General features: G+C 37.4%; 1 pseudogene; it reads right to left on the bottom strand.

Moving 5' to 3' along the window:
* Positions 1 to 34,241: 34,241 nt before the first annotated feature.
* On the bottom strand, positions 34,242 to 68,885 carry LOC101397270 (14-3-3 protein zeta/delta-like; annotated as a pseudogene).
* Positions 68,886 to 72,089: the final 3,204 nt, after the last annotated feature.

Genomic DNA, 72,089 nt, shown 5'->3' with positions numbered 1-72,089 from the left:
TTCTGACAGAATTTAAGCCCTGTAGGAATATTCTTTTCTCTTTATACTCATTTTTCCTATGGCAACTTTATCTGAGATTTGGTAATTTTCGGGACCTCCTTTTTGTGTGAATTTCATTTTTCTACACTTTTAGGAGACTTGGTTCAGATATCTTTCCTAACTTCACAAAGCCTTCTCTTCTCTTGTTCTTGTGTAATGTTAAAGATATGGCACCTGGCTTTCTGAGATTCTCTGACTCCGTTCCCCTCCCTAACTCCTAATTATATTTCTTTTTATACTTCTGCCTCTGTCGATTTGTATCCCACGGTCAGCATTTCCCCTCAGGTGGAGCTCTGTCTTGAAAAAGTCCTGGAGCATCAGTTTCAGAAGATCCTAGAGCTACACTGCTCAACACCCTACAGATCCGACCACAAACCCCTGACACTCACTCCCCTTAGAGAGGGTAACACCCATCAGTTGCAGCTGCTATCCTAAAGTTTCCCCACTACACTCTCAAGCTGACTATGCTGGAGTTTTCCTCCTGTGGGTGGGGGTCCCAGACTGCCCAGAACAACCGCATACCACACAGAGGCACAGCTGGGACGGCCAGCCTCACCCCAGACCCAGGGCACTTTGGTTTCCATCTCGGCGCTCCGCTTCCCATGGCCTGGGTAGAGCCCCCCGAGCCCACAGGGCTCATGTTGTAGGGAACAAAGCTCCTATTTAATTTAGCGTTGGCACCCAGGCTCCATCCACCTCAACCTGAGGGGCGGGCATCGGCCACCATCAGCTTAGAAATGGTGCCACCAGCCAAGTAGATGTTGAGCTGCCCAACCCCACTGCAGGCCTCAGCTCTCTGCTCCCTGATTGACACACACATGAAAACCCAGTCCAGGAAAAGAGGAAACAAGACACAAAAAAACAGAGACAAAACAAAATAACCCTGCCACTCCCCCACCCCCCACTCCCCATCCCAAAAGCTTCCTCCCTCTGCTTTTCCTTGCACAAATATTGATCACAGGCATGTCTGGGAGTTCTTGGTACTTTGTTCCAGCCCACTTGCATTTGGGAACTTGAGGGGTTGTGTAGTTTTTGTTGAAAATATTATCCATGGGTTTTTGGTTTTGCTCTCTGGTTGCTCTGTCTGTTTTTATGTGAGGATTCGAGACGATCCCAAATGTATGCTGCCAGTGCTGTTACGTTTTCCCAAAATCCTCTTTGGTACTTTTTTTTTTTTTTTAGCCAAGACTCCTAATAATTCATATTATGTGTTTTTAAATCATAATTAATATTTTAATTAGTAACACCTCAACCAGACATAGCTATTGCTACTCATCTGGGAAGTAAAAAATTTTAGAAGATATGAGTCATTTAAAGACGCTTGTATGTAAGGTCCGGCCCCATGGCTTAATGGTTAAGTGCACGCGCTCTACTGCTGGCGGCCTGGGTTCGGATCCCGAGCGTGCACCAACACACCACTTCTCCGGCCATGCTGAAGCCGCATCCCACATAGAGCAACTAGAGGGATGTGCAGCTGTGTCATACAACTATCTACTGGGGCTTTGGGGGAAAAAATAAATAAATAAAATTATAAAAAAAAAAAAAATAAAGACTCTTGTACGAATATCAGTGTTTTTTCCCGGAGATAACTGCAGTAAGGAAACAGCAAATACATTTTGTTTAAGATATTAACATGGGTATGAATACTCTAGAAAGTTTAAAGGAAAGAGTTATGATGGAGAGCAGGAAAATTAGCATAGCTTTAGCGGAAACCAATAAAGATGTTCCGCTGTCTCTGCCATGAGAAAGCGAACTGCTTCTGAATATCTTTAGTGATAAGTTTGGAAAACGAATTTGCAATAGCTGCATATTAGGTACAGGGAATATTTTTATTTCCTTCAATAAAGAACACAAATCTGGAACTACAGCTGGGATTGGTATCTCCAACTGTAATAATCCACAGTCATTCCCCAACCCCTACCTAGTTTTGCAGCCAACAGGAGATTTAAACCTCCTGCATCTTTCAAGTCTTTGTTAGTGCATCTAAACTCTTAATTCCCCCAGGGATGCAGTATTGACTCACTATCTTGGGGTTTGCCGGACAGGAGCAAGGGTAGAAGGCAATTCCTGAGGCTTGTTTGACGTTACTAAATCTAAAGGCCTTGACTCCATGGATCATGAAACTGACTTTGGAGTTCTTCCAGTTACTTAGTGTGTCAATTCTCATTCTACATTCTGAAGATGCCTCAGTGGTAGCATTAAACCCAATGTGGGATGGGTTTTGTCTAAGGCTTCACTTATCACATGACCTATAGGTCTCCAATCTGACTGATGAACCATGTATAGTTTGTTGTCAATAAGGGTTAGTGTTGGTTCAGATCCCTAATCTAATTACCCCTGAAAAGTCTGCTTTTTCCTTTTCCCCAAAAAGGCTAATAGCCACTCCTTTGGAGTAGGCTTGGGGGATATCAATGGTATGCATACCTCTGGGCCACATTACGTGGTCCTTTCTCATGGAGCTGGCATCACTTTAAATCAGAGGCTCCTACAATGCAAACTGGCTTAGTGAGAAATAAATAAGAAGCTATGAATTCTTTCTAAGGTATCTCAAGTTATGTTAACGTCCAGCAGACCTAGATTTTTCCTACCTATTGTAGTGAAGCAGCCCCTTAGTAGGCTGTGTGTGTGTGTGTGCATGTGTGTATGTGTGTAGAGAGAGAGAGGATAGATGATAGATGATAGACAGATAGATAGATAAAGAGAGAGAGAGAGATCTACATCTATCTATCTATATATATATATATTACTTTTGACAGCCCAAATATTTTCTAGGTTTCCCTGTTAGTATGGTGTTTTTCAGAGCTGAATTAACATGAAACCCTTCTTAGGTAAAAGGAAATATAATAGATTTCAGTATCTACTTATTCAATATAATAGCTAAATTCATTTCCAAGATGAATACAGCGTAATATTGATCCTTTTTCTAGAGAATAAGAGCTTTGGTAACTCATTTATTTTTTAAGAAAGAAACATTTAAAGAGCTTCTGTGATGTTCAGGCTTTATTATGGGAGAGCACAGCCATGGTCCTTGACTTCATGGAGCCTACATTCTTGTATGGTAAGACAAAATAAGTGTCAAACACAGCAGAAAAAGATCATTTTATATTGTGAATAATTCTACGGAAATACGGTAGGGATTACAAATAGTAACTGGATGGGTTTGGGTATTACTGAAGTTAGGGTGGTGAGTGAATGCTTCCTTGAGAAAGCAATCATTAAGCTGAGACCTAAGCCATGAGCACGTCTATAAAGATGGTGGAGTACACTCATGAGCATGTCTATAAAGATGGTGGAGTACACTCATGAGCATGTCTATAAAGATGGTGGAGTACACTCATGAGCATGTCTATAAAGATGGTGGAGTACACTCATGAGCATGTCTATAAAGATGGTGGAGTACACTCATGAGCATGTCTATAAAGATGGTGGAGTACACTCATGAGCATGTCTATAAAGATGGTGGAGTACACTCATGAGCATGTCTATAAAGATGGTGGAGTACACTCATGAGCATGTCTATAAAGATGGTGGAGTACACTCATGAGCATGTCTATAAAGATGGTGGAGTACACTCATGAGCATGTCTATAAAGATGGTGGAGTACACTCATGAGCATGTCTATAAAGATGGTGGAGTACACTCATGAGCATGTCTATAAAGATGGTGGAGTACACTCATGAGCATGTCTATAAAGATGGTGGAGTACACTCATGAGCATGTCTATAAAGATGGTGGAGTACACTCATGAGCATGTCTATAAAGATGGTGGAGTACACTCATGAGCATGTCTATAAAGATGGTGGAGTACACTCATGAGCATGTCTATAAAGATGGTGGAGTACACTCATGAGCATGTCTATAAAGATGGTGGAGTACACTCATGAGCATGTCTATAAAGATGGTGGAGTACACTCATGAGGATGTCTATAAAGATGGTGGAGTACACTCATGAGCATGTCTATAAAGATGGTGGAGTACACTCATGAGCATGTCTATAAAGATGGTGGAGTACACTCATGAGCATGTCTATAAAGATGGTGGAGTACACTCATTAGCATGTCTATAAAGATGGTGGAGTACACTCATGAGCATGTCTATAAAGATGGTGGAGTACACTCATTAGCAGCAAGGCTTCTGGAGCCACCGTCTTGGGTTAGAAATCCTGCTCTACAATTTACTAGATGTGCAACACTGGGAAAGTTACTTAACCTCTATGCACCTCAGTTTCCTCACCTATAAAATGGTACTAATCATAATACCCGCCTGATAAGCTTGTTTTTAGAATTAAATCAGTTAATACATATCAAAAATACTCCAGAGGAAATAGAATGTTCAAAGATTCTGAGGCAGGAAAGGGCTTGGTGTGTATATGAAAATTAGAGAGCAGTGGGTGCAGGGAAGTGCGCCGTGAGATGAGTTTGAAGACTTGAATGAGGACCCAAAAGCACCTAGGGCCCTGACGACTGGGCAGGCACAGAAGCTCACTACCCAAATCCATCTTGAAGAGATGTCTCAGCGCCCAGCTGCAAGAAGTGTGGTTAACTGACAGCTTCCAACTTTCAGCACCATCAGATCCACCTCGGCATTTATGCTAACCATGTGCTTTCCTTGGGGTGGCATCAACAGGTGACAGAGCAAGACTCTAGTACAGGTATTGTACTGGCCATATCCACATCCACTCAATGCAGGACCCATTTAGTGAGGAACTGTGGCTCCACAGCAAGCTCTTGGGGTGCAGAGACATTTTTAGATCTGTGTTGCCCTTTCATTGCTCTCTCTTCCACATTCTACTCTCTCCCTTTTTCTTTCAAAGGTGTTTCTCCCCAAAAACCTTAGCATTCCTAACTCCATCTCTACAAAGACCCGACTGATACAAAGACCATGGCAAATTGTTTATATTTTAATCTAAACACCATGGGAAGCCATTGATGGTGAAATGATCTGTGGTGTGGAGAATGGATTTTAAGAGGGAAAGGACACAGCAGGAAGACCATTTAGAGGGCTATTGAGGGGCCCCACAAAATAACAGCATAAGCTTAGATTGTGGCAAAGGAGGTGGAGAGAAGTATTCATATTAAACATACATTTTGAAGCTAAAATTGACAGGACTTGCTATTGATTTGGATGTGAAGATCAAAGAAATCATGACAAGGCTGACTTGTAGATTTTTATCTTGAGAAACTGAGTGAATTGAGACAAAAAAAAAGAAGACAGGAACCAACTTTGAAAGGCAGAGGAAATCAAGAGTTCTATGTACAGACATAAATTTGGAAAGTCTGTTAGACATTGAAGTGGTGATGTCAGGGGCACACTTGGATAAACATGTATATTGATATATCAATATAAAAGATAGCCCTTTTGTAAGTTTGCTGTTTTTTTTTTTTATTTAGTGTGAAACAAGCATTTGAATATTTTTTACTAGCATTTGATGTTATATATGAAAATGATTGCTTCAATTATGTTAAACTCTCCATTGACGTGTTTTTGACAAGGCAAGGGTAATTTTGACAAATGCTTTTACAATAAGTTATGAGGTGGATAAATCAATTTAAATTTGATTGATCTTTCACCAGGAAACAAAAGGCTTAGAGTTTTTTCATCTAAGTAGTAACTAGTGCTAATTTCTACTTTTAGATGGCTAAAAGGAGCTTCCATTTAATTTTAGACAATTCAACTTGATAATATGTAAATATCTACTGTATGGTGTATAGTCACAGCCACATGTGAAATGAACAAAGAATCAGAGGAGAAATAACCTTTTTAAAATAATTCTGAAAGAATTAATTACTTTCTATCACAAAAGCAACAATAGCAAATATTTTAAGAACTCTAAAATAGATACTAAATTGTGTAGTTTAATTATGAGAGATTTTTTCATTGTTAATTATACCTAATGACTATTATTGACTTTAAGAATAAGACAAACCTAATATTTAAATCATTCTAAAATATTAATTGTCTACCATGTTCCAGATACTACTAAGTGGACATAAAACACAATTCTTGTCTGCTGTCATAGGTTTCAGTCTAGTGGGGAGATACACATTGACAAGTAACCCCATAAATAATTACTTTTCATTATAATTAAAATCTTTCTATAAAGGAAAAATACAGAGTGCTAATTTAGTCCTGGTCTGTGTGTGTGTATAGATTTCTCTTCCCCATTCCTTCACTTTAGTTGGGATTTTAAGGATGAGTAAGGGGTAGAGGTGATACTGGACAGGTCCAGAGTGACCTATTCACAGCTTTGTGAGATATATGTATCTGTGCCTATTACTTTCTTTGAAATATAAAAAAGAAACAGATTTTATTTTGAGGCTCCTCCCCCCCAAACCCCGAAAAGAAATAATGCAAAGAATATTGGATAACAGAATAGGAGGCATAGCTGAAGATCTTGTCCTCAGAAAGTACTGGAACTGTATTGGCTATTGTCTCATAGTTCTGGGGGCTAGAAGCTCAAGATCCAGATGTCAGCAGGGTTGGTTCCTTCTGAGGGCCGGGCTATGAAGGAGAATCTGTTCCCTGTCTCTCTTCTAACTTCTGCTAGAAGAGAGACAGGGAACAGTGGTCTGCCGGCAATTTTTGGCTTCTGCTGCGTTGCCCTGATCTCTGCCTTCATCTTCACACGGTATTCTCCTTGTGTGCACGTCTGTGTCCAAATGTCTCCTTTTTATAGGGCACCAGTCACACTGGATTAGGAGTCCACTCTACTCCACTATGACCTCTTCTTAATTAATTACATCTGCAATGACCCTATTTCCAAATAAGGTCACATTCTGAGGCATAGTCTCTGTTTTCTTCTGTTAGTTTAGTACCATACCCTGGGCTCTGCCACATGAGATTCTCCTTTCTTGCCAGAATCTCAGCCCATTTCAACCGTGGGCCCTTTCACCAGTATCCCAGGCCTAAGAGAGTCACTAAAAGTATTTTCTATAGATTCTAGGGCTTCTTCGTCAATCCATTGTTCAAGAGCTCTCTGGGCTGATAGGTTTAATCCAGAGTTCTAGTATTGAGAGTCTTTTTATTCCTTCCGTATCAACAGGGATCACAAAATCAAATTAAAACGAATGCAGCGGGCTGGAGCAGGCCTGCCCTGGAGAGTGATGGGCCTAGAGCAAACGGAAAAACACCTGCCCCCTCTTAGCAGACAGCGGCAAACTGTTGCCACACAGGAGTATGAGCTCGATGTTGCCAGATCTTTTAAAAAGAGGGTGGAGGGCCGGCCCCGTGGCTTAGTGGTTGGGTGAGCGCGCTCCACTGCTGGCGACCCGGGTTCGGATCCCGGGCGCGCACCGACGCGCCGCTTCTCCGGCCATGCTGAGGCCGCGTCCCACATACAGCAACTAGAAGGATGTGCAGCTATGACACACAACTATCTACTGGGGCTTTGGGGGGAAAAAATAAATAAATAAAATCTTTAAAAAGAGGGTGGAAATAAAAGTTTTTATGTGGGTTTCTTGGCATATAAATCAACAGTTTTAAAAACACTGTGCAGGCCAAAACGATGAGGGCCAGACAAAGCATGTGGACAGGCCAGATCCAGGCTGCAGGCTGCCAGATTGCAACCTCTGCTCTGCATGATGCATAGGGATTCCCTGGCCAATTCGTCTCTTTCAGCACGGGCCAACTCTGAATCCGGGTTTTTATTATTTGACCTAGAAATCATTAGAATCACAGCTCTCACTCTGGCTAATCTACTAAATGCAGAATCTCAAAAAAGTATAGCCGTATCAATAAAGAAAGCATAATTACAGTTTTGTTACACCTGCCTTACTTATTATACCCTCAAAACCAACCCCCTGAACTTTTTCATATTTTAGATTAATCAAATTGGCAAATTCTTCAAATTCCCTCCTCTGACTCTGCACTTCAATGCCCTGGCAATTTGGACTTTGGATTCCAGTTACTAACAAGCCCCAGCATGGCATAAAGGGGTTTGTTAGTCTACTGCAGTTGGTGGAGGAGGATTTTCTCTAGCAAACAGCATGCCCACGGTGAGTTTCCAAGGACTGCCAATGTGGCACATTCCACATCCAGATCCTCTAAACTTCTCTAGGTATTTTTTCTCATAGTCAAATCTTCATCAGTTATTGAATAGTTCCCTGACTTTCATGCAAGGGACCTGATGAGGTTATGGATTCAATTGATATGATAATTCATCAATCTTCAGAATCAATAATCAATTAGTGACTTCAGCACTTCTGCTATAAAAGGAAAAAATGTCTTTCAACAGAGTCAGAAAGCCCCTGGATTTCATCCCGTGAGACAGGGTGACAATTTAGTAATTTGAACTTTTATCCTTTTACTGTAAGTTATCCAATGCTGTCAGAGGCACTCACGTACGTGGGCCCTGGAATTCATACTCCTTTTAAAATTATTCTGTAGCAGCAACTGCTTGGATCTCAGAGCTTCACCCTCATGGTTCTATTTTGTCTCATGGGCCATTGGTTCCCTTCCCAGAATGTGAACTGGAATCTTGTCTCAGAATACCAAGTCCCATTTCCAAAAGAACAGTATAGTCAGCTAATTCATTCTCTGGAAGCAATTTTTGCATTAGTTAGGGTTCCTTAGTTGCAAGCAACAGTGGCCAAGTTAGTTTAATGCTGATGGAGACAAAAGAATTCTAGGGAATTCTAGATTTTAATTCTGAAAGTATAACTCAAGTGATCAAATATGTAAAGATATTTATTTCTCCATAATAGAATTTAACTTACTCATAAGCTTCTATTTCTACTGATTCTTTTTTCTTTGAGAGGTGGTGAATAAATTTTGGAGGTATGAAGTGAATCCCCTTGTAGAATCACCTTTTTGGTGAAGTCTTCGGTCAAATTCCTTCCTTTCTCCATGCTTGGGGCAGTCTAATGTCGGGGGAGGGTGTCTAGTCATTGCGTAGCCCTCAGATCCTCAATGGCTTCCAATTACTATATAGCTGGTCCTGCCTGGCTTTTGTTGCTTGAAGTGGCATGCCCTTGCTAATGTACATAGTCCCTCCCAGGCCTAATATGTGATCTTTGTACAATATGGCCATCTTACTTCAAATTCCAGTTTCTTCTAGTCCAAAATCTGGGAAGAGCACAAAAGGGGTTCCTTACTAATCTAAATGTCTGTCTTATCACCTTAGAATCTCCCTATCCGAGATACTTCTGGTGTCCAGTGTGTATCTTTAAGGCCTCAGCTCACTTCAGTCATAACTGGAGTGGACAGTTCCATAAGGGCTTCAAGTCACTTCATGCCTCTAGATGCCAGTACTAAGACACACCACCTGTTTTACACTTTCTCCCCAGGACCTTCTCCAGTGCTGTGAGAGCCTGGATGGCATACCTAGCTCAGAAGTACAAGGAAGTTAACACTCTCAGGAGTAAGTCTTGACCAGCTTGGGATGGGAGCCAATGAATAAAATTCTTTTGCCTCCCATCCTTGGAAGGACAGTTCTGAAAGGCAGTCTCTATATTTCTCAGGAGGTTGCAGCAAATAAAAGGCTCTATTGCTCACAACAGGAACTTCAATAATATTCTTATATTGGCTTTTTCGGCTTTCCTATCTCACTCTCCCCATTTCCTCCTCCTGTTCCTGAAGATCACCTCCCCAAATAAATAAGTCTCATGTAAGTCCTCATCCCAGCCTCTGCTCTTAGAAAACCCAAGTTGAAATGCTCCCCACCCCAGACTACTTCCCCACTGCAGCACAGGGACGATTTTTCACCTCCTTGCAGAGTGAAATGAAACCATTCCCGTGTCATACTGTGTCTACTCTGTAGCTTAGACTAAAATGCCAGAACACATTTCCAAGTATGCTTTCTGCTACGTAAAAACATCCTTGGAAGTTCGGAGAAAAAGAAGAACTTTTTTCACTCTCAAGTGCCTAACACTTGCGACTGAAAATCAGGTTTCCTGACCTTTGGCACTCCTGTGAGATTTTAAAATTGTCTGGAACATTAAAGCTGAATCTTGTCTTCTTTACTTTCAGCCGTGTTCTGCTCTCTCCCTGAAGAAATAGTTGATTCCATTTCAGTGGACAGAGCACCACAAGGTAAAAAAGAGAATCACAGCAATTTAAAAAAAAAGGCAAAAATATTATCCTGTCACATTTTTCTGGTGAATTCATTACAAGGAGGAAGTTCAGGTTTGGTGGAACTCAGGCTGGAGTGAGATAAGGAATGACTGGAAAGTTAGAGTGAAGCAGGAAGTCTGGGCTACCATTTTGATAAGCTTGAGAAGGGAAAGGATAGTGGCTGGGCAGGGTTATAGGGCCATAAATGGTGTGTTTATTTGTTTATATTTCAGTTATTCACTTAACTGTTCTAGGTGCTGGGCATATAGCAGTAAATAAAATAGTCAAAAGTCACTGCCTTTATGGAATGTGGCATAGACAGCTAGGCAATCGCCAAATGTTCAGGCTCTCTGTTGCCATCGGAGCGTGGCTGCCCAATCAGGAGCTACTTCCCCCACACACTCTCACCCAGGTGGCTGTCTTACAGGGTATGCTCACTGGAATTGGAATGGAATTAAAGTTGGTCATTTCTGTGCTCTGGTCATTAAGAAACAGGAATGGCCTCCAGAGTGACCTTAGATGATGAAATTAGAAATGGTAGTGCTTTTGTCAGCCTGGGTCACTGAATGACCATGTGAGGAAGAATGCCCTCTTGAACCACTGATCGTAAAATAACTGAACATCTATATGAGCTGAAAATAAACTGTATTATGTTTATTTGGGGGTTTATTTGTTACAACAGCTAGTGTTACTCTAACTAATACATAGGGCTTATATTTTATTGGGAGAGAGAAACAAAAACAAGATAAATAAGTAAAACCTATCTTCTGTTATGGAAAGAACAAAGAAGTAAGGTGAAGAGGTATCTGGGGAAAGTCCATTGCAGGCAGAAGCAATATCATGTGGAAAAGTCTCAGCTGCAAGCCTGCTGGCATGTTTCGGGAACAACTGAAGAGCTAAGGGGTTCTTATGGCTGGAGTGGAACTTAGAAATGATGAAGTCCGAGACATCATTTGAAATGAGAACGAATAATGCAGGGTCCCTGGATCACTATGAGGACTTGGACTTTTACCCAGAATGGAATGCGAAAGTTTTGGAGGATTTTGAGCATGATCTGCCTTGGGTTTTACCACATTTACTCTGGCTTCTTCATAGGTTGGGAATAGGTTGAAGGTAGACATAGGGAGACCGATTAAGAGATTTGGGGTGCAAGATAATTGTGATTTTGATGAGGGTAGAATGACGCTGGAGGTATAAGAATTTGTATCCTGGATATATCTTAAAAGTAGAGCCTATGATCTGAAGTGTGAGGGGGGAAAGAGTTATTAAAGATGATTCCAAGCTTTAGCAAAGATTTCCTGAGAACCTGGAAGCATGAATGTGCTGTTTACTGTCCTAGAGAACACTGTGAGAGGCACGGGTTTGAGTGGTGGGCATATAAGGAGCTCAGTTTTGAACATGCTAAGTTTACGATGCTTATTACGTATTCAAGCGGAGGAGACAAGTAGGCAGGTGGCTTTATGAGGCTGGAGGTCAGGGAAGAGTTCTGTGCTGAAGGTATTCATTTGGAAGCTGGCAGCTTATACTTGAAGTTCTGAATCTTGATGAGAATTCCAAGGAAGTGAGTTTAAATAGAGAAGAGAAGCCCAAGTAGTAAGCCCTGAGCAATCCCATATTAGCAGTCAAGGAGATAAAAGGAATCAGCAAAAGGCAATAAGAGGGAAAAGCCAGAGAATTAGTGGGACAATCAGACAATATCTTGGAAGCCAGGTGAAGGAAGTGGCTCAAGAAAAAGAATGATCAACTATGGCAAATCTTTGCTGAAATTTCAAGAAACATCACAACTGAGAAGTGACCACTGGATTTAATGCCTGTTGGTGACCTTGATACAAGAAGCTTGATAAGTGAAAAGGAGAGAAAGACATTAGAAACAGAAGTATACAATACTCTTTCAAGGACTTTTGCTATGAAAGGAGGACAGAAATAGAGCAAGAGTTGGAGGCAGAAATGGGCTAAGAGAGGGTGGTTTTAAGATGAAAAAAATAATTGTATGTTTATATGAAGAGGGGAATGATTATTTTCCTCAGTAGAAAGGAAAATAATTATTAATTTTTCCATGGATTTGTAATTAATGAAGTTAGCATATGGTACAATGTATAAATGTATTGATAACACATATTACATATTATAATATATTCAAAATTGAAGAGATACTCGCATGTGGTGTATTTAATTGCTAATAAGAGGGGCTCAGTTGAGAGGAATGTGTTGAGGATAAAGGAGCCAGAGCGGGTACTTGACAGCTTAGTTTCTGAAAGGGCAAGGGAGTATCTAATCCACATCAAGGGAGGAGACATAATCCCCCATGTTAATAGAAGAGAAGGAGGAAAGGAGAGATGACAGTAAATTGGTAGGTGGGGAGAGGGACAGGAAAATTAATTAGGCGAAGTCTAATGGCTTCTATTTTCTCTCTGAAGTAAGATGCAAAATCATCAACTGGGAGTGATGTGGGAAGGGAAGAGTAGGAGACTTAAAGAAAGTGCAGAATGTGTGAAATCTTATCTGGGTTAGTAGGAAAGTAAACTGACTCCCAGTTGGTTAAGGGCCTGGTTGAGGCTGAAGTTATAGAAAGACCATTGTGTCGTTTACTTCAGCTCTGGCTATGTTGTGAGAAGAAGGAGAATTGGATCCATTCAGAGATGGTAAAATGTACCTTTTAAGATAGTTGTAATTAGTCTTTGGGTGGTGAACATGATGTAATACATGCAGAAATAGAAGTATAATGATGTACACTTGAAATTTATATGATGTTAGAAACCAATGTTACCACAATAAAATTTGAATTTAGATTTAAAAAAAGGTTGTTGTATGTAAGATAAAGTATATCATGTGAGATATATGTGTTATATATAAATATAAGTTAAAGTACATGATGTGCCTAATATAGTACCAGCATATCATAGGTAGCCTATAAATATTATTTCACTTTCTCCCACACCTTGTCTTTCCTTCTATAAAGTGAATTCTTAACTTCCACGTTCACTAGAAGACTGTCAAGACTTTATTGAAAATGATTAGAAAGACTGTTAGGACTGTGTCTTTCTATCAGTCTTTCTCCTTCTTCCAACTTGCTTCCCCTCTTACACTCTCCCTTGACTGGCCAAACACACATTGACCTAACACAGTACTGCATGTGTTGAATTTATTGACTGGAACTTTTAGTTAGTTACTCTAAATTTCAAACATAGTTAAATATAATACAATATTAGGCAACTGGTGACTGTAACTTTAATTGCTTTTACCTTACTGGCAGCTGAATACTTTGGTTTTTGAGGATATAATCATCATCAATAGAATTCATTAGTAAACATGAAGGTGTGAGGGATTGTTTATGTCTCCCTTATCAAGCTCCTAACACGAAGGGCAAGAGATAGGTAACAATACAGCTGATATTCACTTTTGCTCCAACTTTAGACCTCAACCACCAATACTTTTTGAACCTTGAACTTATTGTTTATAACTTCTTAACTACTGTAGTTTTAAATCCCAACAGATTTTACAATAAATGAGAGAGCAACAGAAGTCCTTAATTTTACAAGCTTCTACATCAGTGACAATAGCCAAGTTTCTCTGAGAACTGGATGAAATGAAGCCAAGGACTGAATTTGGTACAAAAGCCAGAAGTTCGCCACCTGTATGAAACTAAGAACAGTCTAGTGAAAATAAATGAGGAAGACAGAGAGACAGGAGACAGACAGAGACAAGGTAATTTTTTTTTTTTTTTTTTTTTTTTTTGCTGAGGAAGGTTGGCCTTGGGCTAACATCCATGCCCATCTTCCTCTGCTTTATATGGGACACCACCCCAGCATGACGTGACAAGCAGTGTGTCAGTCTGGGCCTGGGATCCGAACCTGTGAACCCCTGGCCACTGAAGTGCAGCATGTGAACTTAACTGCTACGTCACCAGGCCCACCCTGAGAAGATATTTCTTTTAAGAACTTTACTCAGGAAGCCAACACTTCTCCCAGGGGAAAAACGTGGAAACTAAAAAGATTTTAAAAATACAGATAATATGTTACTCTATCAAAATACCAGTGAACACAAGCTCAGAATCCAGAGAAAAGCAAATTTAAAAATGTACTGTATGTCAAAGAATCAGCTTTTTTTGTTTATACCTAATTTTACGCAAAATGAAAATGATGAGAATATTGTTTATGAAGACCTTTGGACATGGAGAAGTTCACAGTGAAACAGCTGTTAGAAGGAAGATTAGCAGTAGGTTAAAAAATATTTGAGAAATAATCCTTCTATAGGTAGAGATAAAGAGAAAAAGCAAATGCTCTGGCCCTAAGCCATTTCTCTATTTTAGGGAGAGACAATAACAAGGGCCTGGAGACAAAACTCTAACTAAAATTCATTCATTCATGTATTCATTCATTCATTCAGTAATTACTGAGCACCAGTAACTACGTGCCAGGTGCTCTTCTAGACATGAATGACTGAAGATGAACAAGAAAGATAAAGTCCCCACTCTTATAAGATTTACATTTTAATTGGAGTAAGAGAAATAATAAACAAATAAATTAAGATTTTAGATAATGATAAGAGCTTTCACAAAAACCAGATAAGATGATATGACATAGAATATCTAGGAGGGTGACAAATTACCACAAAACTTAGCTGCTTAAAACAACACACATGTATTATCTCACAATTTTTGTGAGTCAGGCATCTGGACGAAATGAGCTGGGTCCTGAAGCTTAGGGTCTCTCACTAGGCTGCAATCAAAGTGTCCACCAAAGTAGCCTTATCTCAAGGTTCAACTGGTGTGGGATATGCTTCCAGGCTTACCTGGTGGCTCTCGGCAGGGTTTAGTTCTCCTTGGACCGGTAGACTGAGGATATCAGTTCTCTGCCACACTGGTTTCTCCATGGGGCAGCTCACAACATGGCAGCTGGCTTCATCAGAGTCAGACAAAGAGGGAGGAGTGGGCAAGAGACAGGGAGAGACAGAAGTCACTCTTTTATAGCCTTATCTCAGAGAGGACATTTGTCATTTTTGTCATATTCTATTCATTAGAAGCAAGTCACTGGGGGCAGCTCACACACAAGGGGAGGGAATTACACCAGAGTGCGAACACCAGACGTCAGGAATCAATCATTGGGAACCACTTTAGAACTAGCCTCCCCTACAGGGAGTCAGAAAGGCAGAAAAAGACACGAAGTTGTGATACCAGAAGGAGAAATACAGACCCGAGTAACACTGCGATGAATCCAGATTTAGCTCATCTCCCTCTCCCAAGAAAGAAACCTTTACGTGGTAACAAAGACAGTCCAAAGAGAGAATATACTGCTCAACTTTCACAAATTTTACACAGGTCTGTCATGGCATTGATATTTCTACTTTTACTCAATATTTATTAAATGTTAATTACTTATATGTTGAAAACGTTTGCTATTTCAGAGGTAACAAAATTCTCTTCTTCACTCTTTGCAGTACCAATTTCCATTCTTTTATTCAACCTACACACACTCTTCCAAAAAACAAAAGCAAAAACAAAACTTTTTGATTAAATTGAGCTCGAGTTTAGCAAAAGTAGGTTAATTCCAATGCTAGAGTTGGTCTACTCATATTTTAGTCAGAAGATAAGTGAGCTAAAATCATTTAGAATTCTCCTACATCCTGAGTATGCTAAATTCTAGATGATCAGCTATGGGCATATCATTTAACCTCCCTGAGTCTCAGTTTCCTGATATACGAAACAGGAAGATAAAAACAGTAATGATATTAATTCCTACTTCAAAGGCTAGATGAAGATTAATGATGTATGTGTTAGCATTTTGTAAACTATAATATACTGTGCATTTTTAGAAAGCTTCATTTAAAAAGTATTTAATACAAAGAAATTGGAAAATATAAGCTTTGGAAATTATACAAGATTTTTAATATCACCACTCATTTCTCTCCTACGCAGAAAAATGAGAACATGATGACCCAGTTTTCTTCAATTCGCAATATTCTTAAATGTTAAGTAAATGCTTTATATCTTTAACTCATTGTTAATACCGTAGAGTGCCCACCAACACATGGCAATTTGAAAATTCTTAGAAGATGCATTTCTCTATTAAATCATAGTAAAATAAAGAGTCACAAAGCAGTTAACAGAGGAATGAAGGCGAAGGAGAATATGATATGTATTGGAAGAAAGAACTATATTAAAATGAGCTCATTTTTATCAGAAGAAAATGCTTCTTATGTTAAAACAGACGTGTGTCCTTTTACAATTACAGAAGCTGAAATATAACTGTAATCTGCAACCATAAGGTAAGATTTCCATCTTTATGTGACATGAAAAATGTGCCAAGCCGAGACTTTCCCATAAACAAAATTGCTTTCTTCAACTCACACTTTAATGCAAGGTATCAATCATGTGGTGGATTTTATTACTCAGAATTTAGCTTTGTTTTTTGACAGATTGCTTGCAGTCAGCTTGAAGTACAATTGTATATCATCCCTATTATATACACATCTGAATTTGTGGACCCTTTTTTATTTTCAAAAAGAGTATTATAAATGGGAAGAAATACCTGGTGAGGCAAAATTAGTTTGACATCAACCATTTTAACTCAATGGTGTGGTTTTGATAACATGTCATCCTTTATCCACAGTAGGTCTGAGGCTGCGGGCTTTATAGAAGACATCAGGGATGGCAATGTCTCACGGCTGTGTGAACAACCCCTCTGTTTTGACATCTCTTTTTTCCTCTTTCACATGCCTCTATCTGTCAAGCCACTCTCGTTTTGAATAAAGGGGCAGTATTGATATCAATACAATGCACTGACCAGACAATACTTTATAGGAGGCATATTCATCTATGGCAGCAAGACCACCAAAAGTATGATTTTTCTTTATAAAAATCAATCTACTATAGCCTCTATGGAGAACTGAACGTAGCGAAAACTACACTTATGTTATTTGTGATCAGAAGCTCTCCCGCTCTCTAAAAGAAAATCCCAGTCTAAAGGGAGCTGCGAGGATCCCTGCTGTTCACAGCCTCCCATGAATTTAGGATTCCTGGGCACACAAATAAAGAACAGCAATGCATATTAAATGAAGATGTAGAGCCTTGACATGAAGAGTTCACAGCCGAAGTTGCCATAAAATGTGCAGTCTATTTCCAGGTGGGAAAAGTGTGAAGACTTTCTAGGGCTGTCCTTTGCAAGGCCAAATTGGGAGTGATATTTGCTGGGGTCGTGGCAGATATGCCATCCTACCAGATCCCAGCTGCCTATGAACAAGCAGAATACTTGAAAAACCTTTTAACCTATCTGTGATGAGAAATGCATGCTGCTTTAAACTCCCTTAGAACTTTAAATTAGCCACTGCAGCACATCTGGCCACACGGCCCAGTAGTCCCAAAACCACCAAATGCCAAGAAGAAAATAAGGTCTGTGGTTCCTCAAGAAAACCTTCACCAAGCCCGCTTATGAGGCTTTCCTTCTCCTCAGCATTTCCAGGGCTGCCTCAGCTGTCATACTGCAGGGTGTGATTTTTGTTATTGAAAATAAAGGATCAGAGCCTGATCCCAGTGCAATCAGATTTAACTTGGGATCAGTGACGAAGAACCACATTCAAATGTGTAGAAGTGGAGATACTTTTAGATAATTCGTCTCCGTAATCCCTACTTACCCATGCTTATCCAGACGAGTCTCATCTCCACTGTTTTACTGTAATATTCTTTTAACAACTCTAAAACGAAGTAAGAGAGCTGCTCAACACACTTCATTATTGTTTCAAGAAGCCTGGTTTAAACACTCGCGTTGTAAGGCGTCCCGGGCTCCATGTCTGCGTGATCAAGAGTTCAGCTTTTCTTCAGACCAAACCCTATCAGGCTTAACTTTCAGTTATGTAGAAATCGGGCTCTAAAGGATAGTCCACATTCCCTAAAGCTACCTTTTTCCCCCCTATAAAGAAAAGTCAAGAAATTGTTCTCTCATCTAATTTGGTAAGAAATACATTCCTTCTGGTAATTTCACACTTCTTTAAAATCTTGATCTTTGTGAGCAATTAGTATACAGAATATTAGTATATATCCCAGGATTAGTATAGTGGCCACAGGATGAGGTTCCCACAATGAGCTTATAGCCCCACATTCCTCCTTGGAAAATCATTTGCATTATTAACTCTTCTTAGTAACACATCACTATATTCAATTTAACCAGAGTATTGTGCTCCTTCACCAGTGTCTGGAACTGTCACATGGTCTCATCAGGGTTACCTGGGGTGAGATATGATCTAGAGATTATTGTTTTAGAATCAGTGTCAGTCACAAACAAAGTGCTCAGTAAATGGAAGGCATCGACTGTGCCTTTGCTAACTATAGTGAGGGGTTTAACATTTATCTTAATACCAAATAAATCCACCTTCTCTGTTTAGTTTTGGAGAAAATTTGAAATAATACTCTTAGTAGCATATTGATGAGTCAATGTGTCAAACACTGTACTAAGACTTTTACACATATTATTCCAGCAGATGCCGAAAGATTCTAAACAGTGCTCGGCATTCAGAAGGAACTCAGTGATACTTACCATCTTCTGCCTACGTCACACATTTCACAGTGTAAACAGACCTGCTTGGAATTACTTAGCTCCACTGTGAAGCAGTTACATTCTGCACTGCATAAAGGCACACTGGGTGAAGTCCTAGACTATGTGAGCCAAGTATACTTACCAATGGTACGTGTAATTAGATTTAACCTAGAATGCTCCAGGTTTGGTTTAAGTCTCTAAATAGGACACACTTGTATAAAACTATTGTTGTAGAGGTACGTTAGAATTATAATAACAGTAGGTATTAGCACTATTACTCCCATTTTTTAGATGAGGAAACTGAGGCCAGGAAGGTTTAAGTTACTTACCCAAGGTCAAACAAGTAATAAGTGGTAGAACAGAGCTTCAAACTAACACTGCCTGACACCCCACTCTGGAATTTAACCACCATACTCTACTGCTTCCTACTTTTTGAAGCAGTGGTATTTGAAAGACAATGGCAAGTTTCCAGCCCCTGGAATAAGTCCCACAGATTTCATTATTTTTAAAAATTAACTTCAGGGAGCATTAACATCTTTATAATCTTTGAGGCTCTCCTATCTGAAGGCAAATCCTAATGAAAAATATTGTTGGAATAGTATCAAGTTAGCCAAATGCCACCTCTCCCTGTCCTGCACCGGGCCGAGAATAAATAGCCGTAATAAATTCCAACACATTTCCACCAAGTCTAAATGTTGCCTCAGCATCCGTGTCAACACCATGTACCCAGCAGCCACTCAAGCAGTGAGAACTAGCACGTAGATGAAACTTTTCCCCATCCTGGCCTCAGACCCCCTCATTTCTCTTAATAGATCAGGAAGCATTATTGACATTTATCCAACTAACTTTTGTTGTAGGTCCGCTGCTTCCCAGGCACTGTGCTCAATACTGGGACTACAACAATAGCAAGCACAACAATTGCCCTCAAGAAACTCACAGGCTATCAGGAAAATAGACTGGGAAAGTAGAAATCAACCATTGCAGAAAAAGCACAGATGCACCTACGAAGCGATGAGGGAGATTAACCAGATATTGGAGTGTAGGTGGCTGTAGGTAACAATTCCAAGGGAAGGTGACATTTGAGCTAATCTTCAAAAAATAGATGAGTTGGTCAAGGAAAGACCATGAGAGACAGGTCATCCTAGCAGAGAAAGCAGCATACAGCAGGTTGCTTAAGAATGTGTGACAATATGTAAGGCTGGAAAGGTGCACAAAGCCAGATTATGAAGGGTTTTGTTTGACTCGCTAGAGTCTCTTTTATCCTAAAAGAGTTGGGGAGATATTTAAGCATTTTAAACAGGAACAGGACAGAAATCACTATTATGTTTTATAAAGTTCCCTGGCTGTGCTGTGGTAGATCCTTGTGCTGTGGTAGATCCATTGGAAGGGAGCAAGATTTCAGTAGAGGACTTTTCCGAGGCTAGACCTGCAATAGTTTTAAGTGAAAAATTATGGAAACCTGAACTAAGGTAAGCACAGTGAAAATGGAGAGGAGAGGGGTGATTAGAGAAATATTGAGGAAGTAGAATTTATAGGACGTTGACATTCATTGGAGGTGGTGGAGTGTGGGAATGGGAAGAATCTATGAGGAAGGCTAGATCTCTAGCTCGGGAAAATTGATGTGTGATGACTCCATTTAATTAAAGGGGGACACAAGAGAAGGCAGAGTTTTGAGTGGAAAATGATGAACTTATTTGGGGATAGGTTATGTTTGACATGTAATAGTGCTTCCACATAGAGTCACACACTTTGCAGTTCCAAATAAAGATATGAAGCAGAGAAGATAGTAGATCTGGTATCTGAATGACAGTTAAAATCAGGGGCACAGAGGAAGTCATCCAAGGAAAGTTTGTTGAGAGCCGATGAAAGTTCCTACTTTAGATTGTAGGGGGCAATGTAACATAGTAGTTGTGACAGTGAGCACTGAGCAGACTGCCCAGGTTCAATAATGGTTCCAACACCTATTATATGTGTAATCTTGAGAAAACTGCTTGACCTTTCTATGCCTCAGTGTCTCCATGTGTAAAATGGGGGTAATATTAGTACCTATTTCATGAGATTATTTTGAAATGTTAATACATGTCAGGACTTAGAACACTGTCTGTCACACAGTAAGCATGTAATACATGTTAGCTATCGCAATGACGAAAATGATTGTCAATGATGATACAAAAAAATATATAGCCTTTCCCCACTCTTAAGACCTTTCAATATCGAAGAGAAATACAAACTCATCTATAAAATAAATAATAATAATTAATGGTAGGATCACTAGTATCAAAAGAATAGTATGGTCTCAAGGGCTCAGTGAGTGCTGGGATGATGGATATGTTGGTAACTTAGCAGCAATAAGGCTGTACCTTAACGCGGGACATGGCAATCTTTTGGGCCAAGAAGATGTACCAGTGTGAATGCCCTAGAAAATGTTAGTAAAGACAAATACTACCTGATAAACAATTTTGTTTAAGGCCAGCCCTGCCCATAATCTTCTTTGCTCATGCGGTACAAAAGACTCAGCCCAAGATGGAAAAAGTCTCAAAATGCATGATGCTTTAGATAGAGACAGGCTAGCCTGTGGAAGGTGGAGTCGATATTTTTTATTATGGTTCACATAGATCAAACCAAGGATACTAGGTAGAAGTCATGAGGAGACAAACACACAAGAGAAAGCATCTAAAATCAAACCTATCCCCGGGTAAGAGTGGCAGTCCTGAAAGGTAATAAATAAACGCCCTTTCACAGGAGGTATTCTAGCAAAGGTTGGCTGTGCTTGTCAGGAATTTCATAGAAATGAGTCAAACACCAACTTCTTGATGATCCTTTAAGGCCTTTTCGAATCTTAAGATTCTGTGATAAGTACAATAGTTGAAACACTCTATATCTGTAATATGCATGGCAGAGATTGGGGATAATAAGGAATACTATTACCCCCTAGTATCATCACTAACTAGTATCAACACTAACTAATATCATCACTAACTAGTATCTATATTAATTTTTCTTCTTTTGTTGCACCTCAAACTTTAAAGAGAGGCTAAAAGACTTTTTCCTAGCTTCTCATACAAAACCCTGTGAAGGAGGCCTAGCCTTTCTCTCTCAAAACGTGAAATCCCCACTGATATCTTTCGCAGGTCCTGCAGGTTGGAATGACTTGCTCTAATCTGATTTTACTATATTCTGGAGAAGTTCTCTACTTAGGCCAGTTGGCCAGTTTTATGCTTATTCTGGCTCATTTTATGCCTGTTACAGGGAGAAATAAGATTTGTTTTTGTTTGTTTTTTAAGCAAATTTCTGGCTTTGTTTCCCTCTGTGTCACACGAAACTGATAGTACTCTAAGCAATTAAAGAAAAGTCTAAGGCACAGTTAATATTTTTGCATGATTACTGCTATTCAAAGAAACTGCTCCTCTCCTCCCAAAAAAAGCATGTAATTAATCAGCTATAGAAATTATCTTTATATAGTATCATGCTAAAGATTTAATTAAAAAGAAGATCTTATGGAAGGATTTTGCAGTGAGATGATAAAGTGTCCCTTCCACTTGTTTTAAGTGCACTGTTCTCAGCCGTGCATATCAATTAGGTCACTAAGAAGTGTATGACTTCCCCCACTATAAAGCAGCTTTCTTTAAGCAATGTCAGTTACTACTGCCTGTCCAACAAGACACTGTTGTATTATTGTTCCCTATTGAAATTAGATGGTTCCACACAAAGCTCAACCTTCATCACCCTTTGATTATCTCAGGGGTTGGCAGTGGTCCAGATCATTCAGAATAAGTTCAGAAAGATTCTCAGGCATCAAAATGCTATGGTATTGTACATGGTAGATCCAATTTTGATGAATAAGAAAGAATAAGTTAGCTTATACATCATAGTGATAACATGGCAACATGGTATCAGCAGTGCATTCAACAGTTTTACTAATTGATCAGCGGTTGACACTATTATTTGCAGCAAGACTAGATATAGCTTATAAATGTAGAACACATAATGTTGGGATTTCCTGAATAGCCAATTTTTGTTTCATGAACCTAATTCATGAGGCTTACAAATGGGATACACTTTCTCTCGTATGTCTTAAATGTGTCCTATGACAATGAGAGAATATGTCTTTCTTTCTTACCACTCTATTGCCTTTTACTCCCCAATCTAACTAGCTTATGATATGTTCTTTCTCTCTCTCTCTCTTTCATCTGGTTTGGCAAATACTCTACTGCTCAAAGATCTTGCCAGCTTGCCCATCACCAAACAAACTACTGACAAGAAAGGCCTACAGTAATTGCTCAAATTAGAGGGCCTCCCTGCGGGGTAATGTTGGAGCTCTGACTTCAGCCATGGATATTTTAATTGGCAAACAACCTGACACCCTATTAACAACATGCACCCAAATCAGTCTCTTTGATTTAAAACCTATTTGTAACAGAACCCCTCTCATCACCCATCTCAGCAAAATTCTAGCCTGTTGGAAACTTAGATTTGGCCACACTTAATTGGAGATTTAATCATGTAAGTTGGGTGCTGGCTTCCATCCCTCTGGCTTCCAATTGGCTTTGCCCAGTGGGAGACATTAGCAGAAAATCCAGAGAGTAGGACAGTAATGATACTGGATATTTGCCCCAATGGCATCTCCCTGCCAGTTGCTATGGATTGGCTGTGTTTCTCTACCAGAGGCTGCAGCTCCTGTCAGGCGGCCCTCTTATCCCTTTTGTGTTCTGGTAACTTCTCTCTTCCCTCACCCCTTCATTCTTCTTTCTTCTTTTCCTGGCCTCACAGAATTGGTCTGTCCCTAGTTGGTTTCCTAAATCCTGCCCTGACCTTTGTAAAGAGTCTTTGTATTAAACTCTCCTCAAATCCCCTTTTGAATGTACCATAGGATTCTTGCTCAACCCTGAATGATACAATACTCTTTAGCCAGTTTTCCATTCCTTGTTTTCTCTTATCAATTTGTAGAAATTATTTTCCTACTCTGGTTGTCAACCTTACGTCAATTGTTTGCATTACTAATGTTTAATCTGTAACTTGCTCTGAATCTTATTTATGGTATTATTTTGTGGTACAAATATATATAAATATAAAACTTAAGGTTGTAAAATATATTAAATATTTCCCCTTTGTCCTTTATTTAAGAAATTCTTCTCTACCCCAATTTTATAAAAAGATTTTCCTATAATTTTTTTTAAGAGTTATAGATTTGCTTTTCTAAATAGGTCCTCAATTTGGTTTTATATAAAAATAAAATATAAATAAAATTAAATTAAATATTTTACTTTGTTTTCCCACTTGTTTAACCAATTGTTTTAGTACTTTTTATTGAATAAGTCATCCATTTCCAGCGTTCCATGAGAACCAGCTAAACCTCTGCCCTTCCTATGGATATTATTTCACTTTTTCTGCCTTAATCAGACAACTGTTTTTCTATTGATTACAGTCAAAACAGTGTTGGCTCATATTGACCATAAGATATACTTTAAAATGAGAAGAAAGTGAAGACAGGAAAGACCTAACACATTAGTAAAAATAATTGTAAATAAATAAAAAATAAGGTGAGCCAGGCCTTGGAAGTCTCCATGAGACCCAAGATTCAGTTAAGCGGGGGGATAGTTGTGAAAGTGGTGGGCAAAGAAAATGCTGTGTTTCTAACAATTTTAGAAAACTAGCAGTTCTAAAAGAGAACAAAATCCAGTGTGTGTTCATGGGGCTGGGTTGTTGAAATGGCACGAAGGTAAAGGTTAATGGAGTTGAAGAGGGCAGGAAAGTAAAGGCAAAGGTATTTATAAATATCCACATCCTGATGTAGATATCACTCAGGACAATATCAGAAATAGCCAGCTATGCATCCTATCATATAAGAACACACATGAACTCTAACCCATGCCAATTTTCTAGTTAATAAATAGCGTAAAAAGATACACATTTTCAATAATTAATAGGTTTCTTAAAATCCACTAATATTTTCAAATTCTTTGCAGATTTTAAAATGAGAGAATGATACAACCCCCCAAAATTTTAAAACGTCTAGTAAAGATGAATACAGAAAAAATAAAATTGTAAATGTAACAGTAAATAGCATTTATGGAGTGCCTATCTGCTTCATTGACCGGGTGACGTGGCTTCCGTTAGCTCACTCAGTAGTGGAGGTTGTGGGGCAAGGAATCAAACCTAAAACTGATAGATAATAACGCATCACTCTCCGATACTTTGCCTACACACTTCCTTTCACCTGCAGTAAAAATTTTACAGAATCAACTTAATACAATGTTCTGATAAAGAGAAACTTCAGCTATTAAAATATATTCCATATTGCCTTACAAACTTATTTTACTCCGTAGCACATCAGAACGAATTGTAACACGGTTTTTTTTCATTATTAAACCTCTATTGACCTCTTCTCTAATTAATTAAAAGTCTCATCAGGAGATAACCTTTACTTTGACACACCATCTTTCAAAATATCTTCTTGAAATTCCATTTGTTATATATTCTAATATCAAGTAAGAAAAGCTTAGAATAGAAATAAAAGAGTTGAATTAATTAGTCAACAATGATTAATTAGACATTTATCCAAAGTGAGATTTCAATTCTCTTCATTCCCTTGGCTTGATGCCACATTTTGTTTGTTTAATGAGAACTCTATCTTCTGTGAAGTTTATGATGAATTCAAAATTCTGGCATTTAGATACAAACATTTATTCTGGTAATAGTTGGCAATGACAGTAGCCATCCAGATGCTGTATAATTTGGGCAGAAATTTTAAAAAATACTATTTAATTCTTTTCTAAAATACATTTTAAGAGGATTAAGTATCTGACCTAAATTATGTCACTTAGTTGCTCTTTTAAATAGATGTTTGCTAAGTTTAAATAGATAAATTTGGAGCATTTATCTATGAGTCAGCTTAACTTACAGCATAAAAAAGTTTCCCAAAAATATGATGGAATTCTTTTGACTTGATTTTTAAATAACTATTGCATAGATAACAAAATTGCTAAGTAACTATACAAACAATAATTGACTGAAAACTACAAAGACTTTGTGCGTAAAGATGGTTGTTCTGCTGTTTGCTATCTAATCTCACAGCAATTAATACATTTGGTTAATACCTTTAATGTTCTGCTTAAGCACTTAAAAGTTTCCCAAGCGACTTTCTCCCTAAATATTTATGTTTCAGGAAGTATTTTCCCTAGATAATTTAGATGGTTGGATTCCAAATTAACTTTCATTTTTAATCAGTTTTCTGCTTATAAATTTTGACTTCACTATACCCATTTATATTATTCCTCTATCTTCAATGGTGTTGGAACATAACATGAAATCAAGAGCTGTTGCAAATTCAATTAATTTTATCTAAGCTTGTTAATATAGATATGAAATAAAAGTAGGGATGACTCATAATTTAGAGTTAATCCTTTACTTAATTCCTGTTGAATCAATATGCTGTAACTGTCTGTTTTAGTTCTTACAATCTGCTGACATTTTAGTCTGTTCATAAGTGTATTACTTTACTAGAGCTGTTGTAACTAATTACCACAACTTGATGGCTTAAAAAAAAAAGAACAAAATTTATCCTCTCACAGCTCTGGAGGCCAGAAATCCAAAATCAGTGTTGGCAGGACTGGTTGCTTCTTGAGATTCTGAGGGAGAATGCTCTCCTAGCTTCTAGTTGCTACAGGAATCCTTGGCATCTCTTGGCTTGTGGACATATCACTCCAGTCTCTGCCTCTATCTTCACATGGCTTTATCCCCCGTGTCTCTCATAAAGATGTGTTTCATTGGACTTAGGGCCCATCTTGGAAATTCAGGATGCTCTCATCTTGGGGCACATTATCTATTTATTTATTAAATTTCCAAACTCTATTTTTCTTTATTATTATTTCAGAATTATACAGAATTAGCCTCCTACCTGACCCATCTTTCCTTATGTTAGCTTCTCTTCACAATATTCTATTTAATGGCCTTGTCCATTGCATAGTTCCTACTACTGTTCTACTCTCTCTTCAGGACGCTTAATTTCATTTTATCTGTCAAATAAATTCACAATCACAGGTACTGGGGGTTAGGATTAGGGCGTATCTTTGAGGGGACCACAATTCAACCCACTACAATATGTTTCATTACAAATTATTTTAAACTAATTTTTCAACTGAAATCAGATCAAATACATTACCATGCAGCATAAAACTATTTTTACCAGAGTCCTTTCCTCTATGAACCCTATCTATGAATCACTAACCGAATCAACTTGTCCTAATTTATGTTTCCGTTGCCACACTGACAATATTGTGTCGGATATTTTTGAGTAACATTCTGCTAGTTGATCACCACATAGTCATGAGTCATTTTCTGATTACTTTGATTAAGGTGTTAATGTGATCAAAATAACCACACCAGAAGTAATATCCTCTTTGAAAGCACCAAACATGACCACATTTCCATTCTTTTTCACAAATCAATAAAACATTAATCTAGCACGGAGATTACTCTCAGTGATCATTTATCCCTATGCAGCGTAGAATTATCATCCAACTCTCTATTCAACTAATAATGTACATTTTGACACTGATTCATTTTATTAGCTATTTCCTGATTTCTGAATATAGAATTTGGAACTTTTTTACTTCAATCAGTCATCCGCAAGAATAATCAATATATCCCTGTTATAGACCAACCAAAGAGCTGAAGAGATAATTAACGAAAAAATTAGTAAGTGGAATCTAAATAACAAATTAACATAGCTTGAAAGTTAAACTCCTGAAAAAAAAATTGTTACCCTCTACAAACAGACACCAAATTCCTTGAGCTTAAAATGTGATGCTTAGTAACCCAAGGGTACAGTGATATTAAAGTCAGAGTAGAGGACTTTGGAGAAGCAAGTGCTAACTCAGATCTAAGAAGCCATATAACTCAAGAAAGGCATGAGGAAAATAAACTTACTGCTCAGTATGCAAACACATTTATTTGACAATTTTACAGGCAAATGAGCATAGATGTGAATCCATTTTTCTGTGTGTGAATTTCCTACTTCATTTTTTTTTCTATTACTATTTACACTTTATTCACTGCTTTCAGTCATTAGGCCAAAAAAAAAAAAATTCACATAGGCAATTAATTTATTCACATAAAACTGGGGAAATTTAACTGTTCTCTGTTTTCAATGATATTGACAAAAGGATTGGCTGTTTTGCCATCAACTAGTTGGACCCAGTAAGTTTCTAATTTATTCTTCATGGTAAAACCACAGATTGGCTTTGGTGATAAATAAAGCTTTTATTGATCCATATTAAAATCTGAAAAAAATAAGGAATAAAATAAGTTTTTCATAAAGTACAATTTTTTTTGGTAAAGGAGTGCACTTTACCCTGAGTTTGGGCTGTTTTGATGTTAAACCCTCTTTTTTTTAATGAAAAGGTAATGGCAGTAGATAGTAGTTGTGTTGATGGTGATGAGTAGCTTCTTATGACCTTGCTTGGCAAAAATACCCTGTGACAGTTTCCCATTCTTTTTAATTTTAAATTATGTTCAGTCTAAAATATAAGAACCATTGATTTAGATAACAAAAATTATAAATCTAAAGGAAGTGTTAAAAAATTATACTTTACCTAGAATTGGTGTAAGACTTATATGTGTTCATATCTGTAATGTGCTGAGAACAATAATTGGCACATAAAAAGCACTATGTGTGTTTGTATTTATTGTTATTATTATCAGGACCAGAAAAGTTTGAGAACCACAAGTGAATTCTTGGATTTCCTGATTGAAATGTACATTACCAGGCATTTTCTTCCTTGTTTCTTCCTTTAAAAGCTCCAGAAAAGCTCTTATGGCATTGCCTATTACATTTTGTGTTTGAACACAACTAAATAGCAGCACAGAAGGAAAGTCCAGGGAAATTTTTATAAAGTTAAGACTTTCTATTACTTAACAGAACAAATTTAATGTATTAGTTAGCAAAATAATTAGTTTAAAAACAATAAACATGAACATGAATGCAGTAGTGTGAGTTTATGGCTCCTAAGGCAGATCCAATTTCTTGAAGTAAAATATATACTTACAAACAGAATTGGTTCAGCTACATATTAAAATGAAACAGCATAGTGCCTCTGGCTCTCTGAGCTCTAATCATCTTGGCTTCTGGGAAAAGATAATTGAATTTCTTATCTAAATATTGGATATTCCTCACCAACTAACTGAAAGTCAAAATTCTTCTCTGGGTATAACTTTAAATTATCAGGTATGATCCTGGGTTAATGACTCAAAGGACCACCATAAATTATACATTAAAATAACTTTCAGATGATCTCAGCTACTTTTAAAAGTGTGGATGTGGAAATCTATATTTCAAAATTAAGAAATTGTTGGAAAGCTAGTGTCTAAATTAGAATTGACTGCTTCTCAACGTCTACCTGAGATTCAATGAATTTTTACTGTCATGAGATTATTTAATATTGAGTATCTTATACCCTGAAATTGTTATTTAAAAATCCTAGATCATAGGGGCTGGCCCGGTGGGACAAGCAGTTAAGTGCACTCGCTCTGCTGCGGCGGCCCAGGGTTCGCTGGTTCAGATCCTGGGCGCACACCCACACACCAATTGTCAAGCCATGCTGTGGCGGCGTCCCATATAAACTGGAGGAAGATGGGCATGGATATTATTAGCCCAGGGCCAGTCTTCCTCAGCAAAAAGAGGAAGATTGGCAGATGTTAGCTCAGGGCCGATGTTCCTAACACACACACAAAAAAATCAGATGATACTGTTAGGATTTTATAACTGGCAATATCCCACATATTTATATTTCCAGATGTGGAAGTAAATGAGGACCACCCAAATGAGAACAAAGAGAGGCTATTTATTCAGAGCTTGCCATAGCAAGGGAGTCAGCCACCATCACTCACATTTGGCAGAGATTCAAAGGCAGTCATGGGAGTGTAAAATCTTTAAAGTGGAAAAGGGAAGGCTTCAAGCGTGCCCTGATTGGAATCTGTTGGCATTTGGAGGCTGGAGACAGGCTAACTAGAAGTAGGGCTTCCCACCCATGGGATTGGCTAGAAAGCATATTTGGCTTCCCTTGGTTGGTCCTAAGTTACAAGCGGGGCAAAAATTAGAGAAGCTGGCAGATATTGATCAAGTTCTGCTATTTGGGGCTGATTGCTACAGAGGTTGTGGTTTGGCTTCCATCCCTGGTTGCTAAAGAGGTTGTGGGTCAGAGTTCTATTTTTATTTAAGGCCCGCCATTGTCCATTTATATATTCAGTCTCTCACAGATACATACATATTTCTATATAAAATTATTTCTACTGTAAGTCCCAATATTAATCTGTAATAAAAGCTGCTCTTTGATTTATTTAAACTCTGTGAGATTTATTTATATTTCACCTATAAATTAAAATATAAAATAAGGTATGAATTTTCTCTTAAAGTAGATCAAATTCTTCAAATACAGCTCAGAGATCTTCTTCCAATATCTCAAAAAATAAAAAGCCAAAGTTGCTAATCAGTCAACAAATATTTAAATATTTAAAACATGATTCAGAAAGTTATCATCCAAAATATAATGACACTACCTTTATTGCTCCAAATTAGTCACTCTTTGCATCTCAGTCACCTCAGGTTACACTCATATGCTTAGGACAGGATTCTTCATATTTTACTTGACTCCAGGTCAGTACAATGCCGCTGCTGAGACCACTGACCCACTGGACTCGAGCGCTCTCCAGCTGCTGCTGCTATTACCAACGTTCTGGCCTCAGCAGAAAAGACAGGTGTATCTTATAAAGCTCTAAACTTTCTACTGTCTTAATCTTCCAGTATTTATTTCTTAAAGATATTCTACGATATTCATGTGTTCATCTCCTCACCAACAAATAAGATAATTTTTGGATCATAAATGAGCAGTACTAAGGTTATTTTTGTTAGAAAAAATAACTAAAATTTCAAAGCATTCTAAATCAATAAATACAGCAAAGGCAAAGAATGGTAAAAAGTATATATTAAAATCAGTCACATTTCTAAAGAACATCCTGAAAGCAGGAGAAAAATTTGATAAAAGTAGTTTCTAAGCTAAATGTTGACACCAAAGAACATAAAATTATTTCTTAACATGAAGGTTAAACTGAAGGATAAAGTAAGTAAAAGAAAAACTGTGAGTTCATGTTTCTACTTTTTTCCATTCATAAAACTTTTATTCCGCTTACCTCAACTCAATATATATATTCTTAATAATTATGCTTGGATTGTTCATGAAAATTTCATAAGACATTAAATAAAACTAGCCATCATCTCAAGTTATTTCCCTGTTAATTGTTTTTACAGCACATGCATGTTAGATAAGTTTCAAAAAAATCATAAAAGGAAAAAACCTAAAAGAAGTTAAACACTTGGGTTTTTTATTTTACTTTTCTGCTTGATATACATGAAGTAATGGATATCAAGCAATTCATTTTAACTGCATCTTGTACATTTGTGCTTAGGTTGCTTAAAATGTTTAAACACAAATAAAAGAGTGTTTCAAAAATAATGAAAGCAAGCAAACAATAGGTAACTTTACAAATAATGGAATGTGAATAATTTCTGCCCTTCCCTAGACTAAACTGGGTCACAACTTTGTCTAAAGGAACACTTCTGCAGCTATAGTCAAAGGTGTGCACATCAAGATTGTGTATTCCACGGGTACATATGGTTCAAAATGTAATGTCCGTGGGGTGTCTATTTCTACCACAGCATTGTTAAGTGCTCCAAACCTTAACGTACCACAATAACTATATCTGTTATAGGAATCAATTATCCCTCCTATCCTACATGAGGACAAACCAATAGGTAGGCAATTTGCTTAGATATAAAAGCAATTTCAACATAGGCCCTTTTGAAGCCACAATGTAGCAAAAGTACTATGTATAAAAATTCCACATCCCCATATTGGTCACCTCAAGATGAACACAACTCTCAACAAAGTGGGTATAGAGGGAACATATCTCAACATAATAAAGGCCATATGTTACAAGCCCACAGATAACACCATACTCCATGGTGAAAAGCTGAAAGCGTTTCATCTAAGATAGGAGTAAGACAAGCATGCCCACTCTCCCCACTCTTATTCAACATAGTATTGGAAATCCTAGCCAGTGCAATTAGGCAAGAAAAAGAAATAAAACACACACAAATCAGAAAAGAAGTAGTAAAACTGTCACTATTTGCAAACGGTATAATATTATATATATAAAACCTTAAAGACTCCACCCAAAAACTGTCAGCACTATTAAACAAATTCAGTAAAGTTTCAGAATACAAAATCAGTTGCATTTCCATACACTAATAACAAACTATCACCAAGAAGAATTAATAAAACAATCCCATTTACAATTGTATCAAAAAAGAATAAAATAGATAGGAATAAATTTAACCAAGGAAGTAAAAGGCCTGTACACTGAAAACTATAAGACATTGACGAAAGACATTGAAAATACAAATAAATGGAAAGATATTCTGTGCTCATGGGTTGTAAGAATTAATATTGTTAAAATGTCCATACTACCCCAAACAACCTACAGATTCAATGCTCCGTTGGAAAATTCCGGTCGCATTTTTCACAGAAATAGAATAAACAATCTGAAAATTTGTATGGAACCACAAAAGACCCTGAATCGCCAAAGCAATCTTGAGAAAGAAGAACCAAGCTGAAGGTACCACATTCTCTGGTTTCAAACTATATTACAAGGTACAGTAATCAAAACAGTATTGGCATAAAAACAGACACACATAGACCAATGGAACAGAATACAGAAGTTAACTCACACATATATGGTCAATTAATTTATGACAATGGAGCCAATGGGAATATACAATGGGAAAAGGACAGTCTCTTCAATAAATGGTGCTGGGAAAACTGGACAGTCACATGTAAAAGAATGAAATTGGACAACTATCTTACACCATACACAAAAATCAACTTGAAATGGATTAAAGGCTTGAACATAAGAACTGAAACCATAAAACTTCCAGAAGAAAACATAGGCAATAAGCTCCTTGACATAGGTCTTGGTAATGATTTTTGGTATATGACACCAAAAACAAAGGCAACAAAAGCAAAAATCAGCAATTGGGACTACATCAAATTAAAAAGCTTCCACAGAGCAAAGGAAATCATCAACAAAATGAAAAGACAACCTATAGAATAGGAGAAAATATCAGCAAATCACATATCTGATAAAGGGTTAACACCCAAAATATATAAAGAACTCATACAACTCAATAGCAAAAAGACAAACATTCCAGTTTAAAAATGGGCATAGGATCTGAATAGACATTTTTCTAAAAAAGACACACAAATGGCCAACAAGTACATGAGAAGGTGCTTTACATCATTAATCATCAGAAAAATGCAAATCAAAACTACAATGAGGTATCACTTCACACCTGTTAGAACAGCTATTGTCAAAAAGACAAGAGATAACAAATGCTGACAAGAATGTGGAGAAAAGAGAACACTTGTGCACTGTTGGTGGGAATGTAAATTTGTGTAGCCACTATGGAAAACAGTATGGAGATTCCTCAAAAAATTAAAAATAGAGCTACCATGTTATCTAGAAATTCCACTTCTGGTATTTATTCAAAGGAAACAAAAACACTAACTCAAAAAGATATCTGCACCTCCATGTTCATTGCAGCATTATTTACAATAGCCGAGGCATAGAAACAACCTAAGTGTCTATCGATGGATGAATGGATAAAGAAAATGTGGTATATATACACAATGGAATATTATTCAGCCATAAAAAAGAATGAAATCTTGCCATTTGTGACAACATGGATGGGCCTTCAGGACATTGTGCTAAATGAAATAAGCCAGATAGAGAAAGACAAATAACATATGATCTGACTTATCTGTGGAATCTAAAAAACAAAAAAGCAAGAGAAAACAAACTCATAGATCCAGAGAACAGATTGGTGGTTGCCAGAGGCAGGAAGTGGGAAAGGGTGAAATGGATGAAGGAGGTCAAAAGGTTATAAAATAAGTAAGTCATGAGATGTAATGTACAGCATGTTGACTATAGTTAACAATAATTATTGTACATTTGAAAGTTACTAAGAGAGTAGATCTTAAAAGTTCTCATCACAAAAAGAAAATGTAATTATATGTGCTGATGGACGTCAACTAGATTTATTATGGTGATCATTTCATAATATATACAAATATTGAATCATTATGTTGTATACCTGAAATTAATATAATGTTATATGCCAATTATATCTTAATTAAAAAAAAGTCTAATTGACAATAGCCAAATAAAATGATAAAATATCTAGTAAAGTAATAAAGGTTCAAAACCTGTATGAAGAAACAACAAAACCTTATCAAAGCAAGATATAATATCTTGTTAAAACAAGAGCTGAATAAATGGAGAAAAAAATCAAGTCTGAATATTTAAAAAAGTGAAACAAATCTCTAAACGTTAACTGGCTCTATTCCCTTAATATTAAACATAAAAACCATACGGGAAAAAAATAGAAATTCAAATAGAAGTAACATATACTTGTCATAAATTGTGAAGAAAAAACTATTCATGAGGCAGTATAGACAACAAATGGTCCACTGTATAAATTTCAGAATGAGAATACAAAAGTCGGGAGGCTGTTTAATTGTCCCCTTCTTCTCCTGTTTTAGCTTCATCTCCTTGGGTATTTGACATCCACGATGTCAAGCTGCCTCTCAGTCATTGCATTGTTAGCATGCTGTCTTTGTGTGACTCTTTACTAGATGTATCAAGTTCAGCAATGGTTTCATCCAAAGCTGCCTTAACAACCTAAGTGTCTATAGATAGATGAATGGATAAAGAAAACGTGGCATATATATACAATGGAATACTATTCAGCCATAAAAAAGAAAGAAATCCTCCCATTTGCAACAACATGGGCGGAACTTGAGGACATTCTGCTAAGTGAAGAAAGTCAGAGCAAGAAAAACAGCATATGATCTCACTTACATGTGGAATCTAGAGTAACAAAACTCATCAAAACAGAGTCAGATTTGTGGTTGCCAGAGTCAGGAGCGGTGGCGGAGCTGGGAAAATGGATGAAGGGGGTCAAAAGGTACAAATTTCCACTGATAAAATAAATAAGTTCTGGAGATGTAATGTACAACGTGATGACTATAGTTAACAATATTGTATTGTATATTTGAAAGTTGCTAAGAGAGTAAACCCTAAAAGTTCTCATCACAAGGAAAAAAATTGTTAACTATGTGAGCTGATGGATGTTAACTAAACTTACTGTGGTAATCATTTAGCAATATATACATATTTTAAATCATTATGTTGTATACCTTAAACTTATATAATGTTATATGTCAACTATATTTCAATAAAACTGGGAGAGTAAAAGCTATCTTTGCAAGAGGCAGGCTTTCTCTGGGAAGTTCAGAATCATACAACAGAACACAGAGAATTTACAGCCCAAACCCAATACCATAGGACGTGTGGTTTGTATTTCCTTTGTCTGATTTGAAAAGCTTCTTTGTATGCTTGTTGTGACTGATCCATAATCCCTTTCTGGTCATCAGCAGCAGCAACCTGAGCCAAGTAACAATAGTCCTCTCCTTTAAGTTTCAAGTAGAAGACTTTGCTCTGTGCTTGTGAAACGTTGGGATCAAGAACTTTTCCAAGAGACAGTAAATCCTTTGCAGATATCTCTAAGGTCATTCTCCATTTTCTCTCTGGATTCTCAAGACATCTGCTGTTTTTCTCAGCACCTTCTATCATTTGCTCAATACTTGAGATGACCCTCCAAGGTGACCTATGGGCTGCTACAACATGTTTATAAGCAACTGAGAGAAGACTTCTCTCCTCATTGGATAATTCAGCTCCTTGTTCAGTTACGGACTTCGTGCAGGCTGCCACGTCAACATATCACTCAGCTTGCTTGGCCAGTTTGGGCTTCTGCACCAACACCTTTTATCCATGTCTGGAAGTTTGTGTCGGAAGGGGGTGGTGGTGGTTGGAAAGGGACTTTCTGCAGTCTCTGAGCAATGCAGTGGCAGGGCTGAAACTGTCCCTGGATCTCTCTGCTCACAGGCTCCGTGTTTACACAACAAAGTTGTATATAATACAACAAAGGTTGTATATCATCAGCATTGTCTATAATTAACTCTATCTCTTAATTCTTAACTTGACCTAATTAATGCAAACATTTTAAAAAATGCATGTTTTTCCTTGAAAGTAACATAGAGTATGGTTTACTACCCTGTGTTAGAAAAATTGACAAAAGTTTACGTTACTATTGTCTGAATATGTAATTTCAATATGATAATTTTGCAAAGTGGGGCACAAAAATTTGAAGTTTGTTAACATATAATTTGCAAATTTATACATTTTTTAAAAATCCACAAAATAAAATATTTTATAACTTTTTGAATCTATTAATAGTAAAGCCAACTGTGTTGAACAATTAAAGTCAGATACGCGAAAAGAGCAAAAAATTAGAGTCCATTTAGCTATCAAAAGCAAAGAATCATCATCACAAAACCAAATCATTGTAAATTGCAATAACGAGCCTCAAGCAGAACCACCACATTGCGTTATCCGCAGTATTCCAGCTCCTTAGAATAAGTAAAATTACATGCATTTTCACATAAAGAGTTACCATAAACCCATCCTCTGAGTTATTGTTTTCCATCATGATGACAGATTTATGTTAATCCTTCTATCCTCTTTTGTGTAGTAAAATCTACATTTGTGAACAAGAACAAAGATTAAGTGTGCTAAACTTCTGGGTAATATTCCCAGTAATTTGTTGACCAAGATGGCCTGAGGCCTTAAAGTTCCCCTCAGTCTGACTAAATTTTAAACAGCTTTCTTTCAGTCTATAAACCGGTGACCTCCCTTTCCTTAGAGCAAGTACTTTAGAAAGTTTTCAATAGTAAATTATTTCTCTGTCCCTTTGAGATGTAAATCTTCTCCCAGCCTCTTGCCCATTTTACGCCTGAGGAATGTCTTTCTCAAGGACCTGGGAGCCATCGTTTGAAATGTAATCATCAAGAAAGATAGGGACCCTGTCTCCCAGTCTTTGTGAGAGTACAGGAGTCTAACTTCCTTAAGCACTGATTAGCAAACACAGCTGGCCTAATCACAGTGACCAACCTCCCCTTAAAGTCCTCCAGGACTTTCCATGAGCTCACTCTAGTGCTTAAACATCCTCCCGCCTCTTGTTTAGTGGAGCTGAGTTCAATCTCTCTCCCCTATTGCAATGGCCTTGGACAAAGTCATTCCTGCCTGTTTAACTCTATCCAGTGAATTTTTTCTTTGACAATGTGTATAGAATTTTTCACCTTATCCCAGAAATGTACTTATTAATCGCCAACTATTTGCAAAGGAATGGCTTAGGCACTATGAAAGTGAGTGCTCCCCCTTAGAGTTTACATTTGAATGTAAATATAGGGTGTCCTAATCAAAATTGTGACTTAAGCCAATTTTCTCTCCAGTGTTTTTAGGATTTTTTAAATCATCTTTAAATCATCATTTAAATCACCATTAAATTATCTTCTCTAGCTAAGAGAAGTGTTTTTCCCCTACTTCCAGGTGCTTCGGAAAAACTATACATAGAGTTGCAGATTCAAAAAAAAAGTCCAAATCCTCTAGTCAAACTGATGTTTTCTTTTAGAAGTTTTATGGTTTTAGGTTTCATATTTAGGTCTATAATCCATTCTGTGTTAATATTTTATATGATGCAAGCTATAGATTAGAGTTCATGTTTTTTGTTTTGTTTTGTTTTTGGCATGTCGGTATCCAATTATTCCAGACTATTTCTTGAACACAATGATCCTTTCTCCAGTTACTCGCTTTTGCGCTTTTGTCAAATATCAGCTTTTCATGTGTATGGGTCTATTTCGGGACTCCTCTTCTATGCCATTGATTTGTCTAGTTTGATGGGAATACACCCTGTCTTGATTATTGTCGATTTATAATAAACCTCCAAATCAGGAAGTATTAGCTATCCAACTTTTTTTTCTTTGTTAAGGGTCTTTAAATTTGTGTTTAGTTCCTTAGCATTTCCGCGTGAATTTTAGAATCAGCTTGGCAATTTCTACCAAAGACAAATCTCCTGCTAGGATTTTAATTGCGATTTTGTTGAATCTATAGATTAATTTGATAAAAATTGACATTATAACAATATTGATCTTCCTGGCCACGAACATCATTTCTCTCTCCATTTATTTAGGTTTTCTTTAATTTCTCTCAGTAACATTTTATAGTTTTAATGTATGTATCTTACACATTGTCAGATTTATCTCTAAATATTTAATAACTTTGGTGCTATAGGTGGTATCCTTCTTTGTTTTAATTTGTGAATATTTGTTGCTAGTATATCAACATACAATTAATTTTAAGTATTAATCTTGTTCCTGCAAATCTGATAAACTTATTCACTAGCTCTAACACAAAGCTGAGTAGTAGAAGTAGTGACAGACATCCTTGATTTGTTCCTGATCATCGGGGAAAAGCATTCAGTCTTTCATCACGATGTATTACATTAGCAGTAACATTTTTGTAGATGTCCTTTATCAAATTGAAGTAAGTTCCCTTCTACTCCTGGTTTGCTGATAGTTATCTCAGGAATGCAAATGGGATCTTGTCAATTGCATTTTTGTGTGTCTACTGGGATGGTCATTTTTTTTTTTCTGTTTTAGTTTTCTAATTTGGTGAATTACATTGACTAGCTATCAAATGTGCAAACAACCTTTCATTCTCAGACAAATTCCACTTGGTCGTGATATAGCCCACTTATGTACTGTTGGATTTGGTTTGCTGAAATTTTATTAAGGATTTTTTTGCATCTATACTCTTAAGGGATATTGTACAGTTATTTTTTTATTCTTATGTTTTCTTCTGATTTTAGTGTCATGGTAATGCTGAACTCATTGAAAAAGTTGGGGGATATTCAGTCCTCTTCAGTTTTCTAGGGGAGTTTACATAGAATTGATATTATTTCTTCTCTAAACGTTTGGTAGAATTTCCTGGTGTTTTCCATGTGTTAGGACCTTTAAATGCAAATTCAGTTCTTTAACAGATATAGGGCTTTTGAGATTACCTAATTTTTCTTAGGTGAGCCTTTGATAGTTTACATCATTAATGGAATGTGTCTATTTCCTCTAAGTAGTCAAAAATATTGGCATAAAGTTGTTTGTAATATTCCCTAACTATATTTTTAATATCTACAGCATCTGTAGTGATATCATCTCTCTTATTCCTAATTTGTGTTTTCTCTCTTTTTTTCTTGTTCAATCTGGTTAGATGTTTATTAATATTAACAGTCTTCTCAAAGAATCAGCTTTTGGTTACATCATTTTGTCCCGTCTTGTATTTGCTTTGGACATTGTAATCAGCTCCTGTTAATCCATCCTGACCAGAAGCAGAGGTCCTAGTATGTGTGCTCTTATAATTGATTTAAATCCTTTCTTGATAAAGTCAGGAAGTAAATCCACACACACACACACACATTCACACATATGCAAACAAACAAAACCTAAATAACTATTCTCACCCTGTAATATCTTTTTTCTCTGTCCAGCCTAAGACTCTAATGCTAAGTCCCATTACTCCTGGGTCTGTATATCTTACTTGCCCTGGGCATTTCAACCTCATACAGAATTCTGTGACTTCACTTTTCATTTGCTCTCAGAACACCTATTGATAGGTGTCTTCACTATAGACTATCATTTAAGCCATCAATATTTGTCATATCCCTTATGTCTATGTCAGTTCCCAATGCCTTCTCAACCTGCCCTGTCCCACTTTCCCCATAGCCTGACTCAAATAAGTCTATCCTGACCCAAATAAGTCTATCCTGCCTATAAGGATTTTGATAACATTAATAAAATATAATTATTTTAGAAAATTCTTTATTTCTGAGACAGCGCACATATAATATCTGGGGGAGAGAAGGAAGAAGGAGTATGTGAAGATATCATCAGGGGTAAACATGCAGAAATAATATTTTTCAACTAATGACAATATAATTTAATGTAACTTTTTATCCTCTATAGTTCCATTACTGACATAATTTTTAAATGTCAAACTTCTTGTGGAAACGTTCTGTGATGCTATTAAAATCAAAAGAATATGGGCCGGCTCCGTGGCTTGGTGGTTAAGTGAGCGCGCTCCGCTACTGGTGGCCCAGGTTCGGATCCCGGGTGCACACCGACGCACCGCTTCTCCGGCCATGCCGAGGCTGCATCCCAGTGCAGAAACTAGAAGGATGTGCAGCTATGACATACAACTATCTACTGGGGCTTTGGGGGGAAAAATAAATAACTAAAAATCTTTAAAAAAAAGAAAAAAGAATATGATCATGTTTGTGATTCATATTCTCTGAAGGAATACTGACTTTGAAAAATATGAGATTTTACAAAATTGCTGCCCTATTGCTTGATTCTTAATGAGACTATATCCGTCTTTTATCTGAAAGATTTTTTAAAAATCAAACGTATTTTTTAATAAATAATACCCCAAAAATACATTATATAAAATCTATATTCACCTAACAATGTGCATACACATATGCCTAATCCCAATTTAGGAGCATATGTCCAAAGCAGGAAAGAAAAATCTATTTATTACCAAAACGGCCTTGGGAGTTAGTGACTTAACTTCATTCGGATATATCTTGAGGACACTTATCACCCCACTCAGTTTTAGATAACTTCAGTGACACCTTCCCAAATTCTTTTTAGAAAACGAATATATCAATCTTAGACATGGGCCCATCCCTCAGTGAGTATATCATCTGATTTCACCATTTCCCAAGCCCTCCTCTCTGCGCCCATGGTACTTTGGACATATGTCTTTCTACTTCAGAATTGCTTGTTTAATTCTATAGTTTATGTTTTTGTTTTTATTTTTAAGTAGTGAGAAATAACTCTCCCCAACTAGAGTGTAACCTCTTTAAAGGGAGGGAACATGTTTATTTTTATCTTTATCCTTAAGCTCTGGCAGGGTGTCTGGCCTATTTTTAGGGACTCAATAATATTTACTGAGCTCGTGAATGAATTAGAGGAAAAATAAACAGAATAATAAATAGATTTAATACAAATGGACAGAACCTATGGCTTCATAGAAATCAAATATTCACATCTCTTTTATATAAGCACATTGCTTTTTAGGATTTATTTCCTTTTTAGATATACATCTATATTACATACAATATAGATATATATAATATAGATATATAGAGATACAGTATTTATCTATATTATATATGTTAATAATCAAAAATCTCAGAGATACTGTTTATAGTTAATTAGAACTCATTTCTTCCTTGCTAACCAAGTCCATGACTCAGCTCCTTCTATCAATGATGAAAAGGTATTGGATCTAAAACAAATGTGTCTGAGATGCTGTGACCACATTTAGCTCTGGGACTATACTTAGAAAATGGTGGTTGGGAACCCAAAAAACAAACCATTCCACTTATTTCATTTTTCAGATTAAATCTATTTGTTTATGTTCATAGAAATTAGAAGACGCCATGAACATTTTTTTTAAAATATGTGGCAGAGACAATGCTATATATTCACCCAATTATTCCATATTTTTATACACACAGCTAAACTTCATTTCCCAGCCCCCTGCGTCTAGAGGCCGTCATATGAACAATTCTCACCAATAGAAGGTGAGTAGGTGGGATGCCTCACTTGCAGCCTGAGGCGGTAAAGACCAGGTGTGCCTTCTCTGTGCTCTGGGTTTTCCTTCCTGGCTGCTGGAATAGACTCCGAGCAAACAAAGTTGCAAGACGGAAGAGTTCCCGGCCCCTTCGCCACTCCCTGGAGGAGAGGCATGCAGACAGCAGCCTGGACTCCTAGGTACTGGAGGCCTCGCAGGAAGTAAACCTTTGCTGTTTAAACCACTGAGAGAACAGAGTTTAATTTTTTTTTTTCTCTCAGCTTAGCTCAGGCTACCCTGTCTAATATAAAATTTAAATCTCACTAAAATTAAATAAAATCATCTCTGCTGTTGAAATAACTATAATGCGAGGCATAAATTCCTTTATTTTTCAGTCCTACTTTAGATTTAATAACTATTTGACTCAATGTCATAGCTTAAAACTTGTTTGAATTGTTTCTTTTCTAAAGCTATATGATTACATTTATTCTTTTTAATTGGATATAAAAACAAAAAGCAAAATGGCAATGGAATAATAATTACTAAATAGTTTCTACAGTGAAAACACTTTTTAAGGAGAAACATCACTTTGGGTGATGCTATTCTCATCACCCTTCCTTCAATGTCGCCTCAATATTATCATAAATATTAACAACAGTGACACAGCTTCTTCCCATTTTTCTACTCCCATGTGTGGGTCTGCCCTCCCCACAGTATTTTACTTCTGGTGAATGCCCAGGAAAGTATTTTCCCTAGCAGTGATAACACCTGAACTGAGCCTAGATCTCAAGAATGTCTTCTCATTTTGGACACAAAAACAGGTCTCTAATTCTTCCAGATGATGAGCAGACGTCCACCTTCTAAAGGTCTATTTTTGGTGTACCTTTCAGCCAACTTTGACAAAACTCCACAATCTAAATGTGTAAGATTATAACACTTCAAATTATAAAGTCAAATAAAAAATCAAAAGCTAAGTAAGAAACATCTAAAGTCAACAATGAAGCACAGTTTCACTTCTAACGTTTTTCTTATGTGGGTTGATCTAGCTTAATTTAAGGTGAGTAAAATGGTAATTATACGATCTTAATTTAAAAGTGTATTTCTTCAGAGGAACTTAAATGAGTTTCTAGATGCAATTTTATTAATACCGTAGTTAGGTAATCGTGTCTTTATTTAACTGAAGGACAGTTTTATTCTTCTAAAAGTGTATGACAAGAAATACAAATTATACAAGACTTCCAAAGGCTGAAGCTATGAGCAATCTTGACACATTTGCCGTCTCATAACCTTGTTAAAACAGGAAGATTGACTCAACAGGAAAATAAGCAAATAAGCCAGACCTATTTCAAATTCTGATCCCAAAGTGAGTTAGATGACTTTCTATCAGTCCCTTGATCAATCTGTATAAGCATCTCTTTCTCTGAAAAATGAGAGGGGATAATCAAGACAAACTGTTCCAGCAACAACATCCAAATCCAGTGATAATTGATTTTTCCCTCTGGGTCCAAATGGGAAACAATAGAGATGAAAATGAGGCTAATCACCTCTTGTCACCTAACTGAGTCTGGGAACTCTCAGGCAGTGGGAGTGATAACAATAATAATGATTACACTCACACACACACACACACACACACACACAGGCTACATCACACCTTCTCAGTGCTCTGCAGCTGTCAAAGGTAGCATGTCATGTGATCACCAAAGACTCTGCTCACTCCCTATTTTTTATTTGTTTTCATTTTTATGTCTTTATGTTTTAATTTACACTCAATAAATTTGCTCTTTTTGGTATCAAAGTCTATGAATTTTGATAAATGCATAAAGTCTTATAACAACTACCATAGTCAAGATACAGAGCAGTTCCAATAGCCAAGGAGAATTGTTCCATGTTGTCCCTTTGTGATCAACCCCTCGTACACTCCCAATCCCTGGAACCTACTACTTACCCATTTCTTCTCTGTGCTTGTAGTTTTGCCTTTTCCAGAATGTTATAGATATATATATAGAGAGAGAGAGAGAATATCACACAATAGCCCTTTCTGTCTCCCTTCTCTCACTTAGCATAATTCATTTGAGATTTATCCATGTTATTGGTTTGTATCAATAGTTCATTCCTTTTTATTGCTGAGTATTATTTTATTGTATGGATATATCATAGTTGGTTTATCCATTCACATGGTGAAGGACATTGGTTGTCCCCAGTTTGGGGCAATTATGAATAGAGCTGCTATCAACATTATCTATAGGTTTTTATGTACACATCAACTTCATTTCTCTTGGGTAAATACCTAGGAGTGGGATTGCTGGATCATATGGCACAAATACATTTAACTTTATAATAAACTGATCAATCGTTTTCCAAAGTAGTTGTACCGTTTTGTATTCCCATCAGCAATGAATGAGAGCTCCAATTCTAATTGTTCTACGTCCTCACCTGGAATTGCTATTGTCAGTTTTTTGTTGTTTTATTTTGTCTTGTTTTGTTTTAACTTTTCTAATATGTGTGTCATGGTATCTCATTGTGACTTTAATTTTCATTTCCCTAATAACGAATTATGTCAAGCATTTTTCACGTGCTTATTTGCCATCTTTAATCTTCTTCGGTGAAATATCTATTCAAGTCTTTTGACCATTTTTGAATTGGGTGGTTTGTTTTCTTATTTTTGAGTTTTGAGTGTTTTTTACATATCCTGTGACTACTTCTGAATTGTCATTACAACAGGCATGAAATCTCCATCCAGGATGTTGTATCAACAGACTCTCACACATACATTAGGTGGCTTGCTCAGAAAATTGTAGTAATCTGTTGTAGCAGGAAGTCAAGTCTATGTTTTATCCGAATGTGCTTTTTTTCTAACTCACCTTCTTCTGATAAGGATGTAAACTGATGTCACTTTCTGGAATTTTACCAATGTCTACCAAAACTTGAAAATGTACATACTCTTTGACTTAGTAATGCCATTTTTAAAATAATTAGTCAGAGATACATGATATATCAGAAGTGGACTTATTTACTTGGGATGATGTTCCTGATTGATGTTCTGAAACTATTATTTGATAAGAGATATTAGCAAAATTATATGCATAGTTCGATCTATTTTTAAAATAAATACTATATGTAAATCTATTTGTTCAGTAACTATTTACTAAGTGTCTTCTGTTTGCCAGTAACTGTGCCATGCACAGGGTACATGGAGATAAGCAACTATGTTCCCAGAAAAAAAAATTTGTAAAAATGCCTTAGACCTTAAGGATAGAAAATAAAGTAGCAATTTGAAGAATAAAAAGAAAAGTATTGTCATGCAAAATATGGCTCTAAAAGTCCAAAATAAATCAATTTACATTTTTCCTCAGAGGCACCTAGATAGCAAGGTACAAAAAGACAAACTATACTATAGTGATTAAATGTGAGTGTGGAGGGGGTTCTGGAGCTCATCCTGGAGTCACTCAGAAAGACGAGGGTTCAAATCCTAGTTATGTCATTTCTACCTCTGCAAATTGGGGCAAATTACTTAACCTCATCTATAAAATGGATATATTACAATTGCTGTGTGAATTAATGAAATATTCCCAGTAAAGCAGTGTAATGGCTGTCACATGATAAGTACAAAATATATATCAGCTATAATTATTATTATTACCCTTATCCAAGGGAATAAAAAATGGTAATTTTCATTCAGGCATATCAATGATTTTGTCTGCATCTAAAGTGCAGACACTTGGACTTCTAGGCATTTAATTTAAAAACTGTATGTTTCTTTACATTATTTATCATTAATTAAAAACGAATATTTTGTGGGAATAGTGGGGGTGGGGAGATCATTTGAGATATTCCTCATTAATATTATCTGCTTCTCTATGAGGAGAATGATGCAAAATTTAGCTATTAAAAAAATATGCTTGACTATTGGAGCAGTAATATTGGCATCCCTGAAATAAAATACCTGGTTTGCAAACAATAGGAAGAAGGTTGCAAAGTGCTTTGAAATTCTATGACATCTAATAGCTATAATTAAGGGGTCAGTAATTGCATATGGTTAATATAAGGCAATGAGTCACTCATCCTAATCCTTAATGATACTGAGAAGAAAAGGTTATGTACTGGCAAATTTGTTAGCATTTTCATCACATTTCAAATCTGCTCATGAAAGATAAGTGCAGCTGCTGCAGAGAGAATTCAAAGATAAAAGCAAGCTTGGGCTCTATAAAACTTAAGATAGACATGTTATCCTGGAGGTGTCTCCTCAAGGCGTGTGTAATGTGCCTCTGCAATTAGCATGGGCAGTTGATTTTACAGAAATGAGCTACTGAAAGGACAAGGTGCTGAGGAAAGGAATCCTTTCAACAGGATAAAACAGAAAATAAAGAAAGCAAGGGGGAATAATAACAGGGATTTGCAGAGCATGCTTTGCAAACTGGTCATCCAAGAGGGTTTTTGCACTGCTCGTTATGTTCCCATGTTGCTAAATTGTTTTGACTTAGAAAAGATAAATATTCACAAAACAAAGAAATTCTACAAATATCTTGCTGAAATTCTTGGATTATGTTATATAGGGAAACTATAAAAATGTTTTTACTGGGGCTGGCCCTGTGGCATAGTCCTTAAGTGTGCGCACTCCGCTGTTGGCGGACGGGGTTTGGATCCCGGGCACGCACCGACCCACCGCTTGTCAGCCCATGCGGTGGCGGCATCCCACAGGAAGTGGAGGAAGATCAGTATGGATATTAGCTCAGGGCCAGTCTTCCTCAGCAAAAAGAGGAGGATTGGCACGGATGTTAGCTCAGGGCTGATCTCCTCACAAAAAATAAATAAATAAATAAATAAATTAATTAATTAATTAAATAAATATGAAAATGTTTTCTATTATTTCTCCTTTTCATACCCCTTTAGTTTCATTTTTACTTCAGAAGAAAAAGGAGAGTGGTTAATGCCACATCAGAGAGACAGTTTCAAAGATCTGCCCCCTGTGGTCTTGCAGTCTCACTCTCTGTCTCCATAATTCAGTAGGAAACAAGGTTACCTGTCTCATTCCAGCAACTTGATGGCCCTCCTAGTTGAGCTAATAGATTGTCGAGTCAGTCTTCAGTACATTAGACAAAGAACACCTTTGTATGTCTTGCTTCTGAGATTCTTAATAATGAAACTTGAACATGCGCTGTCCCTCAAGACTTTCCTCCTTTGAAATCTCTTTGAGTTTAGTTTCTTCAAATGAAGTTAAATTTTCAGGAATGTTTATACTATTAATTGCAAACTCCTTAAAGACAGAGGCTATTTATCTTTTTGTATCCTCTGCCCCCAAGACAGTGCCCCCACACAGTCAGCATTCAACCAATATGTAAGCAAAGGGAGGAGAAGGAAGGGGGGGGCGGGGTTCCCATTGTGAGATGGTAACTGGAGAGAGCACTAGCCTGAACTCTACACCTGTTTCTGGTGAGGAATTTTAAAGTTAAATTGGACTTTCTGCTTAATTTAGCTATGAATATGAATTTATTTGAAATTATATAAAACTTATTATAGCTGAGCCAACATGTAGTTTCAGGGAATACTCAGTATGTTACAGTCTCTGTCCTTCCTGTCATTATTCCTAACAATACCATTTATTGAAATCACCATTATTTCTCTTTAGAGAAAAAATAGAATTTTTGGATTGTTTTTAAATATAAAAATTATATATGCTCAGCTTAGCATTTGGAAAATATTAAAAACCTATTTTAAATATATATTAAAAAAGTTTAAAGAGTATAAGCTTACTCATGTAGAGGTGAAGAATTTACCGCTCCAAATATGACTCTTCAGCAACAGGATTATGTAGAGCTGGTTGTTTTTAAGAAACAGCAGACATAGGAGAAGCTCTGAAAACCCTTTTGTCAGAGTTACTTTAAAGTTATGTTTTGGAGTTAAAGTTGCTCTTTTAAAAGTAAAAGTTTAGAGATAAATTTACCCTTTTGTAAGAAACACTTACATTTATAAGGGAAATTTCCATTTGTAACAGTGTCTCCCTCTCTGTACCAGGAGGAGGAGGATGCGTAATCTCTAGAAACTCTTATCAGTGCAGAAGGTATTGACTTAAATCTGCATAACAACCTTACCCTTGTTTACTGTCCTTTGCCTGAAACCTCCCATATCTGACCCCCATCTTCAATAGCTTTCTTTTCTCTTTAGCCTGAGATGATATTTAAGGTGGTGGGTTGGGCCACTTCAGGGAGTTACTTAGTTTTCCTGCGTATCTCCCTTGTATACAGGAGGTATACATGTTATTAAACTTCTGTTTGTTTTTCTCCTGTCAATCTGTATTTTTATTACAGGGGGGTCTCAGCCAAGAACCTAGAAGAGCAGAGGGAAAATTATTTTTCCTCCCCTACATCCAGAATCCCTCTTCCCAAGAATAATCACTATTTATATTTTGATGTATTTGATACCTAACCTCTTAATCTCAAATTCGTGTGCCCCCGATGCCCAGCAAGCCAAACGCTGAGACATTGCTGCTTGGAGAAGAGAAAGATTTATTCAAATTGGCCAAAATGAGTAGGTGGGAGCCTGGGTTCGTTCAAATCCACCTTCCAAGAACAGAAAGCAGGGGGCTTTTATAGAGCTAAGGGGCTTGGCAGGAGGGACCTCAGGGAAACAAAGGGGTCACTCCTGATAAGCCTCTGGGCAATCTGACTTCTGGGCTTCAACAGCTGCTGACTGCCTGCCATCCATCTGGTGATCGCAACCTTCCTGAAGGCATTCTCTTTCTCCTGCAAAACAAGCTCACAAATCCTCTAGACCCCTGAGTCACCCCTCAAGTTAAACAGGAAAAACAGCAAATTGCTTTAATATCTACAGTACCCCTCAGACACCCAGCTTCATATTTCCTTCTTGAAATTTCTTATTTTTCTATTTTTCCATAACTGAGACTTTCTATATAATTTTATATCTTGGCTTTTTACCTGACATTATGCCTAATTATCTTGAGGCCCTTTGTAAAAGATGGGGACAATTCACATTCCCACCAGGAGCAAATGAAAGAAATCTTACCATACACTTAAATTCATAGACTATAATGACGTTCTTAATTTTTGCTAATTTGATAGAAATAAAAGAAATATATCTTGTAATGTTTCTATTTTTTTCATTTTTCATAAAATACTTATCATTCTACTTTAGCTTCAAGAGACCCAGTGGTTTTCTAAACCACTCCCAAAAGGCAAATTGGCTCTTGGAGATTCAAACATTTTTTTTAATAATTCAAAATAATCATTTGTTTCATTTCTTTCCAGCAGAAGATTGCTTCACTATTTTGATCCTTCAGTACAGTACAAACTGGAGTAGAAAGGACTCTAAGAATAAAACCGTTAATGATCCATATGTATAGTACTTCCATTATGTCCTCTTTTAAAGAATGTTTCTGAACATTCTCGCTGAATATATAGGGTTGTTTCTTGCTGATACACGTCTCACTACCAAGTGGAGTATAATAAAAGAAGATGGCAGTAAGGAGCTCAGTGTAAGATGGGTCAAGTTGGCCCATGAACGTACAATGTGCTCATTACTATTCAGAAGGGCAGGCTGACAGGCTGTGGTCAGATCAAGGAATCTAAATCCACCTCTTCAGGGGACTCTCAGACAGATCAAATGACCCTACTTAGAGTCGATGAGAACCAAAATGTTTGTTTCACAGGCCCAAATCCTGCCTCTTTAGTTTCATCTGGCTTAAAGACTACAGCATTTGGAAATAAACAAAAACTAAAAACAGAGTAAACAAAAATTAGAAAATTCTACAATCATAGCTGGTCATAAATGCTAATAGATTAGTAGTTTTGCTTGAACAAGCAGATGGAAGTGCTAAAAACCACTGAGTTTCAAAGGATGAGAAACTTATAATGGCCTTAATGTTGACATGTGGCCTAGGCAATAGTGACATGCAATTAACAAAGTGTTCCTAAAATGCAGGGACACAGCAGAGAGAAGAATGGCTACTAGGTTAAACCTCTAGTGATGTAGATTATTGAAGAAAATACATGGGAAATAAATACTGAATTGTGTATGAAATATATTTAAATGCCAGATTTCGTGGTGCATATTCCAAGTATCCTGAGAAACAGAAGGGAATATTAAAGTGGTCACAGAAAACTCACAAAGGGTAACAGGTAATTTCCTTATTCTCAAAACTCAATGAAAATAATGGAACAAAAACAGATATTTTTCAATAATTTCAGAATAAATAAAAAATTGATAACTTAATTGCAAAGTGGTAGAACTTTTTGCCCATTGTTAGACCTTAGCTGGTTGGATAAACTGGTATCAACCTAGTTATAATTCCTAAATGAGCTTCACCCAACCTTTCCTTTGCTCACTTCATTCTGTATTTAAAAAATATATTGTAAAAAAATACAAATCTTTCTATATCACTCAGAAAATTTACTACAGCAACATAATGTATAGGTTTTTTAAAGTACTTTGAGATATACTATTGCATGATAAAAATTATAAATACGAGGGCCGGCCCAGTGGCCTAGCAGTTAAGTGCGCGCTCTGGCTCTGGAGGCCCGAGGTTCTCAGGTTTGGATCCCATCCCAGAGGGGAATGCACTGACACAGCGCTTGTCAAGCCATGCTGTGGTGGTGTCCCACATAAAGTAGAGGAAGATGGGCACAGATGTTAGCCCAGGGCCGACCTTCCTCGGCAAAAAGAGGAGGATTGACTTCAGATGTTAGCTCAGGGCTAATCTTCCTCACCAAAAAAAAAATTATCAATATGAAAAGATCACTAAAATATTGATTTTTATAGATTCTTCATTAGTGCTAAATGTATGGACATTATAACAGCAAATTAATCCCGATATGACATCACACTAAATATTTGCCTACAATTATTTACCCTAAAACTGTGTACACAGCACTGAGAAAGTTACCATCAAAACAAAAGAGTAAAATAATCTATAAAAATTATGCAGTGCACAGTTGATTTCAGGTAAGAATATTAGTCCTCAGAAATCTGTTTGGATACTTATTCATTTTTCTCTGCTCTTGGTTTAAGTTAATCTTAATCATCTCCTGATTTCTGAATTTAGTATCCCAGAAATAGCCTTTATTGAAATTTAAATCGTATTTTAAAAATTAAAGATATTTTGAAATCTTCATCCACAAGCCTATATTTCTAGTACAACAACATTAATTTAAAAAAACTATGGGGGCCGGCGCCCTGTCTTAGTGGTTAAGTTCGCGTGCTCTGCTACTGGCAGCCCAGGTTCCAATCCGGGGCGTGCACTGCCGCACCGCTTGCCCGGCCGTGCTGAGGCGGCGTCCCACATACAGCAACTAGAAAGATGTGCAGCTATGACATACAACTATCTACTGGGGCTTTGGGGAGAAAAAGTGGAAAAAAAAAGAGGAGGATTGGCATGGATGTTAGCTCAGGGCTGACCTTCCTCACAATAAAAAAAAAAAGAAAAGAAAACCACGGCTTTAAAAAAAATAAAAAAACTATGGATCCTTTTCTGCCTTTTCTTCTCCCATATCTCCTAATCCTCACCTTCTCATTCCTGCAATGGCATGAGAGAGAAGCAGGAAGAACAGAGTTTCTTTCTCTTCTGGGTTTTCCTGCTTACATCCATTATCCCTAAGGCAAGAGCACTTTAAGAATCCAAACATAAGGGAATAATCCAATCTTCTCACTTTACTTAAAGCGAGCTCTTTAGTCTATTGCTTCTAAACTCAATATTTAGTCCATATTTGATTGCAAACCTCTGTTATCTCATCTAAACAAGTAGCAACAGAATCCAAGATTAAAGTTGAAAATAAAAAAGAATTTTTTTACTACTTTTTGCTTAATAATAACTATTTCTAAACAAACATGTGGGCAGACACGTTGAGAATATACATAAGATCATGGTTTATATTCATATTTTCATAAATCCCTTACTTATGATCTGTATTTTAAAGTTCAGACAGAGTCTAGTACTTTGCATTTCCCCAAATCTGCCTTAGGGAGAACACTGCTCCTCAATTCTCTCAACTGCACGCCTGCCGTTACTAACTCCGCAACTGCTGCCACTTCCTGAAGGGGGTGTGAACCTTCCTTCTGACTGTGTGCCAAGAGGTCATCTGTTTTCCACGTCCAAGAACAACTATTTAACTTGGGCAAGGCTGGTCTTGTTTTATGGAATCTGGTAGTATCTTTTTTTTTTTTTTTTGTGAGGAAGATCAGCCCTGAGCTAACATCCATGCCAATTCTCCTCTTTTTGCTGAAGAAGACTGGCCCTGAGCTAACATGTGTTGCCAATCCTCCCTCTTTTTTTTCCTCCTTTTCTCCCCAAAGCCCCAGTAGATAGTTGTATGTCATAGTTGCACACCCTTCTAGTTGCTGTACGTGGGACTCGGCCTCAGCATGGCCGGAGAAGCGGTGCGTTGGCGTGTGCCCGGATCCGAACCCAGGCTGCCAGTAGTGGAGCGCTCGCACTTTAAGCCATGGGGCCGGCCCCAGAATCTGGTAATTATTTTATGTCACCTTGGGAATTTAGGAATTCTCTTTAATACCGTTGACTAAATTAAAGGCAAGAAATCCACCACTTGAATTCAAAATTTATTTTTCCTGGTTCCCAAACACATGTAAAATATATAAATATAAATTCTGATATTTGGTAGGAGGGGTAAATTCATCAGAACTGAAAATTACTGATTTTGTATTTCTCCTAAGATCTAGGCAACAAAAAAGGGAGGAGGTACAAAATGACAGCATGAAAGGGTTACTTTGGAAATTTCTTCCATTTAGTAAGATGTATAGGTTGGGTCATATGAAATTGCCAATATTCAACTGTTTTTAACCTATAAAAACAGCAATTTTATATTATTCAACCTAAAATACTAGTAGATATCACACTTAAAGAGAGGATTCTTGGTTGCTAACGCCAACCAAAGGGCAGGAAACGGGTCCTTATTTCACAGCAATATTCTATGTTGTGTCAGTATCACCAGCAATTATTAATAAATCCTGTACATTTAGAACTTTGTAAATTTAAAACAGCAGTTTTCAAAGACAAGAGAAACAGAGGTATTACTGATAATACAAAGTTTAAATGTCACCAAAAAAAGTGGTTATTGGAACTGTCCCTTTACTGATTCCCCAAGCCCCGATCTTGGCCCGTGCACCCTACCTATGCTCTGACAGGTGCTGTATTTTCTTCTGTACTTGACTTTTTATTGCTCTTAGGTGGTATTACAAGTGCACGTCGAACTGTAAGCTCTTTGAAGGCATGCCCCAGGTCTGTGACGCCTAGCCCTCTCTCAAGCAGCAACAGGTGTTCAATTATTTTTTGAGGATTGATAAATTGCTAGAAACTGGAAAAATAATTTTGTTATCCTGATTCTTTTTATTATATTAATATGCAGAGAATTCACTCAGCTCAGAATAACAATAACTTCAATTGAGAGAATGCAATCTAGGTTTTGGCTAATACCATTAAACTGAAATATGCATCATGGTGGCATCTTAGATTCAATGAAATATGGAAAATAAAGGAAAAAACTTTAGTAAGCTAAAATAAAGTCACAGGCCCTGTGGATGTCATTTCGGAACAGTCTTAGTTCTTTGTAAGCGCTCAGACTCAGGCTCGGGACAGCTGCGTGCTAAGGCCGTGGTGCTCTGTCTCTGCAAATCTTGGAGAACTCATACATTACAAAGAAAGAAGGCATTTTTTTTTAATGCCATATTTCTATAGCATATTCTTGTTTTAAAAGCTCCTTCCTGATGGTCCATAACAATAGCATTGTCATGTCTATTAAATTTCTTAAACCAATCTGGTAACAAGAGTGAACCAAAGAACTCAAATGGTAATTTCCTTCAAGAAAATTAACTCCCTGGAATTATGTGCCTTCCAGTTTACTCTGGCACAAATGGTCTGGATTGCTTTTTCTTTACTTAAGAGTGTGACAGAATGCCTCCTGCCTCCAAATATAAAAAGGACTATTTAAATGAAAAACCCAAAAGAGTAAAACCATGTTCTCCAAAAATATCATTACTGTAGTATTACGTCTAGTTTTTATTGGGTTCGTGGGAGCCCTGCTGTGTTATGTAAAGAGAGCCATCAGTCCAGTGTTGTGTTCTGTAGACTGAGGATATGGACCATATGCTCTCTAAATTGTTAGTTCAGATTTTTCTTAATTCTGGGTTTCTACATGTCTCCTGGATATCACAGACACACAAATGTCTGAATTCTTGACTGAATGTTTTAGTTTTCAAATGTTTGCTGTCATGCAATTAGCCCAAATATATGAGAAAATAGACTAAAAGTGAAGGTTTGGAGTCACAGCCTTTGAATAGATAATGTATGGCTGTTTCCTGGGACAACTGACACGTCACTCAAGAGAAAGGATCATGATTTTGGATTCGAGAGTCCTGGGTTAGAGTCCCAGCTCTCACTCTCACTAGCTATGTAAACTAGGGCAAGAGAAAGTGATCAATGAAGCTGTTTTACGGGTGAGAAAACTGAGACCCATTGAGATGAAGGAATTTAATCCTTCTCTTCTTAATTCACAAAATCAAATGTAATAATTATGTTACCTGTAATATTGTTACCTGTAATACTAATGTAACTATTATGTTATTTGTTTTCTGTTACTTGTTACTTATTTTTTGTTACATTATTAATATATAATGGTACCTATAATGATATAAATCTAAGGCATTATCATTATTTAACTATTACCTCTACTAGGCTAAGGTCAGAGCAACTGACCTTTGATCAGAGAATCAAATATAAGGAAAATTCTTAGTCCTGGCTTTAATAAATGTTTCTGTGATGACCACATTATTGCAGCTTTGTGCCCAGGGGTGATGATGCGCAAGACCACATGCAAGGCTCCAGGAGACGATACCGAGAAGACCCTCCATCCCGCCGCCTTAAAGAAGAGTGATAGAGAGCAGACATTGACTCGAAATAAATGCCGTGGGCTCTCTAGGAAACTATTGCTATTCAAATGAGTTTTGAGAAAAATAATGAGTGCAAATTTTACTATTATATCAAAATGTCTCTTAATAAAGTTCATTAAGACAGGAAGGCAATATTTCACTACAAATAATTTTTAAACATATTCTCAAATACACCTTTTGACACAAATATTTTCTTCTCCCTGGATTCCTGCACCTTATTATCTTTTTCCTCATATATGAGCTTCCTCTAAACCACCTCAGGAAAATCTAGTTTAAAAGTTTCACTTCCTAGAAATAATAAAAAGAGGAAATCAGCACCTGTTCAAATCTCCTAAGTCAATTTCCCAAAACTATTCCTTTGGTATGACACTTAAATCTTATTATAATATTCCCCTAAACATTATATTTCCTGCAGTGAATAATATACATAGAAAATTCCAATGCACATAGAGAAAGGCTGAAATGAAAAATATCTTATTGATATGGAAGATGTATATTTTGGTAGTAGCAGTACACAGAGTTCCTCATCAGCAATGAACATCTGCTTCTTTTCATTATGATTGTCTTTCGCAATTTCAAATGGCCATATGACAGCATTGCCATATATTGGAAATGCAAATATTCAAGAAAAATTCTGCAATACTCCCTATACAAGTATAGTCAAGAAATAATTTAAAAAATGATATATGAAAAACAAAGAATAAATTACTATTAGGAACCAAGATTTAAATATATACTATATACATGACTTCTTATAATCAAATTTATTATGCAGTATTTTGATGGTTTAATGAAAAGAAAGAAAATAATTAGTGAAATAATTTTAACTTTAAGAGGATGAAAAAATATCTAAGCTTATTCCATTCACAAAAGGTAAAACTAATTAATGCAAGAGAGAATTTTACAACATCTTTGCTAAAAGGATTACCAAAGTTACACCTTCTACTTGTGAAGCAAATTTGGGCTTAACTTAAGGTACTTATACCTGATAACCCTGCATTTTAAAATCCGGAACAATTTATCTAAAGCAGTTATGTAGTTTCCACTGCCAATTTGTTTGAGGAGATTTGTTTAAATACTTTATTGTAGAGCATTTTGGCAATCCCACAGATTAGATGATCTAAATTATTCCTTTTTTTCTGATTCTAGCAGAGCATGTTAAATCCCAATCTTCCCACATTTTCCTTATCAGTCTGCACTTCACATTACAATCGATCCAAAGAAGTCACTAGTCACCTAATACCTCCCATGTGTCCCCATTTCTCTGCCTTGTTTCATGTGATTTCTCTCTGTCTGGACTGCTCCTGAACCCATTTCTGACTGTTGAAGTTCTACCCTGTCCCCTAATGCCATCACAAGAATCCCTTTGACGTGCCCCTTCCTTGATTTTCTTCCCTCCCCAATCTTTACCTGATGTGATTACTGTCTCCTTGAAATCTCACATCACTTTGAATCTTTCTAAGGCACTTATATCCTTATATCCTCATGTTGTGTTATGTTAACTGTGCATTTTTCTTAGATCCGTTCTCCATTACATTCACTATGGATTCACTTTTGTATTCAACATGTACAGTGTTTAATGAGCACCTTCTACGTATAGACTATGTGCCAGGATCTGGCTCAATAGAGATGAATACAACATTATCCCAACCTCATAAAATTTACCTTGAAGACGTGACCTTCTCATTTTCTTTACACTTCGTATCTTACATTGTATTGTGCATATTTTAGTCATGCAACAAATATTTGTATAATTGAATTAAGTCATTATAACTTGAGTGTTGATAACAAAAATAAGAAATGTAGTTGATAATTTTGTATTCTATGTACATTAGTCATTAATATCTGATATGAAGTCAATGCTTCTCTCTAAAAATTGGTATGGGGAAAGTAATTACAGTCATGCACCAAATAACAAGGTTTTGGTCAACGACAATGGTCTTATAAGATTAGTACCATATAGCCTACGTGTGTAATAAGCTATATTATTGAGGTTTGTGTAAGTACTGTACAGGAGGAAGAAATTTTTCTCTACCCTTCTAGGTTCTTCTGGCTGGACTAAGAAATAAATTGACATGAGACAGATTAATAGAAGAAAAACAAACAAAAGTTTAATGACATGTATACATAGGGAAACCCAGGAAAACCAAGTGACTCACCAAAATGGCCAAAGCCCTCACCTTAAACATCCTCCTCAGCTAAAGACAAAAGAAGATGTTGGTGTGGGGGAGTCAGGGACTTCAAAGGGAAGGATGACAATTCACAGGTAGGTGCAAAGGAACAAATGTTTGGAAAACAAGTGTTTGGCAACATAGAAACAGAAGAACACAGAGGGGAGCCCAACAAACAGGCTTTTCTAGGTTCCTCCCTGCCCACCACCCAGTTCATGTTATGCCAAGGTGACGACTTGCTTCCTGAGACAGGTTTTTTTATCTGAATTCTTTTAGGCAGATAGGGGGGAGGTAAAAAGAAAAACTTTCTGAGTCTTTTGTTTCTTAAAAGTAATCAGCCTAAAATAATCCTCATGTTAAAGAGACACATTTAGGGGTAGCAAATTTTGTTCCCCTTCAGTGCGCTCTATGGTGTTTGCATAACAACAAAATCACCTAATAACCCATTTCTCAGAACATATCCCCCTTTATTAAGCAACATGTGATAGTACTTTTTTCCTTAACTTTGGGGATGCCACTTAATATAGAGGAAAATTGAATGTCACACAGGCTAATTTTATAAAAGAGTTTTTTACAAGATTGTCATATCCTAGACGCAAGATCAAACTTAATTAACATCATTAGAGATTCCTTAAACACATTAAATTTTATAAAGCACTCTCTGGGTCACATTATATGCGTTGTATGAAACAGAAGGGGGATAAACTAAATTCAAGTCTAATCATAAAAGTCCCAACAATTAAAATTGTTTTCAAATAATTTACAGATACAAGTACTGCATAAAATTATTTTTCCATGCATAAGCACACAGCATTGAAGTTGTAAAAAAGACAAAATATGTGGCAAATTTAGAGGATAATTTCAATTGTTCATTAGTATTCCCTCTCTCCATAATTTGCATATGATCATATACATGGGATTTATTCCAGAAAGTTCCCTAAAAAATCACTTTTATTTCATTTTGGATTATCTAGCTTGTGTTGGCCAAAGAAATCATGAATATCAGTAGATAACAGCTTCCAAAAATTTACCTCACAAATGTGATGAGATAATTTTGTGTTTTGCATATATACAAGGCCAAAATTTCCAGACTAAACAGAAAGATAAAAATAACACAAAGTCACTTAGCTATTGAGGAAAGTATTTTTCACTTCATTAATCAAAAAAATAGGTCATGTGTCAAAAATACACATATTTCTCACTGTCAACCCATTGAGAAATTTCAAAACAAAGTCCTTTACATTCCCTGAACAGGGTTTATGAAGAGGTCTTTCCACCCCATAATTTGGATGTACTCTTAGTCAAATCTTAGGATCTTTTGGTCAAACTGCCACTACATTTATAATCAGATCATGACAAGAATCTACTCCTTCCTAAGAATAAAGTATTTTCCTAAGCACGACTGCCACTTTGTTACAGAAGAAATGATGGTCAGAACCCATTGTTTTAAACTAATATACACAAATGGGAAGATTGTGTAATGACTGCACTTATTTATTGAAAAGTTATTTTTTCTAGAAGAATAATGGTTTCTTTCTAAAACTTTAAGTGAAAACTTCGAGAGCATTTTTCAAACCAAATAAATTCTACCCATTAAACAAAAGCAAGGAATTGTTGAGAGTTCTATTTTGCTTATTTTCTGTGAAAATGATTGTGCTAAAAAATATACCCGGCAGTTTCTGGTAGACAATAGAAGTGTGTGTATGTGTGTGTGTGTGTGTGTACACATTCACACTACAGGTATGACATATGAAGACTTAAAAAATCTTTTCCTGTTACTGAGTAGTTCCTGTGTTGCACCATTTTGCCTTAAAATGGTTCTTCTGATAGTGTTATCTATCTTGGTATAAACTTTTGAATTAGGATCAGTACACATTTTCTGTGAAGACCTAGAAAGTAAATATTTTAGGATTTGCAGGCCACTTACGGTCTCTGTTATATATTCTTCTTTGTTTTTTTAAAACCTTTTAAAAAGTGAAAACCATTCTTAGCTCCTTGGCCATTCAAACACAAGACACAGGCTGAACGTGGCCCGTGGAGCACAGTTTGCTGACTCCTGCTTTGAACTATCAACAGCCAGTGGAGCATGTTGCAAGTTCAACAGTAGGTTTCAGTAAATGTTTACCAAGTACAAAACCTCTGTTCTTATGATTTTCCAATGGAATAAAATTAGCAGACTTGGTGTTGCCTGAGGGGGAACTTCCAAATTCTGCTTCATCCACTAGCTTCACTTCAGCAGTAGTTACCCAATCAGTTTTGAAGTGCTCCGTGGTGCTCTGGGAGGAGTGGAAGTTTAACCGGTGGAGATTTCAAAGCTCATTAGTTATATTTACTCTTCCCCTCTTCTCTCTCTTCTCTGTCTCTCTCTCGCTGTCACACACACACATCCTTCTGTACAGCAAATAGACACAGAGCAGCTGGTGGAAATTGTCTTCTACACCCCAGCAAAAAGAGCCTTCTCAATTTGGTGGTATTTTTAAACTGTGTCTTTCTAAAAATATCACTCCAGCCTTAAGGCAACCGTCCCATTTGCTTTCTTCTGTCCAGATTTCTTGAATAGATAGAGATTTTTCTGAACAAATATTTATCAAGTTCCTAATACGACTTCACCGAGATTTCCAATTTTAATGTGGATAGGAATCACCCTGGGATACTGTTAAAACACAGATTCGAATTTAATGGGTGTGAAGTGGGGCCTGAGACTCTTTCTAAGGAATTTCCAGGTGAGGCTGATGCTGAAGGTTTGTGTGTCACATTTTGAGAAGCCAGGTGGTGAGGAACACAGGTGCGTAGACAGTGGTTATGATACTATCGTGGTGAGTGCTATTTGAGGGAAATATGCTATGGAAGCATATAAACCTGGATGTAATACATATTTCAAAATTCAGGGCAAACTTCTTGGAGAGTATAAGAACAAAACTGGTCTTAGGAAGAGTACGGCTTGTGCAGATAAAGGGAGGAGTGCAGGGGGAAAGGCAAAGAAAGAGCAAAGGGCTGCAAAGCAGATGTTTAGTGGCTATCAGGAAAATTTGCGAAAAACCAGGACAGTGGGGAATCTAGAAGACAAAGAAAGGAGTATTTAAGGAGAGAGTACACAACAGTGGTTCACTTCAGAAAAAAGTTGAAAAGTGTCCACTAGATTTAACAACACAGATGTATTTGGTGATCTTAGTGAAAATAATTTCAGTAACTGGGTGGACACAAAAGCCAGAGAACAGCAGGTTACAGAGTGTTTGGGGGAAGGGAAGCTGAGTTAGCTCTATTGTGTTTTTGTGATGTGAGAGACTTGAGTCTGTTTAAATTCTTTTGATAATGAGGAGGTAGGGAGAAATTGAAGACACAGGAAAGAGAGGAAATAATCAGTACAATCAACTCCCTGAGGAGGGAAGAGAAACGATCTAGAGCAAAACTGAGAAGATGATTTTAGGAGATTCCTAGTATATTTCATTGTAACAGGAAGGAAGAAATTAAAAAATGAGAGCAGAATTAGTTGAATCTGTGTTTGTCGGCAGAAAGTTGCAGGAATTCCCACCTGTGGCTCTAGGATCATTGGAAATTAGAAATTACATTTATACTCTACGGGGAAAGGCAAAAAGACCAGGCATTTCAAGAGTATGGAAAAGGGTATCAGTTACCGGAAATGGAAACAAAATTTAGTCGATGAAAGGGTAAAAAATGTCCGTAAGTATTTGATCCCTCGACTGTTTTGTGTTTTGATGATGGACGAGACCACGGATGTGACAGTGGTCTTGCTCCTGGCCCCTTTCCACACTAGCAGGAATCCTGTCTTCCTTTTTTCAAGGTGGAACTTGAACTCAACCAGGGCCTGCTGTTCCGACGGATTCCACCCCGCTCCCCTCTTCTGATACTCTTACATCTATACTGTGGGCTTGAATGCCCAGGTTATTGGCACAGATCTCAAGTTAATTCAGAGTTTACTATACTTCATGGGAGTTTTTTCTCATGGCCTCTCATTATTCTGTGCTTACTTGGTTCTATATCCCTATACACAACACACGCATGCACACGCATACACACACACCCTTGTCTAGGCTCAAAACTCTCCACTTAGATATCTACTAACACTGCTGGATATCTACTCCTATTCTTTCGGTCAGTGCTGTGCTAAACGTCTCCTGGAGGAATCCTTGACAGTCCTACTTCTGAGGATGCTAAATATCCCCCAATGTCCTTGACATTTTTATAAGGTCATACTTCTTATGTGCAGAATTCACATATTTCCATCTACTCATTGGTGGTCGACTAGTGCAATCTCTAACCACCCGTCCTAACGCTGGAGAAGAATTATAAGATATTGTATTTTCTTTACAATGCCTGCTTTTGATTCAGGACCGTATCCAACAAGGATCTAATAAAATCAGTCAAAGATGTATGAGTGACTTTTCTTTCTAACAGTAAAAATCTGAAGTTTTCCTGTTTACAAATGCTGTTATAAGACTTTACACAGGATGGAAAAATTTCTAGAACAGAGTTATCTGAATGAAATTAATTTATGAAATGATCAGATTTCCTCTTCCTGGATTAGCAGAAAAAAGTATGGTGGGGCAAAAGGGAGGTTGATACAGTTTAAGATCCAGACTGCTTTAGGAAAGCAACATGGCGTATTGGTTATGAATGTGGTCGCTCATGGCACCACTTGACTGATTCCACCACGTAAGCAAATTAACCTCTTAAATTCACTGGCATTTAGAATTGCCCTAGTGCTTGGTGATAATAGACAGGACACTGACTTTCACTTAAATTTATAACTGTTTTCCAAGTCTCTACAGACAAATCACACCCTTGTTGTTTACATGCCTAGAAGAATTAAAGGAATAAATAACATTAAAGACATCACATTTTGAAATATAAATTTCTGAAAAATAACTACATTTTACACTGTTAATTTGCTTTACTTAATATTGAGTTAGCTTAGGCCAGAAAAATGTGCTACTGTGAGATGGAATTGAATGTGTTTATATCCTAAAGTACAAATATACCCTAATTCCTTGAAGACTCAGCTAACTCATTGATATGGATTAAGTTCAATGTTATCTGGGCACAGTTAGAAAGCCCCTTACATTTTACAGAAGTTCTATAAGATTCTGGACATCTCTTTCATCTCGTATATCTTTTGCATCCAGGCATTTCCCAAGTTCTAGGGCACGTAGATCCAAAGCACATAGCTGAGCCCATGGACAAGCTTCTCACTTCTGCTCCTTCAGCAAAGGAGAGTGGAGCATCCCCTTCTGACTATGAAATCCTCACTCAACATCTGTTGAGTCCTAAGCCTTTGCTTCCCTAGATGGGCTTCTGCTTTCAGGTGTGGGGAGAGAGGGAGAATCCCCCTCTGCCCTTTCCCTTAAGGTTCTTCTGGCTGGCCAAATAACCAACAAGACAGGTTAGCAGGAGAAAATAATACCAAGTTTAATAACATGTATACATGGGAGAAACTCAGAAATGAGCAACTCGTCCCTCTGTCTGAGCTGCTTGCTTAAGTATTGTAACTAAAGGCGAGGAAGGTGTCGGGGGTGGGTAGTGGTCTGGGACTTCAGAGGGCAAGAAGACAATTCTTTTCAGGGTCATCTATAGACAATGTGGTCAGGGAGAGATAGAGTTTTTTTGATAAAAAGGGCTTGGTGCCCTTCCCATTGTAACATCTATTTTACATTATCATTACAGCCATCATGATAGACTAGACAATCTGTTCCAGGAAGGAGCCACCATGTCAAATTCTTTAGGCAGTTAGTGGGGGAGGCCAAATGTCCCTCAGAGAAAACAATCAAGATAAAGAGATATATTTCAGGGTGACCAAATCTTGATCTCCCACACAGGCAAACATGTTTAAAGCAAATCTCTTGGAAAGGAAATCAATCAGTCTCTCCATCTTTCCCTTCCTCTCTCCCCCTCCTCTCTCCTCTCTCCCTTCCTCCCTCTCTCCCTCCCTCTCTCCCTCTCCTCTCTTTGTTTCTCTCTCCCTCTCTCCCTTCCTCTCTCTCCCCTCTCCTCTCGCCCTCTCTCCCTCCTTGTTCCTCTCTCCTCCACTGATACACAGGGGCACACACACAGACATATTTGTGGATGCAGTTTTCTCTTCTTCTGCTAAAAATAAATTTCTTTAACAAGCATCCAAGTTTAACACCTAAAATGTGAGAATGTTTCTCTGAAGTAACTAGTGGATAGTTGTGCTTTGCTTTTCATTTTTTAACATGTGTTTTCCTGACATATCTATTGTTTCAGAAATCTATAATTAGTAAAACATAAACCCACTATTTTTATTTTCCATCTGCTGGATGATAAGTTGCCTTGAGAGTCTCTCAAAGCACAGCAACCAACATGGCTCTTTTCCTTTGCATTCTTGTTTACCAGAGTGGGTGACAATGACAGCTTAAATGAAGAGCCACAGCTAAGGGAAATGGTGATGTTTCTTAATTGGGACTGGGCTGTAATCAGGAAAAGCCCAGGGATAAAACATAAACCAGTTTCAAAAAATGGTGGCTCGCTGTTCATTTAATTTTTCAGAATCTGCTATGATGAATTTTAGCAGTGTTATCTTTCATTACTGAAGTAAACTTACTTGAATCTAAGCCATGCTTAGGCTACAAATGAGATGACTCTGAAGTTGAATATGTCCTTTCAACAATCAGCATTCTCTTTAGTACAAGAAGATATTTGAAAATGATAACTTGGAAAAAAGGTGCTCCTCACTAGAGTTATTAATGGGACAGGAGTGTAACTTTAAGGTACACGTAGAGGTGATGGGAATTTAAGAAGAAGAAGGAAATGACCTAATTTTCCAATTTGGTAACCTATGCCTGTACTATAGAGAGTCAGCCAACCATTTAACTTCTCTACCTACCTCCGCTATCTGGAATGTTCTTGCACTTACTACCTAGGATAAGAATATTGTAAAGCAAAGTAAATCATTTCAAAAAGTATTTTCCATCATTAAAGATAGTAATATTAAAGTACTAATCCACTATACTCTCTGGTTAACTCTCCTGCTATCTGTCCTAACCCCTTCAGATGGGCTGCTGGATGGCAGCAAAGAGTAGGGAAAACAATCAAGACAAGTCATCATTATAATTATAATTACAATAAACACAAGCCATCTCACAAAAGTCACTACCTTTCAGTCTTGATTTCTTAGTGAAGACTCCAGGTATGCAATACCCCCAAAATTCTTGAACTCACAATTCAATACAATCTCTTTTATTTATAAGCTATTCTGTCTTAATTATACACCAATCATTTTTTATTCTCTATTATAGTCCTCAGGACTTCATTCTCCCCCTTGAACCATCCACCAAGTATGAGCTAGCTGGAACACTTGTTACCCCATGTACATTATTTTCTTGTAACATGGTTCATTATATCATCATTAATGTGATAAGGAGATCCCATAACTTGGGCAAATAGCATAAGTGCTTCCCCAGATCAATCTTAGGTGGATTATCTCCTCTATTTGGTTACTGTCCCACAATGCTCTTGGCTTTCTTCACTTTTATAGGGGCAAGAATATAAATATATACATTCTATTCATTCAACAAATATTTTTTGACTACCTGCTATGTGTCAGGCACTGTTTTAGGTTCTTTGGATAATGCATTGATCAAAATATTGATATCAAACTATCCATCCTTTGAGAAGCTTACAGTCTTTGTGGAGGAGAGAAACAAAATAATAAATGAGAAAATTATATAATATGATAAAAGTAATAAATGCTCTTTAAGAGAAACAAAAAGCAGAAACTGATAAGGAGGAGAAGGAATGGGTAGGGCTGGGCAGAGAGCCCTTGCTATTTCACCTAAGGTGGTTGGATTGGGCTTCATTGAGAAAGTGACTCTGGAGTAAAACATCTCCTATGTTGACCCTTGATCTCTACTGTTGCTCACAGTATCACACCCCAATTCACTAAATAAGCATATATATTCTCTATTAACAAAACTAAGACACTTCCCTCTTTCAGTACAATAGATTTCACTCTATCAATCTTTCCACAAAAACAGACTATTTTAGCACTTAGGACCTACCTCTAAAACAGGAATTAATTAGATACAGGATGATCTCTAAAACCTATCCTTAAAATACACATTTCATTACCATGTCATGTGTGAAATAGAATGATAACACCTTCTTCAGTGCTCCCAGCAATAAATCAGCTGCAGGGCTATAGGAAAGACTCATGCCCTACACCAGTAATTCTCAACTTCAGCCTACATTCTGATCACCTGGAGGACTTCCTTATTAAAACACAGATGATTGAGCATCTGCCCCAGAGTCTTTGATTCAATAGGCCTAGTGTGGTGCCTGAGAATTTGCATTTCTAACAAGTTCCCAGGGTATGCTGAATGCACTGAGAACCACTGCTTTGCATCAACCCTAGTAAAGTTACTACGTTTTCCCAACTCAGTTGTAGAATGCCAAATGAAACTAACAATCTCAGTTCTAATTCTATGTAACTGAAGGAAAGGATATTATCTAAAATTTATTATTTTATTGTTATTTTAATCCTTTCTTTCTGCCAGATATTAGAAAGAGAAGAAACTACATTTTTCATAACTCTATCATCTGTCAGATATAATACCATCTACCAAACCAGATGAAACAAATCCCTTCTTTCCAGGACCCAAACATTACTCTATTTTCCCAAAGATTACATCACATTCCTAAACTTACAGTGTGTATTTCTAAGATGCTCATAGTCACTCAAGCAGGTTAACTCTAAGCTCAGCAAAAACTCACACTCCTCTTCGCTTTCCTCATCAACTGTGGAAAATCCATTCTTTGTGTATAGAAACTAAAACACTCCAAAGGAATATAAATTGAGAGTTTATGGGTAGGAAAAGTACAAAGAACTCCTTCTCAAGCATAAGAGACCCTGATTTCAAATCCTTCTACCTTGGTCCCTAAGCAATCTGGTGTTCCATAAATTGTACCCCAAATTGATGGGTGAATTGAGGAGAGGACTAGAAACAACAAGTGGTTCAGTGCTGCTTTCAGAAACCCAGTGAAATGCAGCAAGGAGAGTGAGTTATGTCTTGAACAAGCTGCAAGATTGTCTCAGCTCATTTTTGTGGAACTGAAGCCTCGCCTGGAAAGGTTTCTTAGGCAGAAGTGAAGCGCCACTCCTATCACTACAGAAATCAGCTTTGTGTACTATACTTGTCAAGGTCTGCTGGACACGTCAGGGAGACGGCAGCAGTAACGGAGAAAGCACTTTCACCTCCTCATGAGTCAACATGGGCAGTTGCTCACCAGGAGAAACTAAGATTCTTTTCCCTTAGCAAAGTGATCGTGCATACTTTATAGAGTCATGTTCTCCAAGAATATAATGAGATGTTCATTAAAATGTGTTAATTAATCTTCATCTTTAAATCACTCAAAGAAAAGATATTAGAACAAAGGCCAAAGACATGTCAAAAGACACAGAAAATCTACTTACTGGTTAAATAAAATTGTTAAATGAAATTACTCTCTACACTCTAATGCTATGTAGACTGTGTTACCTAAGCCACACGTGGGTGTTTAAAAGGGGGTCATATTGAGTGATGACTGGATTTCACTGGCTTTGCTGCTATTCAGTTGCTACCCCTATAGGGTCTCTAGTTCCCCGTAAAAGATCTTGGATTATTTCAGAGACATTGGGAGTGGTCTCACCTGTACTCCTGAACTGGTCTGTCTGTGACCACTTGAATCTGCCACGTTCTGCCTCTTCCACTCTGTCCACTTCAGTTGAGAGCTTGATCTTGGCACGCCTGCCAAAGCCTCTGCTGCTGACTAAGCTGCAGGAAATCGCTTCAGTCCTGCCTGTAGTGTTCATGTCAGAAAAGTTTAGGCTAAAATTGAGTCTCTTATATAAGTAAAATACTTTTGTAAATGTAAAGTTTGTGAATAGCTGACACCAAAAATTATAGCTTGGCCAATGCATTTTACCGATTCATTTAAAAGGCAAAAAATTAGATTTATTATAAGCTGGGAAGTAGAAAAGGAGAAGCCAAACAGATTTCAATGTGACACAGGGACTCTGGGGAATTATTGCCCCAACTATAAGTCTTTGTTTGCTCTCGTCCCCTCTCACTGGAAGCTAATTGCTGATTAATTTCCCTTAGTTTTGCATTTTGCAGCTATTAGATATAGCATGGAGAAAAAGACTTGAAGGTATGAGTAGGGATTTAGGCTCTCCTGAGAGAGAGAGAGGGAGGGAGAAGGAGAGCCAGAAGAGCTTGTACCCAGCTCTCTTGTGCATTGTGTTTGACCACAGCCTGGGGACCAAAAGTAGAGGGTCTTAGGGCAGATATCACACCTCTGTGCTAACAGGGAAAGCTTGGCTAGGGGAACCTAAACCTGAAAAGATAGACTGAAAAGAAGGGTTCTTTCCCGCTCTTCCTACCTCGGAGTTTAGGAGAACTCTAGACTTTGCAACTAAGGAGACCCAGGAACTGAGTGGTTTCAAAGACATCTTACCCATCTACCCACCTTTTACCTCTACTAGCCAAAGGCGCAAAGACTACCACGCAAGAATCAAATATTCAGCCAAGATATCATTCACTTAGGAGAAGGAGTCTAAGATATTGGCATATTGGCAAAAATCCTCAATAAAATATTAGCAAACTGAATCCAACAATGTATACGAAGAGCTATGCACCAGGACCAAAAGGGATTTATTACAGGTATGCACAGCTAGGTCAACACTTGAAAAGCAACTACTGTACTCCACCATATTAACAGGCTAAAGAAGAAAAAGCATTTGATAAAATCCAATACCCAATCATGATAAAAACTGTCAGTGAACTACGAATAGAGGGGGCCTTCCTCAACTTGATAGGAACATCAACAAAAAACCTGCAGCCAACATTATACTTAATGGTGAGAAACTGAATACTTACCCCCTAAGATAGGAAACAAGGGAAATCTTACTGAAAGTCTTGTCTAGTGCAATAAGAAAAGGTATACATATTGGGAAGGAAGAAATAAAATGGTTTTAGTTCACTGATAATATGATTGTCTATACAGAAAATCCCAAAGAATAGACAAAAAAACCTCCTGGAACAAATAAGTGATTATAGCAAGGTTTTAGGATACAAGGTTAAAGACAAAAGTCAATTGACTCCTACATACCAGCAACAAACAATAAGGAATTGAAATTAAAAAATATAATACCATTAACATTAGTGCCAAGAAAACAATGTATAAATTTAACAAAATATTACAAGATCTACATGAGGAAAACTACGAAACTCTGATGAAAGAGATCATAGAAGATCTAAATAAATGGAGAGATATTCCAAGTCCACGGATAGGAAGACTCAACAGAGTTAAGATGTCATTGCTTCCCAACTTGATCTGTAGATTCAACACAATCTCCCCAAAATCCCAGAAAGTTATTTTGTGGATATCAACAATCTAATTCTAAGGTTTATATGGAAAGGCAAAATAGCTAGCACAATACTAAAGAAGAATAAAATTGGAGGACAAATACTACCTGACTTCAAGACTTACTATATCAAGACAATGTGGCATCAGCAAAGAATACACAAATAGATCAATGAATAGAAAGCCCAGAAACAGACCCACCAAATATAGTCAACTAATCTCCAACAAAGGACCAAAGGCAATATAATGGGGAAAGGATAGTCTTTTCAACAAATGCTGCTGGAACAATCAGACATCCATACGCAATAAATGAACATAGACATAGACATTATAACTTTCACAAAAATTAACTCAAAATGGATCATAGAATTAAATATAAAATTCAATATTACAAAACATCTAGAAGGAAACGTTGAAGAAAATCTGTAAGACCTTGGGTTTAGTGATGAGATTATAGATACAATATCAAAAGCATCATCCCTGAAATAAAAAAATTGATGTTAGACTTATCAAGATTAAAAACTTCTGCTCTCAAAAATACATTGTTAAGAATACCAAAAGACAAGCCACAGACTTGGATAAAATGTTTTCAAAATACATATCTGATAAAACACTGGAATCCAAAATATACAAAAAGCACTTAAAACTCAAGCATAAAAAAAAAAAAAAAAAACCCGATTTTAAAAATGGGCAAAAGGGCCGGCCCCGTGGCTTGGCGGTTAAGTGCGTGCGCTCCGCTGCTGGCGGCCCGGGTTCGGATCCCGGGTGTGCGCCGACGCGCCACTTCTCCGGCCATGCTGGGGCCGGGTCCCACATACAGCAGCTAGAAGGATGTGCAGCTATGACATACAACTATCTACTGGGGCTTTGGGGGGGAAATAAATAAATAAAATCTTTAAAAATGGGCAAAAGATCTGAACAAATATCTCACCAAAGAAGCTGTAAAGATGGAAATAAGCACATGAAAAGATGCTATCGTCATTTGTCATTAGGTAACTGCAAATTAAAACAACCACGAGATGCCATTACACACCCACACCCATAGGACAAGCCCATGCTACTTGTCCCATGTAAAAGCTTTTAGAGACAGACAGTTTAACTGAGTCACCTGAGAGGTAGCAGACATCTCTGAGAGCAGGTGCAAGTCTCCTGGCTGGATTGTCATGGCCGGTGATGCAACGGATGCAGGAACTGTGCCAGGGACCAAGGGAGCCCCAGAAAATGTAGATACCTGTGAGCGAATGACTAACCAAGATAATATTACTTTGAATTTGAACCCCTGGTTTATCCTTATTGGGAAGGAAGTCTTTTTGAGCCCCCTGGAGGAAAGAGGATGGCACGAGATGAGGGAAGAGATGGAAACAGAAAGTGTTCCCCTCCAAGCGTCTGGTGTAGGGGTGAGTTAGGATAACCTAGAGATGAGAGGGTTAGGTCAGCCCTCAACACTTCTATTGTAGTCATTGAGGCAGCCAACCACTTTTAACTTAAAATCCACTATTTGCAACATGTTACACGATGGTATATGGTACAGCAGGACCGAAACAAGAACTAGGCTCCCATTGAGATTGCTGTCATTAGCATCTGCAGAATATTTGAGGCTTAAATTTTTTGTTTGCATAATGAAGGAGCAATGTTGGTATTATTGAATGAAAGAAAGTGGCAGGCAATGGGGGCAACATATATGATCCCATTTGACATAGTGAATTCTATGTGTTAACTAACAGTGCTGGGCCAAGAATTGCTCTCCCAATCTCAAATTGGATGTTTGCTAGAATTGGGTATATATTCCACCATCAGGGAGATTTCTCTGAGAAGATAAGTATAAAAGGGAATATCACCACTGTGACTATAGCCTCTTCAGACAGCTCTCTGTATTTGTGTGATTTTATGAGAAGCTGGGTGTCAAGGAAGAACTTCTAACACTGTTTTGGTCTAGTACACAACCAAACTTGTAGCTACCATTTCTACTGTCATCCACTGGATCCTTGTTTGAAAGCCCCACTTGTAATGGAACCATATAAAGTACCGCAATGCCCAAACAAGAGTTTTTTGGGCACACATAAAAGCCAATGATAACCCACAAAACCTCTACTATTTGCCAATCTCTTCAACACAGTCCTCTAAAGGGCTAGCTAGTCTGGTAGTCCTTGGTAATCTACAAGTAGCACACTACTGTGTTTTTCTCAGCCTTGACTAAGGTACTAGGCATCTATATGCCAGGGAAATGGAACATGAAGAACTCAAGGAAGTTTTCAAATGATACAAATTTGAAGCTGAATAGTACAATACTCTCTTGTTTGCCGATTTTCATTTGACCCTAGCAGATGGATAAACAGCTTGAACTGCTCAGATCAAGGACATCTGGATGGAAGAAACTTGGATGCTGACTTGGCCTCAGATGGTTCTATAGTCATCTCCTTCTATCCCCAGAGATCACTATGGTGACAAAACAGCCATTCTTGGCTCCATCCTGAAATAGGAGAGACAGTCTGGATCATCCCCGACGGGGAATGGCAGACCTTGTTTGGTTGTGTGGGAACCCATCCAAGCTCATCAAGTGATGGTTGAGGAGGAATTAATAGCTCTCTCTGTCTCCTGTTGTATTTCAGATGTGGACAAACCAATCTAGCCTTTCTTAGACTCTCCCAAGCAGAGGCTCCAGTGCAACTCATTTCCATGATAGATTTGTTGTTCATAATCCCTCCCAGATTTCCCATAACAATCCCACCACTCCACCAAAAGAAAAATACACGTGGTGTTGTGGTTGTTGATTTGTTCACGTCCCTGGATTATTAACCCCATCCCCTGTACATTAGTGGCTTTCAATTTTTAAAGAAGATATTCATGTCTCCTTTAGGAGATGCGGTCAGTATGCCGAATAGGACGTGGATAAGGAACACAGCCCTGCTGGCACGTGTTCTGGTGCTGCCTGAAAAGTTTTGTTTAATTATTTTATTTTGTGAAGTGTTTTAGTATAGTATAGCTCCCATATTAAAGTTACTCTTCTTCTCAATAAAAATTTAAAATGTTAAATATATTTTTGTTGTTCATGTCATAGAGTCAATTCTGACTCCTAGCGACCCTGTGGACAGCAGAGCAGAACCCTGCCCATTCTTTGTGTCTCATCCTCTCACCTTCCGTTGCTCTATAAGACAATGCTCCCCTGCTGTTCACAGGGTTTTCACGGCCAATTTTTTTGGAAGTGGGTGGCCAGGTCCTTCTTCCTAGTCAGTCTTAGTCTGGAAGCTCCACTGAAACCTGTCCACCATGAGAGACCCTGCTGGGATTTGAAATCCCAGTGGCATAGCTTTCAGCATCACAGCAACATGTAGCTGCCACAGTACGACGACTGGTTAAATATATTAGCGTTATTAAAAATAGTTTTACTCTCTCATTCCTCAAATATTTGTTGAGAACCTACTAATTGCTGATGCTCTGGGTGTTAGAACAGTGAACAAAACAAAGTTCCCACTCTCATGGGGCTTACATCAAGTGGGAGGATTCAGACAAACAAACAGACACGTAATATGTCAGGTGGTGATGAGTGACATGAACAAAGTCAAGGTAAGGAAGAGACGAGGGTGTGGGGACAGACTGAGGGAGAGATGGAAAGAGCTGGGCTATTTTAGATAAGGCGATTAAGGGAGACCCCAAGGATTAGATGGCATCTGAGCAGAGATCGGAAGGAAGTGAGGGACCAGGCTATGTGGACAGAGATAGAGATAGAAGCAGATGGATCAGAGGGGTCGCCAGCAGGAGACAAGATCTGTAGGTCCTGGTAGGCAGTGTAAGAACACAGGATTTTATTTTGAGTGAATAGAAAAGTCATTAGAAATTTTGAGGAGAGGAGTAACTTCATTGGACCTGAATTTTCCACAAATCACCATGGCTGTGGGAGGAGCCTTTACTTTAGGGGGGCTAAGACAGAAACGGAGAAACTAGTTAGGAACTCCCAGAAATAAAACCATTCACATGGAATAGAGCTAGTGTTTACAAGGCAGTCAATAAGAAAGTATTAAGTTGTGAATTTTGCTGTGCACAAATATTCTGTGCAGTGTTAAGTGATTCATAGAAAAATAAAGGCCATGTAATTCGGTAGGCCTACTGAATTGATCTAAATTGAAATAAAATAAACTATCTACAATTTTTCTTAAAATGCCATAATGTCAAAAGGGCAAGTAACAAAAGCTACAAATCAATCAAATCCTTATTAGCAAGGCCATGCTCACTCACCTTCTCATCTCACAATGCACAGAGGCCAACTCCAGTAGAATTACCTCCTTATCATTTCCCAGACTTAAAAAAAAAAAGTCATTCTCATGGCTGTTGCTTGACTTATTTCTTCTTTCTGGAACACCTTACTAACTCT

The sequence above is a fragment of the Ceratotherium simum genome, chromosome 3, assembly GCF_057802395.1.
Source record: "Ceratotherium simum simum isolate JZ-2026a chromosome 3, ASM5780239v1, whole genome shotgun sequence".
NCBI lineage: Eukaryota > Metazoa > Chordata > Mammalia > Perissodactyla > Rhinocerotidae > Ceratotherium > Ceratotherium simum.
This window is presented reverse-complemented; position numbering and strand designations above follow the sequence as displayed.